We start from the raw sequence: 60,948 nt of genomic DNA on the forward strand, positions 1-60,948 counted from the left end.
TGGAATACAAAATGTTAGGTTCAAAACTAAAAATATCTACACAAATATTTTTAAGAAACAAAAAAGAACTTACAAACCAATTCCTAATAGGATGATATGATAAAAATTATTACAATATAAAAATGTCTAATCCTAAAACATGTTAGAGAAAAGTAAACTTTTATTTTTTTTGGTTGAAGAATGGTGAGACTTTTTGGTATGAATAAATGTGTTAGGCTTATATCAATAAAATTTATGTGTTAGGCTATTTCAGACTTTATTTTTGTATTGATAAATTCGTGAATGTGTACCCAATTATACCAAATAAAGATAAATATGTTCGTGTGTGTATATCTTCTTACTTCAAGTTTTTTTTTTTTTTTTGAGAGATTCTTACTTCAAGTTGTATATGTATGAGTACGTGTATATGTGACTCTAAAATCTAAATTGTTTTTTCAACAAACTTTGAAGGCGGCGATTTTGGGATTGATTGCTATTAAGCCTAACGATTTCCTCAGAGATTTTTTTATTGGATTTTGAACCAATTATTATTATGATTATCTTTTTTCTTTTTGGTTGAAGAAGTCTTTTGTAAGAAAAAGGAATTCAAAGAGTGCAACCCAAGTTAGTTAAAGAAGTAAAGGATAAATGGAAGTAGAACCACTGCACTACCACACACACACTGTCTCCATCTGTTCCTTTTTAACAGATTTTTTTTTAAAGGAGAAGGGTGAGTATTTTTTAAGGGATTGATTCAAAGAGTGTAACACAAGGTAGTTTTTTTTTTTTTTTATATGATATATAGAGACCCATCATCATTTCTATTTTGCCCTAAAGCCAAACACACTTCAGTTGTGCAGTCACATTTGTGAACCTTTCTCTTTTATTTTTTTTAAAATCTTCTTTTCCAATTTTCTTAAACTGTAAATGTTGCTTTGACCGTTTCACACTTATGAAAATTGTATAAACGAAGGAAATATTAGTAATTTCACAAAATTGATAGGTTAAAATCAATCATTAGCGGTCTACAAAATCTTAATTCAATTGTTTGGTTAAAATAACAAAATTGTTAAATTGAATGTTCTAACCAGAATTCGAATCCCAAGTCTTTTACTTATGTAATGAGTTTTTTTTTTTTTTTGTCAAAATAGTCTAGTAGTTAAAAATACACATTTAAGATGAATAAACGGAAAATCTAAAGGTTGAACCTCAGTCTCTGCACATATAATGTGAATATGTAATGTCACTACCAACAAAACCTTAAAGGTATTGTGCCTGACATTCCTAAACATTCAATCTGAAGTCGTCCTTAATATATAATCTGAAGTTCTTCTAATTTTTTGGGTAAAAAAACTCCTAGATTCATTGATTCCAAACATTCCTAAAAAATAATTTTAAATTTTAATTTATTCATTTTAAGTCTTTTGAGTAGTCTAAGGTCAATAACTAAATTTTTTGATACTCACCACTAGTTTTTATCATTTATATTAGCAAAGGACTTGAATCCCCTACAACAACTTCCCAATGTAACAGTCTGGAGATCTTTAGATAAAAGTCTCCACAGTTGATCCATCATGCAACTGTTGTACTGGATTATTTCTCAAGAAATTGTCACCCTCTCTCACCCTATTCCATATCTCTTATTTCTCTCAAACTTTTACACTTCAGATGTAGAAAAAATACATATTTTAACGCTGTATAATTCTCTGTTAATTTTTTTTTATAAGCCGGCTTATAGGCAACGAGTTTATAGGGGATAATCAAATAACTTATAAACTAACTTATGGGAGATAAGTGAGCTGGTGAATAACTTATAAGCAAATAACTTATAATAAGTTAATTTAGAGCAGATAAGCGAACTGGTTGAATTTATAGTGTTTGATAAAATTAATAGTTTAATTAGTTTATAAATATAAAGTGACATAAAGAAAAACATGTTAAATTAATATTTAATATTTTAAATAAGATGATAGGGGTAACATTGAGAGAAAATATGATAAGCTACAAGCTAATTGAATTAGCTTATCAAAATAAGCTATAATCTAGTAAATATAAGTTATACGCTCGTGAAAATGCTATCGAACGAATTTTTTTTGTCATATAAACTTATAAGTTAAAAGCTCAAAATCTGACTTTGCCAAATAGAGTCTTAAGCAATTAAGGATAAAATGATATGAACTTATACAATTACATTATTGGTTTATGTATGTTTCCATATTTTAAAGGACCGAAGATTAGGGACTAATGGTATGTTTGATTTGTTAAAAGACGTGAGAATAAACAGAACAACTTATTGTGCACCCTATTTGATTTAAAAACTAGTCATGCAACTTAAAAAAAAGGAAGCAAAAGATTGGACAAAAATATGATTTATGGTCCTTCACTAAACCATAAGATAACATTTTATACATATAGTACAAACTATTAAAAAAACTAAAATACCCTTTTTATTTTCTAACATAAAAATATTATGTCTCTGTCTTTCTCGAGTATAGTATTGTACTGTCATGTACTGTTCTATCAAGTACTTTTTTTTCTTTTTTTTTTTGGTCTTAGATGAAGTGGTAAACCGCTGAAATTAAACTCACACACAACTGTGAGGTCCTGGGTTCGAACCCGGGTCATGACGTCCGACCTTACAATTTTGGCATTTTCCAGTTGAGCTAGGACTTCTAGACTATCAAGTACTTACTATTATGAATAAAATGTACCATGAGGGAGTAATATTAAAGAAATCTTTTAAGCATTTTTCACTAAATATATGATCTTGCTATGCTCAATTTCCCCATTTTCCCTCATTTTAAAAAACTTTAATTGTTAATATGAAAGGTATTTTTTGTGTGTGTATATATATAATATCTATGGAGTCGTTAGGTAAATTGTGAAAGAATTTTGCTTATAGTTATCATTGTTGGTGATTTAACCCTTTGGTTTGTTTAGGCATTGTCATATAACTGTTACTGTTTCAGGCTTTTGCCTTCCGTTGTGTTTTGATGTAAACTCTTGTACTTTCTATTCTAGCATTCCTTGTGCTAGTTTAGGAAGTTTGTTTTGGTAATATAAGTTTCATTTTGGCTTGTTCAAAAAATATAAAGCGTGAAAGAAACTATTTAGCTATATAGATTCTTTAAAAAAAAAAAACTATATAGATTTTTTTTTGACAAAAAATATATATATGGATATATATTTGAAAACTTGCTTACGACCTATAGATCGAATAGTTTGGGAGAGCAATACTGATTTTGGCCTGACTTTTTTCTTACCTATCTTACCCTCCGTTAAAACTATTCTATTTATGATTTTATCATTTGACAATATTATTTTAAATGTTGATTGAAAAAAATAATCCCCATTAAATAAGGACTATCTCACTACAATAGGAACACTATTATCTATAATAAATATAAAGGAGATAGGAATTTTGGGCTAACTTTTTTATTATTCCAATTGTACTCTTAAACAAATTTTTCTATATTAATATTATATTTTTGGTGTTATTAAAAAAATAAAAAACATTATATATTAAAAAATATAAACATGGTTTGTTACAATTTATTTTTTGACAAAAGGTTTGTTACAATTTGAAAGTCACAAATATTTGTACTTATAATTAAAATCAAAATAAAAATTCATATAAAATACCGTTTATAATTTACACGCATTAGCGTAATAAAAAGAGCAGAAAGACGAGCACTTGAGTGTCCGAGTGTCCGCCTTTATGCTAGTAATAATATAATGAAGAATAATTTACTTTAAAAAATAGTGTGAATCGCTCAAAAAATGTATGAATATGTTTTAAAATTAGAAAATCAGGCTTATTGAAATGCATAAAAAATTGAAAAATGAAAAACGGTTCCAATTGGAGTATTAAACAAAATAAAAATAGAAGAATTTCCAACACATATTCTTTGTTGGTTTTGAGATGACAACACGTAACTTTTGGTTTTTATTCAAAGATAGTTTTTCTTAAACTCGTATTGTTGCATTATTAGAGTTAAATTTGAGTAGGGACTAATAGACATGATTGTTTGTTTCTTATACATGGCAACAAAATGAGATGAAGAGGAATTTTTCAATAATAACAATAGCCGTAGTAAAAGAGCCGAATTTGTCAAACATAAAATGGCAGGCAGTTAGGTAAATCCCCCAAACTTAGTATTAGTACTGGTAATTGTACTAGTATACGTAGTAATCATATTCTTAATCTAGGATATATAATTACAATTCAAATGTCAGCTCTTATATGAGATGTGAGAGAGGTTAAGAGTCTCATATTTCTGAAGTGAGATATGGGAATATATGTTTGGTATTAAGGTGATTATGACAAAATTAGAGTGATCTATCATGATTTCTCAAAAGATACGCTCTATAGTTTATGTAAAATCGCGGTGATTCACTGTTATTTAAAACTTAAAAGATACGCTCTATAGTTTATGTAAAATCGCGGTGATTCACTGTTATGACTGAAGTTTCTTGTTAATTGAATTACTATAAATAACTCAAAATTGTATAGTGTTAGGGCTGGCAATGAACCGAACCAACTCGAAAATAGTTCGATACTCGATTCGATAATTGGTTCATTGAACTTGGTTCACGAACCAAATGAGTCGAACTTGAGTTGAAAATTAAGCTCGTTAAATAAATGAGTTGAACTTGAACTTAATATGATTCGACTCGTTTGGTTCATGAACCAGCTCGACATATATACACACACTTTTCATATAATATAGAATTTATTACAAACTTCTTCTAATAATTATGCACTTTTTTCATATAAATTATTACTAATTGCTAATTTAATATAAATCAACGATAATTGTAATAGTAGAAAGAGGGAAAAAAGTTAATGCTTTCACAAGGCTTTTAAACAAAATTGTGCATAAAACTTGTCCCACATCGGGGAGTTTTGCAAAAGATTAGAGAGGAGGAGTATATTTATATATGAGCGGTGCATTGCAAATACAACATAAAACCAATAGTGGTAGTATATGCTACAGTAACGGTAGTAGATATAAAGTGCTACTACCTTTCTAAAGGTTTTGCATTATATTTTTGTTGTTTTAAAGGTTTTGTTTTTTAAGGTCAAAGACATATATTGTTGAAAAAAAAAACTTTTTTTTCGAAAAAAATAGTTTTGAAATATGCAATTTGAGCAAACGAGGTGAACCTAACGAGCCGAACCGAATTGTTCGTGAATTTTAAACGAGCCGAACTCGAGCTAAAAAAAAGGTTCGTTTTGAACTCGAGTCGAGTTTCGAGCTGAACCAATTCTTATCGAGTCGAGTCGAGCTCAGACAGGTTCGACTCGGCTCGACTCATTTCCAGCCCTATATAGTGTATACAAAAGAAGGAAAAAGAGTATTTTAAAAATAAAGAAAAAGAAAGAAAGTTGCTTGTTGTGAATTGTGATAAATGAACTGTATTTTCATTGTGAAGTCAAAAAATATAGTTGTATTGGTGCGTATAAGCGTGTTGAAAAATTGGGGAGTAAATATAGAATTGGGGAGGATCATCACCTATTAAAAAGGAGAATATAGAATTAAAAAGAGATGGAGGTAGGATTAACTATTGATCGTTAGTCATTATCGTAAATGTGTAGTGAATTATGAAATAGTCCATCCAGAATTAATTAATTATAAACAAAAAGAGTAGTTGAAAAGTTGTTATATGTAGATTAAATTTTGAACCATATACATTAACCTTTCAATTATGATTTTGCTTATATTTCATTATGGAGGGAGCACTCCATTTGTTCTTAAATACATGTCACAGTCAACCACTTCACACATGTCAATACGTAATTTTGATTATTAATATCTTTAATTATCTATAAAAAATTTATAAAAATTTGACATTTATAATTTATAAAAATTTATAATAATTTTAAAAATATTCATTGAGATAAATCGAACAATATCCTACATGCTAACATTCATATTTATATTTCGTCAATAAAAACAATCATATTTATATATTTTTTGACTAAAAATAAATGATATTCATTCATTCAAATTGATAGAGTACATCGATACAATGCAAATTCGCTAAAAACAAAAAGGATGAATTTACGAACAAACTCGCAACATCTATGTTAATAGCATAAAACAACAAAGTACATAAGCCTACACATATGACTATATTCAAATCTCCTGAATACTCATGTCTTCGGATCTGCAACGTTGACGACTCCAAAACCATTGATTGGATTTGCACCTGATTAGAGCTGATCTGATAATCTGAATCGGAAAAAATACCTGAACGAAACGAAAAACACAAACAACGCCGCACAAAAACGACGAACAAAACAATGTCGCACTAAATCGATGAAATTACAAAAAAAAATAAAATAGATGTGAAAATCACTTATTTCAACAAAAGGGAAAGCGAAAAACGAGCTAGAGGGGGTGATTTTGGGTTAACAATTGACCCTAAATCACCCTTCCATAATGGATGAAGGATAAGAAACTAGGGTTTTGGTGACGACTCAAAAAGAAAAAAGGGAAGAGAAATACATTCATATTTATATATTAGTTAAAAAATATGATCAAAGTAAGATATATGAGTAATGTATATTGTAAAGTTACGATATGTATTTAAGAACCAGTAAAATACAATAATTTGAAATTATTGTAGACAATATTAATATAAGGGCATATTTGAAAAATAATCAACGTCACATTGAAAAACAAAGTTTACTTAATTTAAAATATTTATAATTTAAGATTGTAATTAAAATATTTATAATTTAAGATTGTAGGTAGTAGTTATTTTAGAATATGGAGAATTTGTCCTCGTGAGCTAAGCTCAGTTGGTATGGACAATGCATAATATATGCAAGGTCCGGGGTTCGAACCCCGGCCACCACAAAAAAAAAAAAGAATATGGAGAATTTGTTCCGGTGAGCTTAACTCAGTTGGTAAGGACAATACATAATACATAGGTGTGTTTGTTTCAAGTTTATCAAATTTATTCATAGAAATAACATTCCTTGGAACATAAAGATGGGAATTTTATTCCAAGGTATATAGAAAAAAGTTCCGGTGAGCTTAACTACTGGTAAGGACAATACATATGTGTGTTTATTTATATTCATAGAAATAACATTCCTTGGAACATAAAGATGGGAATTTTATTCCAAGGTATATAGAAAAAAGTTCCGGTGAGCTTAATTCAGTTGGTAAGGACAATACATAGGTGTGTTTGTTTCAAGTTTACCAAATTTATTCATAGAAATAACATTCCTTGGAACATAAAGATGAGAATTTTATTCCAAGGTATATAGAAAAAAGATGTTTGTTTAACATTATAATATTCCCGGAAACCATAAAAATAGGGATTATAATTGGTAATTACTTATGAATTTATTCTCATGTTCATGGGAACTTTATTCCCACCATTTTCTTTGAATTTTTTTTTTCTATTCCCAGGATTTCTTTGGGAAAAATTTTCTATTCCCAGGAACGTTTTATATCCGGGAATAAAATTTAGTAAACCCGTAACAAACATAGGCATCCATATTTCCATCTTTTTATTCCCGGGAATATACAAATATAACTTGAAACAAACGCACTCATGTATGCAAGGTCGGAGTTCAAACCCCGACCACGTTAAAAAAACAATATTTTCATTCCTTAATTTCTTCTTAAAAAAATATTTCATTCCTTAATTTATAAACTTTTCCTTGAATTAAATAATAACGCTAAAAAAATATTTTCATTCCTTAATTTATAAACTTTTCCTTGAATTAACGCAACCCAAAATTACCATGGGATAGCGTAGAACAGAGAACAATTATTGGTTTCTGAACCAAAAACAAAACTTAAATGATTTTCCGTGTACATCACGCGCTTCGAGGAAACTCTGACTTTTTGAACAATTTTCATGGTACAGTACCACATTTCTTCAACCCATGCAGTAAATATTTGTTTGTTTTATGTAACAAAAACATACAACAAGACAAACCGTGTCTGAAACAACGGCGGTTAAAGGCTATTCCAACTTGCACCTTTTCTTCTATTTATACAACCTTCTTTTCCTTCGTTTCTCACTTTTTCCCCTCTTTTTCCTCTTTAAAGAATCATTATACTTGCACTTCCCACAATCTTAAACCCCAAAGAACAAAGGTAATAACCCAAATCATGTGACCATTTTTTTTCCTCTCAATTTCAAAACTCAATTGTGTTTTATAATATTACAATTGATTGTTAAAAATCTTTTTCTCTTTTGTGCTTTACTCATAAAAATTTATGTACACATAGTATCTAAACACATATGATTACATTAAATGAAATATTATCGATGTCGACGTGTCTGTATCGTCTGAAATATGAATTGTTGAATGAAAATGAAGGTAATAATCCGTGAATGGAGGAAAGGGAGGATGGGGACAGGGAGGGGTGGGAAGTGTGGGACCTGTGGGTAATGTTCAAAAGAAAGAGGAGAGAGAGAGAGAGGAGAGAGAGGGGTAAGGTAACTAGAAAGAAAGAAAGAAGACTTCAACATCACGACAGTGGTGGATAGTAAAAGACAGCTAGCAATGAAGAAGGAGCCTCACCTACCAGTGCCCATCCATCACATTCTCTCTCTCTCTCTCTCTCTTTGTGCCTTCCTTCATAACCCCCCTTTACCATTTAAACCTTCTTCACTCTCCTCTTTCCTCTTTCAAATAACTCACTCCAACACACTATTCCCCCCCCTCTCTCTCTCTCACACCTTTTCTACCATTCTCTTCTCACTACTCTTTCCTTAATTTCAATTTCACCTCAAATAAACTAAGCTTAGTTTCAGGTTTGGTTCTTTTCATTTTCTCATTTGGTTCACAAATTCTCTAGTTTGTTTTCTTAGGTTGAGAAGCATTCATTAGTGAGTGTAGTGTCGGTTGAATTCAATTTTGAGTTTTCTTCCAATTTTGCCCTTGCTTTCTTTCATTTTACTCATTATAAACAATTTTGATTTTGGAGAAGAATGAATTGTCACCATTTTGCTTAATTTTTTTATTTTTATTATGCAGGAGTTGAATTGTGAAATTATACATTCTGCGTCATAATTTACTCAAATTCAACAAGGTTAGCTGCCCTTCTTCAATTTTATCTCAATTTTCAAGTGTTGGCATTATATTCCATTCAATTTTCCTTTCTGAAGAAATACGGTCGCAATAATAGTGTTGTGTTGTGTGTGTATCTTCAATTTGATTCTAAAATAAATGGAGAAACTGGAAATTAAAATACTACTGTACTTCTTCCGTCCTAGCTACATCAACTTATGATATTTATGATGACTTATTTTTGCTTACATTTTATTTTAGACGGAGGAAGCATTAATAATATAAATAATAATATGAAATAAATAAATTGGGATATTGTTGTTTCAAAAGAAAAATATTGGGACCAGCGGTGGCTAAAATACAATGGGCTTTTGCTGACTTAATTGAATTCATACTCTTTTATTATATACACGATGCAATGAAATTCTTACACATTTATCCAATCAAGTCATTTTAATATCTATTTGGCGTGACCTCATTGGATGAATTACGTTGCTGCTACATAAAAATGAACTTTTTTTTTTTTGTTTAAACATTGAATTTCATACTTATCTTAAAAAATCTTTAATTTCTATTTTTTTTTATCTAAAGAAGGAAAACAGAATTAAATAATTACACAAAAAACTCACATTACCCTATTTAATTTCGTTTTTTCTTTAATTTAAAACATTTCCGTAAAAAATTACGTGCGGCAATTAATACATACGCGCAATCACCTCTATAAAAACAAAGCAATTCTTTGTTTTTCACTTATTACAAACTCAACTTTATTTTACGTTTTGACTTGCAGAGAAGAAAATGGCTGGAACAATGAACGAGATTGATTGCTTCAACTTATTTGACAACATTGATGACATCTACCCCGTCGACGACGTTGACACCGCTGCCGCTTCATTGCCCTCCTCCGCGGCAAACTACAACTCGTTGGCGAGTATCTGGCCGAATGAGTCTGACTCGGTGTTTTCTGGCAATAGTACTTCAGACCTCTCGGCGGAGCTCCCCGTTGATCCGGTGAGTAGAGAGTTACTTAAAGTATAATTTATTTTATTTTGTTGTTATTATTTCATAATAACAGCTTTGTCAGAAAAAAATTATTTCGTACTAATAGGTTTGTTTGTAACCGTCTGATTGCTTGATTATGACATCATAATAGTTCCGTGTACGGACCTGATTGTCTGTTTGTAGCTTTACTATTTCCAGCTTGTCACACGGATTATGTGGTTTTTCTTTTTTGATAAAGGATTACGTGTTTTTTTCTAAATTCTTTTTTATTGACTCATTTTGATTTATATTCCTTTTATTGACTTATCGTGATTTTTTTCCCTAGCAACATCATGAATGGTTTACAGTTCAAAATTTAAAAAAAGAAAAGAAAAACAGTCCAAAAGATTTTACTAACTTATAATAAAGTTTTTTTTTATCGAGGAAATTCATTTTCATGTTTTTTTCTTTGCCATATTATTTTTTTTTTGTAGAGAATTTCAAAATTTTAAATCCAATTCATGTCGAAAAATGATTTTTTTAAGGTTTAATTTATATACATTTGACAATTTAAATTATTTGCACGTTTAAATCCAATCAATTGCATATTGCCACTTTTTTAGGTTAATTTTTAAAATATCTTCTTAAATATCTATTTAATATAATTTACTTATATACACTTATAAAAAATCAAACCACTCTACTTGACCAAAAATAAATAAAGTAAAGTTAATATTTTATTTTTATTTTCTAAAATTGGTCCAAAAAGTAGAAAATTCCTTTACTTGAATTGGAAGTCATTATTATTAACTAATTAAGAACTTTTATAATACTATAAATATAAAGTATTTATAGAAAGGGTAGTTTGGTCATTTTTTCAGGAAACTTGATTGTGTCGGTGACATGTGGCACATCACTTCCACCCTACTCTCCAATTTGAGGGGTGCGCTGTCTCAATTATTTGGATCATCATTATTGGTTGTCATGTGCTTTTGCATGTGATTATCACGTGATGTGAGCACCCACCTAAATAAATAATGAACCTTCAAATTGGTGGTCAATCTAGCCAGTAACAACCCATGTTTGTTTTATTTTATTTTATTTTATTTAATTCATACCAAAGCACAAGTTCTTATTCTTCATTGAATTTGAAGAGTAATATACTTTTTTTTGGTTGTATATGCTCTACTAAACTGCATTCTTTGCTTGAACTGTCCACATGTGAATGACATTTTAATAAGTGATTGTGTTTTTACTTCAATATTAGTTATATGTAAAAACATGCTTGCACCATACACACATGTTTTGTTTTTCACCATTGAATCAATAAGTATCATGATATCTCATTTGATCCAATGATGCAATTTATTGATCAAATTGTGGAAAATAACTTGTGCGTGATGCAAAACTTATCTCATTTACGCACCATAAAACTAGCCTCTAAGAATAATAGATGAAGATGTGAATCTAAGTTTTATTTTTATTACAATCTAAGTTTAAGTTATGTTTCTTCTAATAAAATTGTGATTTTGATCAATCCTGTTATATTATTACAGTTCGAAGATCTTCTTTCATTGGAGTGGGTGTCCAATATTGTGGACGATTCATTTTGTGAGGAGAGTCTCACAATGAAAGTGGAGCAGCAGCCATCATCATCAGCTGTCAGCAAGGAGGACTCTGGGCATTATCAATTTCAGACACCAAGTCCTATTTCTGTCCTTGAAAGCAGTAGTTCCTGCTCTGGTGGAAAGACCACAGGGATTTACGTCCCCATTCCGGTGCCTTGCGGACGTGCACGCACCAAGCGTCCACGCCCCACAGCCTTCAACCCTCGTTCTGCTATGCAACTCATTTCCCCTACTTCCTCTTCTGTTGAGGAGAACATGCAGCCTAATGTTATCTCCACCAAGGCGCTTTCTTCAGATTTTGAAAATTTTGCTGAGTCCCGGATTATTGTCAAGAAACCAAAGCTCTCTTCTGGAGAGACCAAGAAGAAAAAGAAAATCAAGGCACCACTTCCTACTGCTCCAGCTGACAGTGGCGAACAGAATGGTTCACTACCTGTTAGGAAATGCATGCATTGTGAGATAACCAAGACTCCACAATGGAGGGCAGGTCCAATGGGGCCAAAAACACTCTGCAATGCTTGCGGTGTACGCTACAAGTCGGGCCGACTATTCCCCGAATACCGGCCTGCTGCTAGTCCAACGTTTTGTCCAGCTGTGCACTCCAATTCGCACAAAAAGGTCCTTGAAATGAGATGCAAGGATAGTTTTGAATCAGATTCAGCTGAACTCATTCCAAACACCAATGTTCTCGCCTTGGAATACAACATTTGAAGGGAACTGAGCCTAGTTGGAGATTTCTCTCTCCTCGCCTTATCTAGAGTCGCGTCGTATGTTTTTTTTTTGTTGAGTTTTATTTCTTTTGGTCATTGGTTTTTGTACAGGGCTGGAATGGGGAGAATAGGATTAATAGAACAGAAGGAAAGGGAAGAAAAGGGTAGGATCTTAGGTCTAGTTATTTTAGATCACTTAGGTCGGTAGGAGTCAGCGTCTTTTTTCTTGGCATTCTTTTTATAATATCCATATCCATGGGAATTCTTTTTGCAGTTTATTTGTAGCAAATTTTCTGAGTTGAGTAAGAGACAAGATTTGCATTTGCACTTGCTTTGTTTCATTTCAATCACTCTGGTTGTGCATATATCCTATACTAACATCTATGAGTATGTCGCAATTCGCAAATATATTTTTTGAGTGAACTTTAACTGGATTGAATGTTGGAGTGCATTTTGATGAATGCCTGGAAGTATTAGATTCTTGTCATATTGCTGATATTCTCTGTGGAGCAAGAAATGTACCATAAAATCAAGCATCAATACCAAAATCTTTCTGCTGTGCTAGTTGGTTCTGAGTGCTAATTGCCCATAAAGGATATGCTATTATGCTGTGGAAAATTGTGATATGGAAGAAGTTTTTATTATTTCTTTTAACAATTTCTTTTGAAGTGATTATGACATGGATTTAAGATTTGACTCCTTAACTAGGAAGTGGGGAGAACATGGAAGAAAAGACATATTAGTAATCATCATTTATAATGCAAATTACTTATATTGGGAGACACCTACCATACCAAAACCCAAAAGAAAAAAGTTGAGGGAAAGAAATGATGATTCTTATTGGTTAGACTCATTCATGCCTTGTAAGGTAAGAACCATGCTTAATATATAAATCTAATTATGAGTTTAGGTTCTTTTTAAAGGATTTGGCAACATGTCATGATCTTCCATAACTTAACAACTAACAATAAATTAAATGGTACTTTGCTGGTAAGCTCAATTAATTGCTCAAATGAATTTCAGTTGCTTCAACTTCTCCAGGTGATATGATATTCTTTCCGACATATACATCTACCATATTTTAAGACATATTACTACTTTGATAAAATCATAAAAGGACAAGCTACCTCTTCATCATCATGTTTGCTTTTTATGTATATTTAATTCAAGTAACCAAGATTACATTGTTAATAATGTGCAAAATTGGGTCAATTTAATCACCAACCTCTTAGGTCTAATAACCAATCTATTCAAAAGCAAGTTTGTTTCAAGTTCTCTATCATACTGGGGTAGGTCTGAGTAGAGAAACTTCTTCTAACTCTTTTGAATAGAAGATGACAGCATAATCATTGATCAGTTCATTTATTAAAAAATTGCTGCAGATTAGCATCTATCACCAATTCCTTAGATTATAAGTTTCCAAGTCAGTGAAAAACCTAAATCTCTTATAAAGGTTGATTGATGACATTAGAATAAATTATTCACAAATCTGTTTCTAACATAAGTTAGTCCTGCTAGACACAAGCAAAACCAATGGTTTTAAGTTGAAGTTGTGGTTACGCTGCAAATTTTTATATTGAATAAAATGTTGCCTTGTGGTCAAAATTTTGGTTGAAATTCCATTGCGAAGACCTTAAAATCTGTTATATTACGACTGTGAAACAAAATTTAAAACAATCCGAAATAGATTATAAAATCGAGTTTTATTGTTTCAAAGTGGAATTTGCATCCATGTATCATTCCAAATGTGATATTCCAAATTCATTTTGTATGCGCATGGCGTGAGGCCATACCTCTTACTACCTTGGATCTTATCTTAAAAGTTTTTTTTTTTTTTTTACCAAAGCAAACTTAATGCATTTCATTCATCACAATGTTATCAATACAAGGAGGATTGTAATAAAAAAAACTGTGGACTAACAAAAAATCGTGATCCCCTCGCAAGAGATTGAGCAACACAATTGGCGTCTCTCCTAATATAACTTTTTCCCAAAGTTGTTATAGAAAGATAAATGATGTTTCAAACTAGTAATAATGCTGCCAAACTCATTCAAAGGTTGTTTGAACCTTTTGAATGCGTCTGCTATTGTTTTGAGTCAGTCTCAAGAATGATGTTGTGAGCATTCCAACCACGTAACCAATTTATCCCCTCCAAAACTCCAAACATGTTATCCACACTGTTTTGGATTGTATTACCTCACCTTTATCAGTTCTCAAGCACATCCCGCAACCAAACATGTTATCCATTATAAATAAGGCCGCATCAATGTTACATTTCAGATATCCACTTGGTCACTTATTCCGTATTTACACGCTGCTGTCATGGTTCGAGCTAGCAGATTTTGATCGAGATTTTGCTTGGTTCTACTCCGTAGAAATTGTGCTAGTCTGTATAGTCACATCCAATGCACTTCTGTTGGTATCTTCCCATATCACTCCATTTCTTCTCCACCATAAAGTTAAAGCTACCATGCTAGTAATCTGCCGCGGATAATGTTAAAGCTGCCATACTAAATATGGATTCACCAAATCCTTCATCTTGCTCCACATAAGATTCAATGATATTCCATAAGCCCACTTCTTTGCAAACTTCAACTGCTAAGCTGCAACTAAAAAACATGTGTCGTTAGTTTTCCCAACTATTTTGACAGTACACACATGTATTCAGGCAGTGCACTCCTTTTTGGCCAAGTCTGTCGCGAGATGGAAGAACTCCCCGTAATGCTCTCCACAAGAACATGTTGGAACAAAATGTGTTTAACAATGAACCTTAAAGAGTTTTGATGATAACAAGGTATTAAAAATTGTAAATTGGACTAGCTAATATTTGTTCAAGTGTACAAGACCATAATTAAAAAGTTACATCGTTTATTGATTCTGAACGAGCAAATAAAGAGCAAAAGGAATCAACAAATTTGAAGCTTAGACGCTCCTGAAGGAAACTCGCTCCTGAAGAGAAAAAGCGCTCCTGAAGTAAAGCCGCTCCTGAAGTTAGAATAGTGCCTCTGAAGAATAGTGCTCCTGAAGAATAGTGCTCCTGAAGACAAGAGGTCCAGAAGCCATATCATCAGAAGCGACATCATCAGAAGCTGCGTTATCAGAAGCTGCATCATCAGAAGCTGCATCATCAGAAGCTGCCTCATCAGAAGTCATTTCACCAGAAGCTGAAGATCAACTGGATTTGCAAAAGATTCAAGGATTGAAGAATCATCACTGCAAAAGCTGTCTATTGGATTCGAAAACACAACAAAAGATTAGTGGAATTTTGCAACGGTCATTTCAAAGGTGTTTGAAGGCATGTGCTTGCAATTTTGGACGAAAGCGTTGACAATGTACTTTGTACGAACTGTACAACCACCTTCTACACTACTCTGTTTTGTGTCCACGCTACAAGACAATAAAACAGCTCCAGAATAACAGCTTGCCTGCATAGATGTTCCTTTGGATAAGGAATGGATTTCAAATTGGTTCTTCATAGGACAACAACCAAATCAGGCAAAAGATCATTGGTGAAAGATCAAGCTTCAACAACGACTCTTTGATGTGCTGGCAATTTCACAACGTCTCTTTCACACCTCTATATAAAGGAGTGAAGACTTAGAGTTTTGGTAATGCTGAACGAAAGACTCACAACATTTTTACAAGTGCCAAACCTCTGCTGAAATTGTTCTGCATTCACTTAGAATTTCTGTGTCTCATATTCATATCTTAGAAATTCTTAAGTCATTGAGTCTGTATCTGATTTGTATTGTGAGCACCTCTGATTGTATATCAAGTGTTCAACCTTAAACAATTTTCTGTGTAAATTGTTTAGTTAGAAGTCTCTTGCAGTTGTGCTTGAGCAGAGAAGTCTCTTGATTGCGTTCTTGAGCAAAGGAAGTCTCTTGCTTGTGTGCTTGAGCAAAGGAAGTCTCTTGCTTGTGTGCTTGAGCAATTGTAATCAGATATTACTCTTAGTGAAATCTCCTTGGAAGTGCAAGGGGGACTGGACTACTTCCGGATTGTGGAAGGAACCAGTATAATTGCTTTGTGTCGTTCTTCTTCTCTCTCTCTCTCTGTTTTATTCCGCTGCATTTAGATTCTAATTACCACTTCAGAAGCTGTCTCACTTAGCTTCTGACCAGTGTGTTCAGTTTTTAGAAGAAACGAAGAATTTTCCAAAACACAATTCAACCCCCCCTTCTTGTGTTTTTCTCACCTTTAGAACACTTTAAATTTGTTCGGCACATTCAACCTCCATACGTTGTTCCAATCCCCCGATATCCTTAGATGCGAGTTATCCACAATGTGTTCCATGAGATGATGGTAAGCTTACCAACCGAACTATGCTCACGGAGGTAATTAAGTTTATTTCTATCTAACCATTTTTGGTTATATAGTTATAGTCGTTTTGATCAGTCAGCCCCTATCCTAAATATATCATAATCTTCAACTGTTATATTTATCATCTTATAAATAGTTATATGATCATTGCTTAGCAAAACAACTCTTACTAAAAAAAGTGACTTAATATTAAAGAATAAAAAAAAAATGGAGAAGCCACTTAATTGAATCCCGCATGCCACATCTTTTCATTTTTTATTTGTTAACGTTGTACTTTCGTAAAGTTTGTTACAATTCATTTTTATCTTTACACGAATCAATAATAATTTTTTTTTGGTAATGTTGGGGATATCATATATTATGTTTTATCAAATTGAAGACTTGTGGTGCTTGATGACATCTTAAAAGATAAATATTGTAATTTTAAAGTATATTTCTAGCAAGATGTTTGTTGTAATTTTAAAGTATATTTCTAGCAAGATGTTTGTTTATAAATCGCACAAAAATTTATATAATATAAATAAAAAAGTTTTTTTGTCAAGTAATCTAGTGGTTATAAATTCACTCTTTAAGGTGAATAAGTGGAGAATTTGGATTGTGTACCCCGCTCCTCTACATATTATGCAATGTTTCTACTAACTGACAGAACAAAATACAAAAAAAAAAAATATGCTTGGATATAAATATCTAAAAATACATAAATAAATCACATATAAATGTTTATATCACACAAATCAATTTCTAAAGATAATTTTTTTAATAAATCATTAAAATACATTTGTAAAAAAAATTGCAAAATTTACCAAACAAATTTTAGTTTAAAATACACTTTCAAATATGAAATTGAAATAACCAAATGAATTTTATTTTATTTTTAAAAAATCTTATTATTACCTCATCAAGTCCTATGTCAACTGACAAAAATACTAAAAACGTCAGATCGGACACCGTGACCACGGTTCAAATTCTCAATTTATGTGTGTAAGTTTCCAATGACTATTCTTATTTCGTCTATCTACCAAACAAAATACTCATATTATTTGCCTTAATTTTAAGCAACTTCTAACTTTGAAAAAAGAAGAGCCAAACACAGCTTTTATGTGAATTTCTTTTTGGGCTCCCTAACTGCTCCTGCACTATACCATTTGGATCCTAAAATCCTACAAAATGGAGGATTATGGACTTAAGAAGTGGCCATAAAATTTTAAGAATTTCTTTTCTGACCCTTTACCCTCTCACGCACCCTCCGTTTTTCCAATTTTACCACCATTCAGATTTATATAATCCGATGAATAGCATCAAGAATTTTTCAAGGCACAGCTGACAAGTTTTAATTACATGATTTATTTGTCCACTTCCTATTTTTCAGTCACACCTCCTTGAATTGTGGCAAATAGTGCATTGTGATTGGCTGCTCTTTATTCTTGAAGAATTCTTGATGTTATTTTTCTAGAAATATATCATTGCTCTTATATAATATGATTGTATAATACTCCATCCGTCTCTATATGTAAGCACCCTTTTATTAGAGGCAAAATGTGCTTACATATAAGGACGGAGAGAGTTATGAATCATATAAAAACTGAGAAGACCACTTGTTTTGCCATTAAATTATCCTGGTTCCTCCAATTCTTATTTCAAAACGGTTGAGAAAACACAATCGGAAATGAAATTAACGTTTCAGATTATATAATTTTAAAGCAAGCCATGACCAGAAGAAAAAGTATTCATTAAGAAAGAAAATAAAGTCATTTGCAAGGGGTTTTATCGTTTTCTTCAAATGAGAAACAAGCTATATATATGTACTACAGAATCGTTACACACACTCAAACATGAAATCATTGCAATTGTAATTTGACTAATGAAAGTATAGCTGAATCTGAAAATCTTGACATAAATCTTGAATTTTGGTTTAGCCGACACTAAAGATAGAAATTATGTATTTACAATTGACATTGGACATATCACAATTTCTCTGTCAACTGAACTATGTTAATGTCCTTGTCAAACATAATTGTTTTTCTATACAATTGATGATTATTTGCTTTGATGATTTATTTGTTATCTATCATATATATACTCATAATCACAAAGCATAATATGTACCAATAAACTATAGCATGAATTTAAAATTTATTTGTTCCTTGTGTAACTTGACTCCGTGTATTCTTTTTAGTTGATGATATCAATTTGTATATCAATTCATTTTTGGTTTGTTTATGATATTCATTCATTGTGGGTTATAAAACTTCTCATGTGTCCTTGAGAGTATATTATTGGTTGTTATCCATTTGTGTATTGCCGATTTAAATTTGGTTTGGCTGGTAAGTGGTAAACATAATTCAATGGAATTTTCCCTCAAAAATAATTCAATGGAATTTGAGATTTTTTTTAGTCTCAATAGAGAGGGTGGGAAGTTGTAATAAAAAAAAAAGAGAGGGGGAAGTTATAAGAGTGGGAAAGAAGTTTTTCTAGAGTGACACATACGTATATTCTCAGCTAATGAATCGCTTAGTTTTAAGAGTAAGAAGGTTTCCTAGATGTGCCAAATCATCACAAAGCTTGTATGAGAACAACTCAAGCTTACTTTACAAATATAGTAAGTATAGATATAGATACTACTTAATAGTAACCCATAGAAAACGGACATAACTTGTAGTCAGATCCGATCGAACACTTATTGAGGTCTAAAGCAAACTCTAAATGCAATTATTGGCAAAAAGGCTTTCTAGGTATTGACCATATACCTGGTTTTACTTAGAGGAGAATGCAACACAAAATCTGATTTGACTTACAGTGTAGGCATTGTAAGCAAGATTTATGGAGAAGCCAAAGTCACCTCATTTATCAACACTAAAGAGGATTCCAAGATAGAGTCACAATGGATTAAGGTGGTGTGTTGAGATTGATGTAATTCATGTTTAGTGAAATAGAGAATTTGCGGCACTTACAAACCATCACAGATTGTGTAAACCGTTGCAAAGAAAAAAAAATCATGTTATGAGTTAGTTAGTAGTTAGCTGGGGAAGTTAGTTAGTGCTTAACTACTTTCAGTTATGATATAATGCGTGCATGGGTAAAAGGTGCACTAGTATATATAGTGTGTAGCAATAATACATACACTTTCCTTTGTGAAAATCATTTCTCTCTTATCTTCTTCTTGAAGTAATTGTGTGTATGTGCGAACAAAAGTTAATTTCTTCCAACATATAGTTACTCTGTTTACCAAAAAGTATTTACTCTGTCTAATTCTTAGTTCCAACGTTATCAGAACTTGCATAAAGAAATTAAAACACTTATGCAGTGTTTGTTACGAGAGACGTTTTTGTAGTTCCCCATTCTTATTTACATCAATGTTTTTTCATGTATTGAGATGCTTATTCTAAATAAAATGTTGTAATTGCGATTTTATCAAATAAATTAAACTCTAGGGCTCTGTCTGCGAGTTGGGAGGAGGAGAGGAGTTTGGATAGCACGAATGAATAAAGGAAAATGGAAGAAATGATAGTCCTCCAACTTAAATAAGGGGGTTTGTTTTGCTTCATAAGAAAATCCTTCCAAAATATGGGAACTCAAAAATTGAATTGAAAGAAGATTTTTGAAGGTTTAGATAAATTCTTCAAACCCACTCTATGTTGTTATAGTACTCTCAAAGTTAAAAATATATTAGTGATACACATTCATTTATCATCCTCTACAAAACACTCTTTTAAGTAATATGAAAGATTTCTTTATTTTTCCATCGACTCCCTTTCCCCTCCCCTTCAAATTCGCAAACAGGGCCTAGAAGTTTAACTCTTATTAGATTTGGTTGTTCATTTAACCAATACAAATTTAATTATTCTTTATAAAATTGTAATTTATTTACTATACACATGGAGTCGATTTTCTTTTCTATGCAATCTTGGTATCTCCGTACACAAATGCATAGATCAATTTCTCAAAAAGAATTACAGTTGGCGACAAAACTCTTCCTAAAGAGTTTTACTGTTTTATTTCCATTGTTGAGTTCAAACCTTAGATCTCTTGTTAAAGCGAAGGAAATTTAAATCATCTCATTTAATCGCTCTTTTGTCAAACAACCAATTTAGATAAAGTAAAGACATTTACTGTAGTGATGCCAATTACTCTTTTTTTTTTTGTTGACAATATGTGCCAATTACTTTTTCGAAAATACAGTTTTTGAAAATCAGTTTCTACAAACCTTTTTAAGAGAAAATAATCATGTTGATCCTCTAAATTATAGGAAATCACATAATTTGGTCTCTCAAATTTATTATTTCTCAAATTAGTTCTTGAAACTAAAGAGTTGTCGAATCAATTTATACGGCCCCTCTACCATCTAATATCGTCATAAATACTAAGCAGACACGTTAGTTAGTATTGCTTGGCTAGAACATGTTTTCATAATATTGTTTGTTGTCTCTATTTTGCAATACATATTCATCAGAATTGATTCATGAAGAAGCTAGATTGAAGTAAAAAAAAATAAAAAAATTCATAATTTTGTTTAGCTAGAACATGTTTTCATAATTTTGTTGGTTGTCTCTATTTTGCAATACATATTCATCAGAATTGATTCATGAAGAAGCAAGATTGAACTATTGAAGTAAAAAACATATTTCATAACATTGCTTAGCTAGAACATGTTTTCATAATATTGTTGGTTGTCTCTATTTTGCATCACATATTCATCAGAAATGATTCATGAAGAAGCTAGACTGAAGTAAAAAAAAAAATTATTTCATGGAAGAGTAATGTTAGTAACACTCACTTTTAGACACTCTTTAACACTCGCTCTTTTATTGGATGGAATCTATGTATATCCCACCACTTTTTGTGGGTTCTATTTCCTAAATGTAGACTTACAATGATTTAAACCAACCATATAGTAACTATTAGATAGAGTGTTCAAAAGAGAGTGTTGCTAGCATTACTCTTTCAGGGAATAATGGTCCATTTCATGAATTTGAAGAAACAAATTATCTTAGTCCAGCAATTTAGAGAAACAAAACGATACTTCTCACAATTTTTTAGGCAATAAGTGATGTAGGAGGGTTTCCTTAGTATTTAATTAGTATTTTATTATTTCAGACTAATTTTATTATTTGTTTGTTTTGTTTTCAGTTTGTTATTATTGGCCCATTATGAGTTTGTTATTTCTCTATTTAAGTTTAACGGTTGTAGCCTAAGATGCAACTTTTATTCATTCAATAATATTTTAGAGTTTTTCTCAATTTCTGGTGGATTCCGGAACCCTATTTTCACAAGCTTGTCGCTTGCAAACTTATTCTTTTCAATCTAAGGTTTAACGCTTGTTAGCCTATGCTTCTGACTGCGTCAATAAGTACCTTTTGAATTAAAATGCTTCTACTCGCCAACGAAGGTTAATCCAATTCTTAAAAAAAAAAATATGAACCTATGTTTGTTTTAGTTGTGTTATTTAAACATCAAACATACAAATATTATTTGAATATCAACATACAAATATTATACTATAGACTCTCTCTGTCTCAAAATACACGTCTTCTTTTACTATTTTTTCACGTCTCAAATGATTTAGGGTCTTGTTAACCAGTGCCCCCGAGGCACTAGTTAAGCAACTAAAAGTGGAAAGAAAAAACAAAGTCAACATTAAAAGCAGCACTTTTTCAAGTTTCAAAAAATAAATTACACAATTTCCGAGAAAACATTTCCATTTATAATTCCTTAACCAGTGCCCCGGGGGCACCGGTTAACATTTCCCTTATCTTTTTTGCAATATCAATACAACATTTATTATTATTTTCCACCAACATACCCTTATTGAGTACATTTCAATCATCTAGCTACTCCAATAACTATAATTAATAAGAGTGTTTAAGTAAATGAACCATATTTTTCATCAAAATCAACATTACTAATTATTTCTTTAATAACCGTGTAAAACTCAAAAGGAACACCTATTTTAAGACGGAAGGAGTAATATCATGGTGTATGCGTTTAGCTCTATCTCTATCATCTTGATCTTCGACAACTCACATGCATTTCAACAACACACAAAAAACAAGGGACATCATTTCCAAATCAAAATTTTAATGTCGAACAAATCATTTATCTTTTACTCCCTCCGGTCTCAAATATAAGAAAAGATTCATTTTTTAGGTTCATTGAATAATTAATGTATTTGTTTTACAATGTAGACCAGATACATTAACTACTCAATGAACCTAAAAAAGAAATCTTTTCTTTGAGACCGGAGGGAGTACTTTATATAAATGGTTTTTTTTAGGAACTTTATATAAATGGTTTGTTTAACATGTACACCATCCGGTCACAAATATAAGCAAAAATTCATGTTTTAGATTCATTCATTAAATGATGTATGATGTCTACAATAAAGACCATATACATCATTTATTAAATGAATCTAAAACCTGAATTTTTGCTTATATTTGTGACCAGAGGGTGTACAATATTGCACATGTTTAAGTAACTAAAAATAGTATCATTTTTATTAAAAACACCACATGTATACTCTTACATGCCCATGGCAGTATACCTTGACATGCGGGGAAGGGGATTAATTAAAGTTTAATTAGTATACTTTGTCGGCTGTGTGCAGTTACTTTATGTATGATATGTTAACACATCAATTAATAAATATGATAACTCATGTATTTTCATATTCATTAATTGACATGATAATATACACGATTGTATGCATGTGTAAAGTAACTGTACACTAACGGATTATACTGATTAAATTCGGCTAATTAAGCTCTTGTGAAGCAAAGGAATTTAATCCCTGAAAAGTTAGAATATAATAAGGGTTCACTTTTCCCGATATGATGAACAAAGAAGCGAGAGCTACGGCCATGACCAGCGGATCAGCACCAGAGGAGCCTCCGGCGGCGTATTTTCACGTGCATTGCATTATTAATGAACCATATTCATTCATCTTATGCATCAAGATTTCATTTAGTATATCACATTATAGACTACTTACTCCCTCCCACACATTCTTATTGATTTATTATTAAACATACATAATATATATATATATATATATATATATATATATATATATATATATAATCTATGCATGCTTGGCATGGCTGTGTGTTTGTTACTCAAATCATACATAATTTTAATTAAAATCACAACTATGGTTGAGCTGTAAATCAAAATGATATGAGTTGAAATATCAAATGGCCAGGGTCAACTAACGTTACTGTGAATCAATAGATAATGGGCAAACTTAATGTAATTCCCAACTAATCCTATAATTTTTTTAACACATTGAACCCTATCCCAAATTTCTTACCTATTTGTAATTTTTAAAACCAAAAAAGCAACTTATTATATGGAGAATTTTTTATTTTTTATAAAATAAACAGAAGAAAATGTCAGTATATGATATTAAAGGAAGGGATTTGGATTCTTCATCTACAAATAAAGCATTTTTAGGCTCAAATCCACCGTTGATTTTAAATAGACTACTCACTATTGTCAACAAAAAAAAAACTATTCACTTTATAAGATACTTTTATCTCTGATTGGCTATTTTTCATAAAAAGAATAACTAAATGTTCTCAATATCCATTGAGAGGTTTGAGAATATATTGGTTTGTTGATGATATATGAGCTTTGTTGGAAACCTTGGCAAAGTAAGTTTGACCATGGTTTTTTGCTTTTAGTATGTTAGTATTATTATTTGTTGCATATTTTTATTTTAATTAGAAGATCCAACATCTGAGATTGACATCACACCTAATCTTAATTTTGCATTATGAAAGTAAAGTATTTATTTGATTTCACATTTGTAACATTTAATTTCACACTTAATGTAGGACTTTTTTTTGGGCACATGTACACTTAATGTAGGACATTCAAACCAACATAATAAACCAATTAACATGACATAATACCTCAGTCCTCAAATAATCAATAAGAAAATTGAAGCTCCTTATAATTTTTTTTTAAAAGATCAACAAACTATATTAATAAAAAAACTATTCAAGACACAAGATGTACCAATTAAAACTACGTTTAAGTATTAACCAAACCGCGGTGTCCCCCTACTTGTGGTTAAAAGCAACAATCTGTTGCTTCAAAATGAAGGCTGAGACCACAATTGATTTAGCATGTGTTTAGAAAATGCCAATTGCGCAGTGTGACTGCACATATGCCATGAAACTCCAAATAGTAGCTTCTAAATATCACGGTGGATTTTGCATTGGACGTCGAGAAAAACAACACAAATGCTAAATCAAACATAGAATTAGTCTTTTTTTTTTTTTTTATTAACATAGCATTAGCCTTGATATGTTGCGGGACAAATTATAATGCTTTTAAATTCTTGCCAACAAAACTTATTAGCTGTAAATGTTAGCTTGAACTGCAAATAATGAACCTATGGGAATAGTGACTGCTTGATAGAATCACTCGTGCATGGTATTGGAGCGTCCAATTAATATTAGGTGATAGTGTGATATACTACAAGCAAGTAAAAGGAATGGATATAGTACTAGTAAAAACTTTAGACGGTTATTAAGAAGATGATTAGTAGTGTTGATACGATTTCAATAGAAGAATATGATATTAAAACATTATTATTAATTATAGTTAGTGGAATAGTTAGATGATTGAAATGCAATAAATATTAGTATGTTGGTGGAAAAGAATAATAAATGTTGTGTTCATATTATAAAAGGGACAAATAATAAAAAATAAAAAAATAAAAACTAGTAAAGACACCTATTTTAAGACGGGATGGTTGTGAAAAAGGAACTCGGCTAGATATCATATTGGTTGTATTAATGTGGATATCCAAATTTCACATTGAGTAGTGGAAGAAAAAAAAAAGTAAAAAGTTATTATAAACGTGAAGAGTAAGATTTTTTTTTTTTTTTTTTTTTTTTTGTAAAATTTGAGGGTTTAAGAAGTTGCGTGTCATGGGAGGTTGAAATTTTTCTACTTGTAAAAAATTTCATTTATAGTCGAGGTCTGCAATTTGGCATGTGCAGAAAATATATATGAGAGGGACGTATACAACTTTATCGTTGTAAGAATTACAGATTAAGCAGTAGTTTACATTTATGTGTTATCTTTTGTCTCTTTTTGCTTCACGTGTAGATGTGTTTCTCCTTGTTGGTTTTCCAAAAGTCATGGATCAAATGAAAGTTTATATGCCACTAGACTTTGTGACTGCAACCTTTTTAACGGTATATAAGTTATAACAAACAACCAGCTAAAAAGTGAAGGTTATAAATACCCAATTAAACTAAAAAAAATCCTGCTTGAAGGAGATAAATACCCAATAAATAGATAAACTCACACTTGAGTGAGATATTATCGTGTCAAGTGTGAGTAAGAGTCTCACATTAAATAAAAAACACATGTGAGTAAGAGTCTCACATTAAATAAAAAAACACATTTTGAGAATCATATAAGTGAGATGATCCGTATATCAATGCCTCAAGGTTTTGAATAAATATGTGGTGTCCAAGTCATCTTTGTCGTTACTCAATGCCCAAAACAATGACCTTATGGTACTTTAAGGCCCCCCCCTCAAGAACAGATAGTGGTGTTAGAGTCAACGGTTCAACTCTTGCATCGATAATTTACTAAGGTCTCATATCCCGTTGATGTTAAGCGCCAATGGAGGAGTAAGTATATGTGGATTAACATGCTTTTGCTTAAGGGAGAAATCCCAAATGAATAGATAAACTCACATTTGATAAGAGATTATTAGTATATTTAATGTGAGTAAAAGTCTCACATTAGAGTAGATAAATGATTGTAGAAATATTATTTCTTTGTTGAAAATACAACCAAAATCTAGTCGAGTTTATCTATACATGTTAGCGCAAGTTTAGCCGAATAAAGGCAGCCCAAACACGATCTTTGATGGCCATAGTCATGGCTAACATGAATTGGATTATGAAATATTTCATTTTATACACGATAAACAATCAATCAACTTATTTTAATCGCATTTTACCTTTTTTTTTTTTTTTTGCTTTTAACTTGTAATGATACTTTTCATAATATTTAATTTAAAAAAAAAAAAATCATCTCCTATACTTAACATTCTTTAGAGAAATTAAGTAACCCGGAAAAGAGTTCCTTTGTTCGCGTAATCATTTGAATAAATCAAGCGAGCAAATATGTAACTCCGACAAATTTTTATAAAGACTAAAAACCAAATTTTGTCAAAAAAAATAAAATAAAAACATATTTATCTACGACAATGTAAACGTATTGATCTGAAACAGTGGTGAAAGTGTATCCACGATAGCATTCGTGTGCAATGGTATGTTCCATAAGTTACTTGGTACGATTATGGGACATACATACTTTGGTAGATGGACATAGCATGCCCCATAGTAAAATGTTTCTTTCTTTTTGTTACGTTATAAGCATAACAATATGGTTGATATCCAAACAAGTTGCACCAATTCTAAAATGTTCATGTGTTTGGTAACAAAACAGCATCGTTGTCTTTAAGTAAAACAGACCCACCAGAGTAATTCACCGTATATTTTGGCTTTTTTATGGTACCGTAGTCGGTGTCTTAACAAGCCTTGTCTTTCCGCTTTCAATATATCACTGTCCTGTTATATTAATTATATTATATAGATAATAAACAAATGCAAAATCAAAATAATTTATATGATGATTATGATCAATGCCTGCAATCATAGATGACAGTGACCTGAATCTTTAGTTTTTTTTTTTTTTTGTTGGTAAGTTTACTCTCTTGTTTAACCAATTTTGATTTTATTTATAAATATATATCACATATCACTACGTTATCTTCATATATATAATATATTAAAAATATAGTGATGGGTTATCCAGCTGGTAAAACCAGTTCATCTTCAACGGACGGACACAATATATCTATCTTTAAATTAGTTTTATTTTTCAAAGTAACGAAAAAATATTACATACGTAGATTAAAAAAAAATACTAAGTGATATATCCATATGAGTTTTTATCATATCCATTATTTAAAATTATAATTATTAGCTTATGTTTTGCATTGCCAACCACCAGCTTATAACAAAAAACTTATAATATATAGGATTGTATGACCCGTGTAGAACTGTTTAGAACAGTCATGTTCTCACAAGTTTATACTAGCATATTTTTCAGTCTAATTCAGAATAATTATAAGATCATTATTTTACGCGTAAAACAATTGACTTTACAAACTTTCCAAGAAGTGAATCCAAATAGATTAGTTTAACTCTATTACAATCTTCCTATACACACATTATTGATTATTGCGGTCTAGCTGATCTTGTCCAATACTAAAAAAATGTGGACATGTTAACCACAAGAAGAGCAAACAGCAACAACCACCTAGCAAGAGTCCTCATCTTACGGGTTTGGGGAACCAAACCATGTTTTGGGTAGGGCCAAATAGTGAGAGCCTCGGGCACCATTAAGTTGACTATGGTTAATGCATCACTTTTGGCTTACCTTATTTTCAGCACTGAATCATATACTAGTAGTAAAGGTGGGCCGTGTAATGTAGTCCTAAAAATAAACAATCTTACGCATCGAGCTTATTCTACTTTTTTCGACTTTGATGTAATAAGGACAATGCATAATATATGCAGAGACTGTGATTCGAACTTCAGACACCTCATTTCTCCATATTTAAAATGTGTGAACTTCAGCCACTATACTACTTTAAAAAAAAAAGTACAATACATTTTTCATCTGTAATGATTTTTCTAATGTGACTTCCACTAGTTTGAATAGTTAATGCAATTCAATTAACAAAAATATGTTAGTGAAGCAATCCACTGAATGCCTTGATACAAAACCCAAGCTTCATCCGCTACTATTGTCATCACGATCTCACTATATATCATACTATATGAGAGTGCCTTCCTCGTCATAAAAACACACTCACATGATTACCTTTTTTCTGTTGCAAAAAAAGCCGCATCGATGTTATACTTGACAAAATTTGTCGGAGGAGGTTGCCAATACACGAGCCTCACCTGCTGCTGAGTTTGGGCAATTGGAGTAATGTGTTGCGCATACTGCTATGCGTGGAGACCTCCTTAGGCGCGGCCTATAACATGATCAATGGACTCTATTATTAGAGTGTAGTGAATAAACCATAGTTAGTTGATAACTAAACTATGGTTAGTTAGTTAGTTAGAGTGTTTGAGAAGCTTGGAGAGCAAGTTATCTAGATAGCTTGGAGAGCAAGCAAGTTAGTTAGGAGTTAGTTCTATAAATAAGTCTCAACTATTGTACTCTTATTATCTTTTGATAAAATAATTCTCTGTAATCTTTTTCAATTCATAATGAAATTCAGTTACAACTTTTCTTCTTTGTGAAGCTTTTCTTCTCTTAACCATGGCGTTTTCCACTTCTATGATGGTATCAGAGTGATACCGTTCGCCTCGGTTGCGATCTTCAAGATATCATTTTTCCTCCGCTGCCGCATCGGAAATTTTTACCGTTCTTTTCGATCCTCCGTCGTTTCTAATGACATACTCCATTGTTTGTCATCTATGGAAGATATCAAAGGCTGAAAAGAAGTTTTCGCCATTACCGCCACTTCGAAAACCACCGCAAGAGTCTGCAGTTTTATCATCCGAAGCTGTTTCTTTCAATTTTGGCAGTTTCAACTCAGAAATTGTTCCTATCAAGCCGATCGAATCTGTTGCACCACTGATTGAAGGTAGCAGCATCAAGATTGGTGAAATCTCTTGTGTTTTGAAAGATCTTGTTTCTGCGTCAGCAGTATTGTATGGGAAGGATTATGTTTCTGCATCATCAGTAGTGTATGCAAACCAGGGCTGGAAATGAGTCGAGTCGAACCGAACTCATCTGAGCTCGACTCGACTCAATAAGAATTGACTCAGCTCGAAACTCGACTCGAGTTTGTTACGAACCTTTTTTTTAACTCGAGTTCGGCTCGTTTCAAGTTCACGAACCACTCGATTCGGCTCGTTAGATTCAACTAATTTTTTTTGTCAAAAAGCTTAACCTTTTAATTTGTTAAAAAAGGTAAAAAAAAAAAATTGAACTAAATAAAATAAAACTCTTAATACTACTAAAGTAAAAAGTGGTATTACTTTATTATAAATAATAAAACTAAAACAATTGTAGTAAAACAATTGTACTGTAGCGCAGTAGCTTATTACATGTAAAGCAGCGCACTTCTCATTTTATATCTACTCCTCCTGTGTGTTGTTTTCAAACTCCCCGATGTGGGACTAATTTTAGTACACATATTTGTTTAGTTATAAGTATGCACAAGCATATTATTAGCTTCTTTTTTCTCTTTTATTATAATTATTGTTAATTAAATTAGTAATAATTCCTCTAAAAATAAATACATTAATATTAGAGGAATCTTGTAATAAATTACATATTTCGTCTTTTAACATTTAAGCATGTACTTCACTAAATTTTACTAAACTAACACACACTAATAAATAAATATATATATTATCGAGCCAACTCATGAACCAATTGAGTCGAACTATATACAACTCAAGTTCAGCTCGTTTATTTAACGAACTTAATTTTCAGCTCAAGTTCAGCTCATTTGGTTCATGAACCAAGTTCAATGAGACAATTGTCGAATCGAGTTTCGAACTATTGTCGAGTTGGTTCGGTTCATTGCCAGCCCTAATGCAAACGATTCTTCTGATTCTTTCGATTTCGTATTTGAATTTGTAGCGAATGCAACAAAGATTGTTATGGAAGATTAAGAACCACAGAGTTTTCGAGATTCTTCCGCTGTTTTCAGTTTCGTCATCGCAAATCAATTCCGCGGTGATAATTTCAGAATTGTAATTTCAGCACCGCCTTGGTTCGCCGGAGGTGATGGTTATTTTCCATTGATTTTTGATCCTGGCAGTGTAACCGTACCTCTCTTCATCGTGACAGTTGCTGGTTCAATAACTTTGATTGAGAATACTGTTCTTGCTATTTTCGTGTTTGGAGTCGATTCTTCAGAATTGCATTTACAGAAGAATCTTTTTAGAATCAAGTTTGAATGGTTGAAATCGCGTTTGCTGAATTTTCTTTCAGAATCGCGTTTGCAGAAAGCGCCTTTGAGAAGCAACTTTGGTTCATTCTTTGATGTTTTTGGTTGTGTGCAAAATCGTGTTTGGAGAATTATTCTCTGTTCCTTCATCAGAGTTTCAATGTTTTGGAGAATCACAGAAGCATGTTTTAGAAAGTTTTATTGGAAAAGCTGTTTGAGAAGTTGCACAATCGTTTTCTGGAAAAGTGCATTCTGGAAAAATTCATTTTGGTTCAGTTTTTTTAGAAGTGTTAAGTTTCTGTTAAACTGAATCAAATCTCTACATAAGTTTAGCATGGAAAAGTGTGTTTGCTGCAAGCTGTTTTGGTTGAAGAAGCGCTTTTGGTACAAGCTGTTTTGACAAAGCATGATCTGTTAGCAGTGTGGCGTTTCTCTTTCATTCTGATGTTTTGGAACTTTCACAATGGGAGTGGCAATGTGTACCTACTGGAAATTCCTTGCAAATGGGCTATGGACAGATTTGCATTTTGCTTCCATAAATTGGCATTTTGATTCCATAAACATTAGGCTTCATTAAGCTGGCCATGTGTTGCAGAATTGTTCTACTTAGTTTCCCCATTGTCCTTAGTTACACCACCATAGTTAGTTAGATTGGTTAGTTACCAATTTCTACATTGTTTTTGTTAATTCATTTGCATTGTAATTTCATTGTATTTCAAACTCAAAATTGGTGAATTTTCCCATTTTGAGTTTGAGGGGGACTATTAGAGTGTAGTGAATAAACCATAGTTAGTTGATAACTAAACTATGGTTAGTTAGTTAGTTAGAGTGTTTGAGAAGCTTGGAGAGCAAGTTATCTAGATAGCTTGGAGAGCAAGCAAGTTAGTTAGGAGTGGCAAAAGTTGTGGTGCATAAGGAAATCCTTATGCACCGTGCATAAATCATTCACAACCATCAGATCTAGTGTACATGTGTAATAATCCTAGGCTTCTCCTCTCAAACTACACCAAATCAAGGAATAAAGAAAGAGGTATAAGTGAAACATAAGTTAAAATGCTTCTCTCTCTAAATTATTTTAGAGAGAGAAGCTCTGCAACAAAGGTTATCTTCTCCGATCAACATTAAAACGTCGGTGCGGTGGTGGCCGACCCAACAGAGCGGCGCCACCGCGCCGGAAAATTCAACTTCCTTGTTTTTGAAAACTGAAGACACTTTCCGACATCCTTTTTTGCGCTGGTTATGAATATGACCTTAGATTTTTCGAAAACTCAACGGTTTGTTCTAGATCTAAAAAAATAGATCACTGTTTTACCTTTCCTTTCTTCTTCTTCTTCTTCTTCTTCTAGATCTAGAACCGGCTTTGTTTTGTACAGATCCGGTTTGGATTGTGTTGTGATTGCTCGAGTTCGGATTTGTTGTGTCATTCTAGATGATGATGATTTGAAAAGGGTGTTGTTATTTGTGAGATAAGGAAAAAATATTGATGGAGATAGTGTTGTTCTTGAAATCAAAAGAAAAAGATTGTTGCTGGAAATTTTTATCTGATGATTGTTTGCTGGAAAAGTGTTTGATGGATTTGTAGTGAAAGCTTAAGAAATGAATTGCTGGAAAATATTGTTCATGTTGTTCTTGCTGGAAACCATTACCACAACAAAATGATTTTGGAGTACAACTCACAGAAACCATTTCCACAGCAAAATGGTTTTGGAGTACAACTCACAGAAACCATTTCTTTCCCCCTCCTCCAATTGTGTTAGTCCAAAACTGAATGATGGCAATGACTCTAGGTCCTTAGTTTTTTTCACCTGCTGGAAACCATTAAGTGCATCTAATGGTTTTGGAGTACAATTCACAGAAACCATTTCCACAGCAAAATGGTTTTGGCATAATTTCATGTTTTCATTTTTTATTACATGTTTTGATTTTATCTAAGACATGTTGAGTTTTTTACATGTTAGTGTAAAAAAATTCTGAACTGGAGCATTTTTCTTTGTTTTATTAAAATGATTTTAAGCATTTACGTGAACAATTAAACTGAAATTTCGATTGTAAAAAAAATAAAAATTAATTAAACTGTGATTCACGTAAATGCTTCAGGCTACTAATCAGACCAATGATCACTACTAATGTGAGAAAATAGACAAATATTAATTAGGACATTATGAAAACAAATTAAATTCTGTAAAAACAAAATAAATGGTAAGGAGATATTAATTGTTATTAGAATTAAGCTTTCACTTGGGGTGTAGAAAGCAATTATGTTGGGCTACCGGTTAATGGGCTGAGATTTATACACGGTGCATAAAGATTTCCTTATGCACCATAACCACACCCGTTAGGAGTTAGTTCTATAAATAAGTCTCAACTATTGTACTCTTATTATCTTTTGATAAAATAATTCTCTGTAATCTTTTTCAATTCATAATGAAATTCAGTTACAACTTTTCTTCTTTGTGAAGCTTTTCTTCTCTTAACCATGGCGTTTTCCAATTCTATGATCTATCTTATCCTCCCATAGCTTAAAGTTTCGTTTCTGCCAAAGACTTCTCATTTCCTAAGATAAATACTAATATTGACAAGAAAAAAAACTCATTGATAAAATTCATATTTAAAAACAGTGAGGTATATGTTACTTTTGAAAAATTGTGGCTATTTTATCCAACAGTCAATAAAAATTAATTGGATGAGTAAATTTGGAAGTGGTACTCATAATTCTTCAACTCTAATATAGAAAGAAAAAAGAAAAAAAAAACCTTAAAAAATGCTACTCGTACTGTACTTAAGGATAATTTTTTTCTTCTACTAGGAGATTATAAAAAGTACACATATTCCTGGATGCTTCTGTTCTCTGATTGTTGGAATATTGAATTTCGTTTTTTTATCGTACCGTGAGATGAGGTGATTCCCTAGCTTTTGACCTCCATAAATACTCATTATTACAAATTAAAAGTTTTCTTTTCCCTATTGTTTGATCTGTATACATTGGAAGTTTCATCGATTTGATTAGGGTTCGCATTGAATTGATAGTGCCAGAATCAATATTTGCAACTTCAAGTTATAGTGTGTTATTTAGTAAATTTGCATGTGATTTCTTTTCGTGATAGGAGCGTGTGATTTATTTTTATTGAGGCATAGTTGTACTTTTTTTTTATAAAACAATTGTTGGGATACATCACAATAGTAGTTTTATTTTGGTAGTACTCCCTCCATTCCATTTTAAATGATCTAATTTAAAAATTTGCACTATTCATGTAACATATTACCTTTGATTCGTTGAGCGAGAGCCCTTTCACACTGGACTCCCAGATCACTGTGGTCAACTTTCGTCTCTGTTCAACCCGTCGGTCTCAGAGTCAGGCAGGCTTATACAATTACGCTCACGAGCAAAATCTTAGCTTGATCCTACCTTCGCACACCTCTGTTACTCTTTTGGAGACATCCGCCCTCAAATAAATTATCCATCTTTGACCATATTTTTCTATTAATATACAAAGACAAATTATAATATATTGTGGGATTTGTCTCTATGAATTTCAAAATATTTTTTTTTTGAAAGATAAAATTTTCAAAATGAATTTCAAAATATTAAATTTTCATACTTTGTGCGCATAGATTATTAAAGGTAAAATTATGCATTGACGATGTAGTCAACCGTGTCACATAATATAATATGGAAAGGAGGGAGTTTGTTTTTTCTAAGGGAGATTTTTTTCACACAAATTTTCAAAACTACCAGTAGTGTGTGTGAGTTATAAATTGTGACATCGATTTTCATGTTAGTTCATGTCTGTCGAATTCACATCTTGGTCGGCAACTGTTGCGTAAGAAAGAGAGAGAAAGAGAGTTGTTCCTGTCTTCATCTCTACTTAAAACTTTGCAACTCTTTCTCACTCACCACTCTTCTTTTCTTTTCTCTTCTCTCTCTCCTTTTTCCTCATCCAACCACACCTTCACTTTCTCTTCACAACAATCTCACCCTACTTCGTTCTAAAAAGATGTTTGTAGTTATGGATTCCATGGAAAAAACCTCTGAAAAGTGCTTAGATTCACAACTATGGCACGCATGTGCTGGTGCCATGGTTCAAATGCCACCACTCAACACAAAAGTCTTCTACTTTCCACAAGGTCATGCAGAACATGCTCATAACAAAGTAGATTTTTCCAAAACCCGTGTTCCACCTCTCATCCCTTGTAGAATCTCTGCTATGAAATACATGGCAGACCCTGAAACTGATGAAGTCTACGTCAAAATGAAACTAACCCCTTTAAGAGAAAACGAGTTAGATTTTGAAGAAGATTGTTTCTTTGGAAACAATAATGGCTTAGAGGGTCAAGAAAAGCCAGCTTCTTTTGCAAAGACATTAACACAATCTGATGCAAACAATGGTGGTGGTTTTTCTGTTCCTAGATACTGTGCTGAGACTATTTTTCCTAGGTTGGATTATTCAGCAGAACCACCTGTTCAGACAATTATTGCTAAGGATATGCATGGACAGTGTTGGAAGTTTAGACATATCTATAGAGGAACACCAAGGAGACATCTTTTGACAACTGGTTGGAGTAATTTTGTGAATCACAAGAAGCTTGTTGCTGGTGATTCAATTGTGTTTTTGAGAGCAGAAAATGGAGATCTTTGTGTTGGTATAAGGAGAGCAAAGAAAGGTGGAATTGGTGGTGGAACTGATCAGTTTTCTAATTCTTCTAGTACTTGGAACCGTGTATCACCTTTGTTTGGTGGTGGTGGTTCTGGTTTCTTGTGTGGAAATGACAACAGAAAAAATGGTGGTAATGATTTGATGGGAAAAGTGGGAGCTGAATCTGTTGTTGAAGCTGTAAACTGTGCTGTTAATGGAAGATCTTTTGAGGTTGTGTATTATCCAAGAGCTAGTACTCCTGAATTTTGTGTTAAGGTTTCTTCTGTTAAATCTGCAATGCAAATTCAATGGTGTTCTGGTATGAGATTCAAAATGCCTTTTGAAACTGAGGATTCTTCTAGGATTAGTTGGTTTATGGGAACAATTTCTTCTGTTCATGTTCAAGATCCAATTCGTTGGCCTGATTCTCCTTGGCGCCTTCTTCAGGTAACAATATTATTATAACATCATTATAGATTTTTCATATTATGCATCTTTGATTGATTCTGAGTCAATTCTGACTAATAGTTAAATTGCATCTTCAACTTTTGACTATTTCTTAGACTATTTTTTTTCTATGTAAAAAGTTAGACAATCATGTACTGTTACAGTACTGTTGAATTCAGTGCATCAATAAGATGGAACAGTTTACAGTTTGTCAGATTGAGATGATTTTTCTGATACAGATTATTATTTGTTTATGACTTTATTATCTGTTGCATTTCTTATTAAATAATTACTGTAGAAAATTTTACTACTACTTACTGTGTCAGATGTGTATGACCTGTTAAACAAGAATTAAATTAAACTAAAAGATATTTGACATTTGTTGCTATAAATAGAATTGTTAATGATTTGACATTATAGTAAAGTTGCAAATAATTTCAACTATGAGTAAGTCTCATCAGTACTGACAATTGTTCCTACTAGTACTATCTACCATAGTTGCTACTTGCTAGAATTTGGTACTTCCTTGAGAGAAAGTTATTAAGTTTATACCTACTTAATTGGCTTGAAGTAATAATTTGATTAAAATAATCTAAAGATTGTTCTAAATTTCTTGTTTATGATGTCATGTTTTCCAGGTAGTGTGGGATGAACCAGATTTACTTCAAAATGTGAAATGTGTAAACCCTTGGTTAGTTGAATTAGTCTCAAACATGCCAAACTTCAATCTCTCACCATTCACACCTCCAAGAAAGAAACCAAGGTTTGTTCAAGATCCATATTTTCACCTCATAAATCAACTTCCAATGCCATCATCATCATCACCATCAATCTCCAACATTAATCTTCTCAATTATACAAAATCTTCTCTCTGTAGCATTCAAGACACTACCAATAATAGTTCTTTTGCATCAAGCATACAGGGAGCCAGGCATGCTCAATTTGGACCAAATAATAATCCATCTGATTTAATTCCCTTCAACAAGCTACTACAACAAGACATGTTTCTTGGTAACTTGTCATTGTCAAGGTTTAATCATCAACAACCTATAACTAGGCCTCCTTATGGACCCTACAAGAGTATCAATAACAATAACAACACTAAGAACAATGTTGACTTGTCTTGTTTGTTGAGTGTGGGAAATTCTGGTCAAAGTTTTAAGGAATCCAATATTGAAGCAAAAGCACCCCATAACCATAACCATATTTTGTTATTTGGAAAAATCATTCACACTGAACAAAACAGTTCAAATATTTCAAAGAGTGGTTCTGTTTCTGAAGGAACTTCTTTGAAAACATCAAATGCTTCTTCTTCTGATCCAGTTGAGAATTCTTCTGATGGAGGCTCTCCTTGGTATAAGGATCAACAACACAAGCCTGATCTTGTTGGAACAGAAAATGTTACTGCATTGTGTATGGCTTCATAACAAATTCAAATGATTTTCAAGACATCAAGGAACCTAGCTAGCTAATTATTCTTAAACAATTTCCTATGCTGTATGATTTGTTTTTTTTTTTTTCCATATTGCATAATTCTTCTATTAGGTGCAAGTTAACAAAAATATTCCTCATTTTGTTCCAAAAAAAATTAATATTATGTTTTTCTTGCAACTGAATAAACCCTTTGATGAACTAAAGGGGTAATATTTTTATTAACTTGTTTAAGGCAATGAGGGAAAATTCCTCTTCCACTTGTGGGATTATGTAACTACGAATGAATTTCTATATCAAGGATATTTTTTTTATCATTGTCTTTGGTTTTCTTGATTAAAATATTCATGTTTCTTTAGCTTTTTTTAACATTGTGGAATGTGAAGGGTGATGATCTCATCAAGAAAGAAACTGAGCAGAAAATGAAGTGTATCTTAGTTTCAATTATGTAACCATGAAATTGATTTTGAAACGCTATTTTTGAATAAAATTGGCTTTGGCTCAAGAATTAATTTTATGTTGAATTAGAATTAGGAGTTTTGACTTTAGAATTAACTTTTAAAATCAAGTTAATTGCTTCTCACTTTTACATGAACATATTGAAAGATAAATCACTTTTATTAAAAGTTAATTTCGCAAATTAATTTATTCAAATTCAATTTAAAGCACTATGGGTCAAACACACATATGGGATGCGTTTTATGGCAAAACAGTAAATACTTGACATAACTATGGCAAAACAGTAAATACTTGACATAACAATACAAGAGAGAACAATTTAGACAATTTTTTATGGACAATATGGTATTTTTGGCCTATATAATTTTTTGTATAAAAAAAATGTTACTTTGGTATTTTAGGCAACTTGTACGTGAAACAAAATGTTGTATTATGATTTGATGAGAGATAAAATTTTCAGTTTTTGTTACCTCCAATTTATCATATCCCAGAATCAGTTTTACAAATCTAACACAACCCATGACATAACTATGCACATTTGTTTTGCCTAAAAAAAAAGTTTATAACTCTGAAGCTAGAATTTCAAATTTTTCACTTTCAAACGGATTTTTAGTTGCAAATTTGTTGGTCAATATAATTTTACAAGAATATATCTAATTTAACTCAGTCAACTTTAACTAATTCTTTTTACAAAATACATTTTTACCATGGGAACCAAACACAGAAATCACTCTCTCTTTTCTTCTCCTAATTAAAGAAACAAATAAAAAAACATAAAAGGTATTTTGCTAACATTCTTGCATGAAATTAGTTAACTAGTACTCCCTCCGTCCCGGAATAACTGACCCATTTTCTAAAAAAAAGTGTCCCAAAATAACTGATCCATTTCAATTTTCAATACAACTTTCATCATTCCCAATACAATATAACACTAAATAATACTCTTTTATCATTCCCAATACAATATATTCAACTTTCCCCTTTATTTATACATTTTTCTTAATATATGTGAAAAACAAAATTGTGTCAATTAAATTGGGACGGAGGTAGTACTCCTTGTAAGCTTCCTTGAAAAAAGTGGTTTTTTGTTTTGTTTTTACTATTACTAATACTGTGCAAGAAGGAGAAATGGTCAATTAATTACTTCCTTGTTTTGTAGTTCCATTGGGAGACAGTCTACTACTAATCAGCAACTGCAGTCCCAAATAAAAACAAATAGTGGTAGTACCAACACATTTCTTTTATGTTTCTTTGACTTTTCACTCACCCATGCATGGCCCACATATTAGTGATCTCAGTTACGGTCGAGGGATAGGACATTGGAGCATCAAGACAATGATATATCAATTCTTCAAATAAAAAAATTGAGATAAATTGAGTTAAAGTTGAAAATCACAATGTAGGCAAAACCAGCAAATTTAGCTCTTATTAAGGATTGTAGCAACAAGCAGGAAGTGAAGCTATTATAACAATTTGTTGTAGACTCCGTTGGACACTTTCAATTTTAACCCCACAATTGGACAACAAACCGTGTGCATTAGTTAGACGAGTATCTAGTTTAAGAATCTCCATAGAACAAAATATAATTAAATAATAATGATATTTTTATTATTATATAACAACAACAACCAAAATTTTCCAACATCAAGTTAGACGAGTATCTAGTTTAAGAATCTCCATAGAACAAAATATAATTAAATAACTAGTTCTCCTACCCGTGCTAACGCACGGGCATTTATAGCCTTTAATTTAAAAAATATAGTCCCAAGCCCAGCATCATATAGTAAGAAATCAAAATACAGTACATCATGACAAATCCAAAAAATTTAAAATGACGGTTCAAGGTTGGTGGAGTTATCAATGCAATCTCCACCTCCTTGTATACGACATTGGTTGTGTTATCAATACAATCTCCACCTCCTTGTATACTACCTTCATTTCCCACATGCCTTAGATTGTATTTTCCAGGAGCAATCGGTTTGAGGCCTGCTTTATCTGATGGCAAAGTTCTATTTTCTCTATGCGTTGATGGAGTGTCAACTACATTAAAGAGCATTGATCAAGGACTGCGACACAATTTGTCACTTTTATAGCAACGAAAATCACTATGCTACCTTCATGTTATTTAAAATTATGAATCAAAATTACATACCGTTGGTTTTGCGCCTTTTAGTAGATTCCATTTCTGATCAACAATGATCAAAAACACAGCCCGAGCTTATTATGACATGAGCAACAGTGTTTCACCCTCTTATTTTTTATTAATAATGCAAGAAATTAAGTGATTAGGATAACAAATATATCAGTGAATTGCAAAAGCACAGCACAATAGAATGTATGCATCGATTGTTCCACCAATTGGGATAGTGGATCGCACCAACTAATTATGAATAATTGTAGTTTTTAATGCTCCAACTCAACAGGATCATTTGAAGTCAGTTGAAAGGTGAACAATCCCACCATGTATACCAATTAAATGCCATGATTTTGATAAAATAGAAAATATAGATAAGAGGTGGGTTTATCTTCTTATTAATGTTCTAACCTCCAATTTCTGATCAAGTTTCCCGGCCAAAGCCAATAGAAGTGTCATTTTTCCAGAACTCGGAGGTCCCAAAAGCAACGTTATTCTGAAGGAGAAAAAAAGCAAATTGAAATAAGTTATATTTGTTCCAAACGTACATAGAGAAATCAATGAATGGAACAGTAATTGTATTGATACTTTGAAGGCTTTATTATTCCACTAATATCCTTGAGAATATTTAGATGTTGATTTCTACTTGGAAGCACATGAATGGATTTCAATAGACTCTTCAAAGTTAATTAAAATGTAAAAAAAAAAAAACCAGAATGTTTAGTTAGAATCCCCTTCAATATAAAAAATCACATAGTACGTTAGTAATATTTTTTAAAGTTAGTTCTTCACCTCTACTATATTAACCATGAAGTTAGTGATCAATTCCAACTCTGATATCATCCAATCAACAAAAAAAGGAGTAGAAACAAAGAAATCAGTATATTTCAAAAGCATCTCATTTAATGAATAAGAACGAAATATAACTTATGAACATCTCTTGAAAAGGCTCAATAAGATCATTAAAAAACCAGATCATTATTTGGATCACCGCAATAATAAAAAAAATAGAAACCATGAATAAAAAAGTTTCAGACTTTGGAGAACCACCTATCAACATTTGATATGAAAGCATAGCTTGGATGTTATTTTGGTGTGCCACGAACCCGCAACAGCAAGGGATGAAGGAGCATCAGGAACTCTCTGGCCAACGGGTTGGATTATAACTTGCATATGAAAAAATAAAAATTATGATAAGTATAATCACAATTATTTATTGGATTATAATTTTTTTTAATGTAGTGATATGATTATTTTAATACTAATTTATACTAAAATAGAAGTACTTTTTAAAACATATGAGAATTTATATTGATTTATATCGTAGATTTGTGTAAATATTTTAAATACAAATAATATAGTTTTCGGTGGATCCTATAATATTTAATAAGTTGAAAGATATACATCATAGTTTATCTTAATAATGCAATCATATAAGAAAATTCTTTTATTGTATCGTAGTGGTGTAATAATATGTTGTTTGGTTTTTTTATCTTGGAAGCTCATATTCTTTTCTATTATAGTTAGAGTCATTTATGCTTGATGTTAATGTTACTCATAAGAAATGATGCAATAAGTTCGAGTTAAGATATGATAAATTTTTGGTGGTTTTGTCTTTTTCATATTTAACCATGTTTTTCTAAATTAAGCAATGTGACCTAACTACTAACTTTTACGTTCCTATTTTTTATTTAAGGTCTCCTAATTTATTAAAAAGATAATCCTTAATTATGGTGTTAAATTAGCTTATTTTAAGGCCTCCATTTATGAAATTTTATTGACTTTTTTTGGTCAAAATTATTTTAGCCAACGGTTTGATTCACCTTTTTGTCACTTTGCTTAATTCATATTTTTGTTTGTCTATTTTTTTTTCAATTGATGTTTACGTTACCATGTTTATTTAATCATATATAGACATTATGTAGTAATAAAGGGTCCTATTCTTTGTAACTTATGCTTAATTACATTAATATTAGTGATTATTAGATAGAATAAGGATGAGAATTTTTTCTTTGAGTTGGTCAATCACAATTCTAACCTAAAATTACATAGCATATTAAAGAGAGTGAGACTTTTTTTTTGTGTCATATCAACACGGTTCTAGCTTAAAAAACATCTAAGCTTTCAAAATTTCAAAGGTACATTTCAATATTAATATGCTTTAAAGATCATAGATACATGTTCAACCTAAGACACTAACTTAAATGAATACTTTTTAGTAACCTTTAGAGGTAACACATCATCAATATTATAGCTTAAGATAACTCAAATACAAACACAAATAATTGCTCAAGATTTCACCACTCTCGTAGAATATAATACATGTACATGGCTTAGCGAGACATATGATTGCCTTTAAAAAATGGTTTTATCAGGGTTTGAGATGAAATTCCATGCAATATACAACCTTCTCCAATATCACGTAGTCAAATATTTGTCTTTATAAATATTGATCATAATTCCTAAAAAATGTCATCATGAGCTAGATAACAAACCAAACTAAAATACGCTCTATGAAAATGTGAGATGACCAAATATCCAAATCAATGTATAAAAGTATTTCAAAGGAAACTAAATACAAAACTAAATTTGAGAAAACAACTTTCATGTAAAGACCATGAACAAACTAATTTAAAAAATATATCACACTTCAAAAAAAAAATCAACTATTTTTAAATGGGTTTACAATAATAAATCATGAGGGAAAAAAACTTTGATTCAACTATCAAAAAGGCCATCAACAAATAGTTTTGAAAAGGAAGAAAACTATTAAAATAAACTAATAGATATAAAAGTACATCTTAAAAATTCATAAGACATATAAGCAAGAGAAACCTCACTCACATAAAAAAAATTGACACCATTAGCAATCACACCTCTCTCTATTATTATGGATAAAACCTGAAAATAAAACTGCATTAGACTAAAAAAAATAACGTGTTTTTTTATATATAACTTTCTATGCTATATATGTGGCATATATGAACTTCTTTTTGAGAAAACATATCATCCAATTTATGGACCAAAAATGTAAATCCAAACACAAAATAAAGGAAAGGAAAGTAAAAGGAGAATCACATCACCTTAACAAAGCAGAAAAGCATAAATGATCATGGTAGTAGAGCTGGGCAATCATGCATATATATAAGATAAGATGGGGAAAGATTTTATTGGAAAAATTAAAACATTTATTTTTAGAGTTTCCAATCTAATCAATAGAATTTATTTGGATAGCATAATCATTTTAATGTTCATATAATGTTAGGAATGACTTTTCATTATTTTGGATTTCATGAACCAAAATAAAATGGCCATAACGTTCATTTTAGAAGGCTAGAAGTTATAGCATGCTGACAACCCTCTTGCTTACCAATTAAACTATTAAAAATTAAAACGTTTTGAAGCTGAATCATTCACATTCCTCCAATATATGCGTTTTTAATGTTAGTAATGAAGGGAGTTTTGAATATGAATCAATTGTTGTGAATTGTGCATGCAATTAATATGGAACAAAGAATCCTTGGCGCCAAGAGAGGTAGGATTAGGGTTGTCAATTTTTCTTAACATTGTTATTAGTATTAGAAATAAGTTTGATAATGATATTTTTATTATTATATAACAACAACAACCAAAATTTTCCAACATCAATTGTGTTAGGTACGACTAAAAGCAAAGACAGATGTCCTATGATGATTTTTTTGTTTGTTTTAACTATGATGTAAAGTTTATTAAGTGAAATAGAAGAGGCTATTTGTATATTTATAATCACTAAGAACAAAAATCGTGAGAGTTGGATTTTGATGACAAATATGATTTTTTTTTTGGTTGAGAAGAAAATATGAACTTATTTTATTAGTAAAAAATATGAAATTGTTTTACTAGAAGAATTGCAATAGTGAATTCCTTCTAAGATGTTACCATTGTGCAGCAACTTTCATCTAATTAATTACTCCCTCCGTTTCAAAATACATGTCCATTTTGAAGAAATTTTTTGTTTCAAAATACATGTCCATTTGATAGTTTAAGGATACATTTTGTCGATTTTGAAGGTGAGAAAAAACACAAGAAGGGGGGTTGAATTGTGTTTTGAAAAATTCTTCGTTTCTCCTAAAACTGAACACACTGATCAGAAGCTAAGTGAAAACAACTTCTGAAGTGATAATCATAATCTACACGCAGCGGAATAAAACAGAGAGAGAGAAGAAGAACGACACAAAGCAATTATACTGGTTCCTTCCACAATCCGGAAGTAGTCCAGTCCCCCTTGCACTTCCAAGGAGATTTCACTAAGAGTAATATCTGATTACAATTGCTCAAGCACACCTGCAAGAGACTTCCTTTGCTCAAGCACACTTTGCAAGAGTCTTCCTATGCTCAAGAACACAATCAAGAGACTTCCCTGCTCAAGCACAACTGCAAGATACTTCTAACTAAACAAAATTACACAGAAAATTGTTTAAGCTTGAACACTTGATATACAATCAGAGGTGCTCACAATACAAATCAGATACAGACTCAATAACTTAAGAATTTCAAAAATGAAACTTTGAGACACAGAAATTCTAAGTGAATGCAGAACAATTTCAGCAGAGGTTTGGCACTTGTAATAATGTTGTGAGTCTTTCGTTCAGCATTACCAATTCTCTAAGTCTTCACTCCTTTATATAGAGGTGTGAAAGAGACGTTGTGAAATTGCCAGCACATCAAAAAGTCTTTGTTGAAGCTTGATCTTTCACCGATGATCTTTTGCCTGATTTGGTTGTTGTCCTATGAAGAACTAATTTGAGATCCATTCCTTATCCAAAGGAACATCTATGCAGGCGAAGCTGTATTCTGGAGCTGTTTTCTTGTCTTGTAGCGTGGACATAAAACAGAGTAGTGGAGAAGGTGGTTGTACAGTTCGTACAATAGTACAATGTCAACGCTTTCGTCCAAATTGCAAACACATGCCTTCAAACACCTTTGAAATGACCGTTGCAAAATTCCACTGATCTTTTGTTGTCCTTTGATGAATTTCGATCCATGACACAGCTCTTGAATCCTTGAATTTCTCAAATTCATTTGATCTTCAGCTTCTGGTGAAATGACTTCTGATGAGGCAGCTTCTGATAACGCAGCTTCTGATGATGTGGCTTCTGGACCTCTTGTCTTCAGGAGCACTATACTTCAGAAGCACTTTACTAACTTCAGGAGCGGCTTTACTTCAGGAACGCTTTTTCTCTTCAGGAGCGAGTTGCCTTCAGGAGCATTAAGCTTCAATTTTGTTGATTCCTTTTGCTCTTTATTTGCTCATTCAGAACCAATAAATGATGTAACTTTTTAATTATGGTCCTGTACACTTGAACAAATATTAGCTGGTCCAATTTACAATTTTTAATACCTTGTTATCATCAAAACTCTTTAAGGTTCATTGTTAAACACATTTTGTTCCAACAGATTTTACCCTTGTCTATCAATTAATTGGATTTTAGATTTTTTCCACAATAATTATTTTCCACTAATAAATGTTGACCAATTTTAAGTGGATTTACTCATGTACTCTCCCAAGAAATGGCTACTGACTCTCTATTCCATCATACTCCCAAGAAATGAACCAACCAACCAATTAAAACTAAAAAAAAAAATGGAAAACAAAGGAAAGTCTGTGAACCGAAGCATGCCATTTACTCCATTGAATTCCAATACTGAAACTTTTTAGTATTGACAGTATGTATTTTGATAACCGAAGCAAAAAAAATAAATAATGCCATTTACTCCATTGAATTCCAATACTGAAACTTGTTAGTATTTTTTTTTTTGGTTACAAAACTTGTTAGTATTGGTAGTATGTATTTTGATAACGGAAGAAAAAAAATGCCATTTACTCCATTGAATTCCAATACTAAAACTTTTTTTTAATGAATTTAGTATTGGAGGGGTAAAGATCCTCTCCATTATTGGAGTACTAGTATTGGTATTGCCATTTGATTGACTTTAATTAATTTTGGTATTGTTATTGGGAGTAATTATGAGATGGGGGTAAATAAATGTAAAATGGAGGAAATCAAAGACAATGGTATAATAGGAATTTTTGTGTCAAACAAGCTTGTCCTTGGTTACAGCAATTTCTCCAAAATGGACATGTATTTTGAAACGGAAGGAGTACCTTCTAAGATGTTTAGCTAGGCTGTTTGGGATGGCCAAGGGTATTAAATAAATCAATGATTGTAGTGAATTTTTACCTTGTCCGTTTATTAGTCACCTAAAAATAAATGTAGCAACATAAATCAGATGACATTTGGACAAAACATAAGGACGTGACTTTTCCTTTTGACAAAAAAAAAAAAAAAAGAATACAAATCATAGTTGGAATGAAAATTGTTTCTTTAATTGTAAAGGTAGACATGTCTTTATGATTGAATAATGTCCACCGATCGATCAATTATATAATTTTAAATGGGTGATTTTAAATGGGTGATATTAATGTATTAACTACTTCTTTTTATGAATAAAAGAGGGATCTTTCAAAAAAAATGAATAAAAGAGGGCTAAGCTCCTTTGTTTGAATTTTAGGCCGTTTTTTTTTTAATGTATTGACTGCTAGTGCAGTGTGTTTCCCTAAGGCCTCTTTATTACAAAAAAGACACATACGTTGAGTGCAAACTTATGCTATAAAAAGGCCTGATAATTTTAGTCTAGCCTGCTTGTTGTACTAGCTAATAAAAAGACAAGATACAACAAAATCGTTTTTATCTATATTATATATAAAGAAACTACATGATTTTAGGCTCAATTTTTCACTTTCAATTATACATTTAAACAAATTTAACACAAAATATTATTTTATTGGTGTTATTTATAAAGATAAGAATTTCTATATTATTTGTTATATTGTTGATATCATAAAAAAAGATAAGTATCATTTTTTACAATATATGAAAATGCAAAATATCTATTATCTATACCTATATTTTTAATCAAAATTTCATAAAAAATATTGTTTGTGATTTATAGTAATTTATACGCATTAATGCAATAAAAAGAATAGACAGAATACTAGTTTAGATTAATGTAAATGATAATCTGAGATTATAGTATATGTAAGCAAGGCCCTTTCATAATTGTTTTTAACGTTAAATATGTTTTTTTGTCTTTATAAATATATCAATTTTTCGTTTTAGTCCCTCTAAAAAATTTCTTCGACTTTTAGTTCGTATAAAATTTTCAATCACCACTTTTGGTCCCTATTTTTAAGTAACTCATGTGGAGCCTTTGTATTTTTTAATAAAATTGTGCAGAAACGTGTAGAATATTTTTAAAAATCCCTAAAAAAATTAGAATTTTTTGACAAAACATGAATTAAATATGAATTTTTAATTGCCAAATATATAAAAATTCATGCTTTGTTAAAAAAATTAACTTTTTCTGCAAAATTTTATTCAAAAATATGAATTCTACATGTGTGTTTACTTGAAAGGAGAGACCAAAAGTGAAGATAGAAAACTTTTGAGGGACTAAAAGTTGAAGAAAATTTTTAGATGGACTAAAACGAAAAGTTAGTATATTTATAGAGATTAAAAACATATTTAATACTAATTTGAAATACATTAAAATTACATATACATGTCTAATTTTTTGTAAAAAAAAAAAGATACATGTCTAATTCCTTTGTAATTCCTTTCAAAATTTTCAAATATTATTAATGGGGCTCAGAGCCTTTAAATACTATCCCATATACTCCCCCTTTTGTCATTAGCAAAAAGAAATTAACAAAAAGAAGAGATAGGAAAAACATAAGATAAAAAGTTCAGAGCATAATAAATATCTATATAACTTAAAGCATATTGACCATCTTCAAAAATAGCATAAACAGAGCATAGAAAACAATATTATCAGAGCAAATACTTATAAACAATCATAATATTCAAAAGTGAGAAAAGTTCAGAAGCATAGAATATCAGAAGCAAAGACTACATCAGAAGCAGAAATAAGTCAGAATATATCAGAAGCCTAGTAAGTTAAAACAAAAGCTACATGTGTGCAACTAAGGGTTTGGCTTAGATTGGCTTTCTAAGATCTGCTTCAGAGTCTCTTGAATATCAGCATATCTTTGGTTCATCTCTGATATGTTCTTTTCTTCCCTGATTCTGGCTTGTTCCATTTCAGCTTCAATTCCCAGCAGCTTCTGATCTTGCTCTTGTAGCTTCTGCTCTAATTCTATGTTCCTTTCCTTTAGTACCGTGTTCTCCTGAACTAGAGCCAGGTTAGGTGCAGTATTCTTCAGGTTGATCTTGGAGAGGAAAGTTAAATCCAAATCCTTGGGATGAATCTTCAGGGTCCCATCCTCTTATGCTCAGAGGATTCTTCACCCAAGTACCAAGGATTTCTATGTCATCCACATCCTCATCAATCCCATTGATCCAATCTTCCAACTTCTGTTTGGCCTCCTCCTGAGCTTGTAGACAAGAATCATGCAGAGTTGAGATCAAATTGATGACTCTCTCCTTAATCCTCCTCCATTGCTTCTGATAGTTGATCTTGTGACCCAAGTCACTTCTTCCTTTAATCAGCCTGTGTACTTCAGAAGTAATATCTTCCCACACATCTTGCAGTACATGAGAATCTAGAAAAATGGTGGGTGGTGAAGGTTGTTTTGAGGGTCTTGGAGGAGCTATGGGTATAATGGCTTGACTTGATGTTGATTGGTCGTTTGTGGTTAATGGTTGGCTAGTTGAAGGTTGGTTAGCACAGTTGTCAATAATAATATCAGAGGAATGATCATCTTGATCATCCTCAGAATCAGTGTCCATATCACACACACCAGTGTAGTGGGTGATTTTGACAGCCTGTGCAGGTAAAGAATTTGTGGAAGAAGAGGTTGGCTCAGGAACATGATATTCAGGAGCAGCAGGTTCAGGTTCAGGTTCAGGTTCAAGAATTGATTCAGTAACTGGTTATTCAGGAACAATGTGTTCAGGAACGGTTGATTGTTGTTGTGGGGGTGATGAAGTTTTAGGTTCAGGTTGAGGGGGTGAAAGGGCTTTTTCTGGTTGTGGTTGTTGTTGTGGGGGTTCTTCTGAAACAATTTTATCAGAAGCAGCTGCTTCAGAAGTTGTTTCAGAGGCTTTTTGTGAGCTTGCGTTAAAGATAGATTGGGGTAGTTCACCTAGATAATGACTTTCTAGGTGATCTAAGAAGGAGGTGTCTTCAGAGGGAGTAGAAGATGTAGTACAAGATGTGTGATAAACTTGAGGTACCTTAGATAACATTGTTGTGTTATCTATTACTTCTGAAGTAGGCTTTGGAGCATCAGCTTCTGAAGTATCAGCTTTCTACATGACCATCCGTTCAGCAATTTTCTTCTCCTTTCTTTCTGCTATCTTATTAGCAGCATATTCCTTAGCCATTTTGGCCTTGGCAGGATTCATTTCAACCATAGAGATTTTCATTTCTACAGGTGCCTTCTTCTTCTTCAGCTTGGGCTCAGCTTCTTCTTTTTCTAGCTCATCCAGAGCTTCATCCAATTTTTCTTTGTGATAAACAGTTTCAGCTTTCCCTCTCTTTCTCTTAGAAACCTTCTGTTGCTTGCCCTTATCAGTAGCTGTTTCTGATGCAGTAGCTCCCTTGACCTTCTTCCCTTTGGTCTTAACAGGAGCAGCTTCCTCCTGTGGGCTTGCATATGTTTCCATGACATACTCAGCTACCGTTTTAGTTAAGATTTCAGGATTGCTTTCCTTAATGATGAAAGGAAAGTCCCTGATAATCTCAGATTCAGCTGTAGTCATTTCCAACCAATTTTCATCTTGAGGGGCATTCTTGAAATAATGCATGGAATGCAAGGTCTTGCTGCTGATAGTCTTCTCAGCAGTAGAGACTTCAAAGCATTTATCAGATGCATCCCTTGTCTTTTTCAAAGTGTCTATCACTCTTCCTTGATGAAAGATCTCAGACAACAATCTTGCATAGGGCACTTGCTTCCTTCCTTTAACAATGCCCTCATTAATTGCCCAGCAGAGATGATCCATGACGTATCTTGGGAAGTTGATCTTGTCATGGATTGCCATAAAATAGATAGCTAGCTTCTGTTGAAAATTTGGTTGATCAGATCCTCCTCCTCTCTGAAATAAACAATCAGTGCAGAACTTCACCAACATTCTGTGGTGAATTTCCATTTCTGAGGTCTTGGCTTTTGGTTTCCCACCCAAAAGCAAGTTGCAGTAGCTTTTCAGAAGGACATCTTCCTTCTTTACTATTTCTTAGAACCTGCCTTCAACATCCACTCTACATGCTTTTGCTATAGCTTCCTCAGTGATGGTTACAGGAATACCCATCACTTCAGACCTTATCTCAAGGCTACTGAAAGAAGTGGGATTCATTTCCACCGTCATCTTTCCTTTCTTCGACCCAGCTTGTTTACTTGCAACCTTTTCAGGCTTTCCATTGAAGATTCCAACCCTTACCCAGAAATCTTTAACCAAATTTACATACGTCGGCCCATTTAGCATCTCGAAGTATTCAGTTAGCTTCTGAGCATCAACCAATGGCTTCATGTTCACCTTGTACTTCTTAAGTGAAGTAAAATCCACTGAAGATTCTATTTGAACAATCAGAGAGTTGATTGGAATAGACATAGTCTTTTCTTTGTAAACAGACCCAAATACTGATGCGCCTTGCATGTTTGAAGTAGATTCTGAAACTTTTGAGCTTGAAGGTGCTATTTGACGAAGATTGAAGAAGATTTTAGGGTTCTAGGGTTTTTGCGCTTACTTCGCAAGGGGTTTGAGAGCAAATGTGTTTGTTGTGAGTGAGTAGTGTGTGAATTGACAAAGTGTTAAAAGTAAAACGATTGCAATTCAAAAGAGACAAACAAACATAACATTAATGACAAAATTGGGGGCGCGTGAAAGTACTTTTCAAAGCTATTAAATCATCATTGCCCTTTTTAGTTATACACCAATGCAGATAAGCCACGTCAGAAGTTCTCAGAGTAACTACCAAGTTAGTGGGCCAGAAGTTACCACAAAAAGTAACTCCCAACGTTTCCACTAACTCTACTATTCAGAAGCATAAAATCCAGCTTCTGGACTTCAGATGCTGACGTCATCATCAGAAGCGAGTTTTCCTCAGAACCTCAATAAAGAGCTTTTGATGGACTACTGCTTCTGAACTAACTTCGGAATCTAAAATCCTATTCAGGAGCAAGCAAACAATTAATCAGAAACAAAGTGCATTTTCAAATTTTTCTTTATAAAATCAAACCTTTCAACAGTTAAAGGCTTAGTAAATATATCAGCCCATTGATTTTCAGTATCAATGAATTGTATATCTAAAATTCCTTTTTGAACATAGTCTCTGATAAAATGGTATTTGATTCCAATGTGCTTAGCTCTTGAATGCAAAATTGGATTTTTAGACAAACAAATAGCAGCAGTATTATCACAATAAATGGGAATACTGTTATCAATTATCTGATAGTCTTCCAACTGATGTTTCATCCAAAGTAGTTGTGTACAACAACTTGCAGCTGAAATGTATTCTGCTTCTGCTGTAGACATATCAATAGTTGTTTGTCTTTTGCTAGCCCAGGATATAAGATTATCACCCAGAAATTGACAATTGTCACTGGTTGACTTTCTTTCAATCCTATCACCAGCATAATCAGCATCACAGAATCCAATTAGCTTATAATCTAAGGATTTCCTATAAAGGAGTCCAAGATTTGTTGTTCCTTTCAAATATCTGAAGATTCTCTTGACAGCAGTCATATGAGATTCTCTAGGATCTGATTGGAATCTTGCACACAAGCATACACTGAATAAAATATCTGGCCTAGATGCAGTGAGGTATAACAAAGAACCAATCATACCTCTGTACAGCTTCTGATCTACTTTAGCTCCTTCATCTTCTTTGCTCAAGGTGCACGTAGGGTGCATTGGAGTGTTCATCACTTTACACTCTTCAAGCTTAACTTCTTCAGAAGCTCCTTTGTATACTTTGATTGATGAACATAGACTCCATCTTTGCATTGATTAATTTGAATGCCCAGGAAGAACTTCAGCTTTCCCATCATGCTCATTTCAAATTCATCCTGCATTAACTTAGAAAATTCCATGCGAAGAGATGCATTAGTAGAACCAAATATTATATCATCAACATATATTTGCACAACAAGAATTTCTTTCCCAAGGGTCCTTCTGAAGAGTGTTGTATCAACCTGTCCTCTTTTAAAATCATTTTTGATTAAGAAATTACTTAGCCTATCATACCAAGCTCTGGGAGCTTGTTTCAAGCCATATACTGATTTCTTCAGTTTAAAAACATGGTCAGGATATTTAATATCCTCAAATCCAGGAGGTTGCTTGACATACACTTCTTCTTCAATGTACCATTAAGAAATGCACTCTTGACATCCATTTGATATAATATAATGCCATGATTAACTGCATAGGAAAGAAGTAACTTGATTGCTTCCAATCTTGCAACTAGAGCAAATGTTTCAGTGTAATCAATGCCTTTTTGTTGACTATATCCTTGTGCAACAAGTCTGGCTTTGTTTCTTGTTACTTCTCCTTTCTCATTCAACTTGTTTCTGAATACCCATTTTGTTCCAATAATGTTCTTGTGCTGAGGTTTGGGTACCAGATCCCACACATCATTTCTTTGAAACTGATTCAGCTCTTCTTGCATAGCTAAGATCCATCCATCATCTGAAAGTGCTTCATCAACTGTTGTAGGTTCAATCATTGAGATCAGTCCAATCATTGATTCTTCTTGTCTGAAGTATGATCTTGTTCTTCTTAGACTATCTTTGTTTCCAATGATTAATTCTTCAGGATGTGAAGACTTGTGCTTGAATGTGTTTCTGGGAGGATCTGCTTGATGTGAGCCATCTTGTGCTTCATCAGAAGCAATTTCATCTTGCGCTTCTGATGTGGGTTCAGCTTCTGGACTTTCTTCAGATTCAGCTATCTGATCAGGTTCTGGAGTATCTTCAGGAACCTGTATCTCTGCAAAACTTTCACCTTGCTTTTAAGTTTTATCTTCAAGCTCTTTGTCATCAAATTTAACATGCATAAATTCTTCAACACAAAGTGTTTCTGAATTATACACTCTGTATGCCTTTGACCTTTCAGAGTAACCTAAGAAGATTCCTCTTTGGGCTTTGGCATCAAATTTCTTTAGGTAGAGCTTGTTATTCAGAATGTAACATGTACATCCAAATTGATGAAAGTAAGAGATATTGGGTTTCCTTCCTTTAAAGAGTTCATATGCTGTTTTCTCCAAAATAGGTCTAATATAGATCCTGTTCTGGACATAACATGCTGTATTCACTGCTTCTGCCCAAAAATGTTTTGGTAAATTGTTTTCATGGATCATGGTTTGGGCCATTTCTTGTAAAGTTCTATTCTTTCTCTCTACAACCCCATTTTGTTGTGGAGTTCTAGGAGAAGAGAATTCATGGACAATTCCATGTTTTTCACAAAAAGCTTCAAATGGCTCATTTTCAAATTCTCCACCATGATCACTTTTGACTTTCAAAATCTTTGATTCTTTTTCAGATTGAATTTGAGTGCAGAAACTACTGAATACATCACAAGCAACATCTTTACTCTTTATGAATTTCACCCAAGTCCATCTGCTATAATCATCAACAATGACTAATCCATATTTACTTCCATATAAGGATGCAATACTAACTGGTCCAAATAAATCAATATGAAGTAGTTCCAAGGGTCTGGAGGTTGAAACAATGTCTTTGGTTTTAAAAGATGATTTCACAATTTTCCCTCTCTGACATGCACCACAGAGTGCATCTGAATGATAATCAATGTCTGGTAGCCCTTTGACAAGTTGTAACTTACTAAGTTTAGAGATTAATCTCCAGTTAGCATGTCCCAACCTTCTGTGCCACATCCATTTCTTATCATTCACTGATAGAAGGCAAATTACCTTCTGATCAGCCAGTTCAGAAAAATTGATTTTGTAGACATTATCAACTCTCTTTCCCTTGAACACAATGGATTTGTCTTCCTTGTTGATTACAGTACAGTTGGTTTTCTCAAAAAGCACATCATAACCATTATCACAAAATTGACTAATGCTCAAAAGGTTATGTTCAAGACCATCTACCAACCATACATTATTAATTGAGGTAGAGGAATTACCAATAGTTCCTGTACCTATGATCTTGCCAGTTTGGTTGCCTCCAAATTTCACACTTCCTCCTTCCTTCATTGTTAGGCTGAGGAAGCTGGACTTTTCTCCTGTCATGTGTCTTGAGCAACCGCTGTCTAGGTACCATGATTTTTGCTTTGGTGCTGCTCTTAGACATACCTGCATCATTGACATTTTCAGATTTAGGTACCCATTGTCCTATGGGTCCTGAAAGGTTAGTACTTGAGGTTTTACTCTTCACTTCCTGTACCTTGTGCTGTGAGTTGGATTGCTCCTGATTAACCATCACCTTAGGTTTTGGTACTTCAGAAGCAGTAACTGTCTTCTTCTGAAACTTAGACTTCAGAACCTCAGATTTTGGTTTCACCAGACTCTGAGGAACAGGTTCTGATCTTTTCAGGATCCTGATCTTTGAAGTCTTGGGTTCAGATTTGATCATAGCCTTTGCCTTAGAGTTCTTTGGCTTTGAAGTAATCTTAGCCTTAGAGCCAGAAGCTTCAGGTTCTGATTGAACAACAGTTTCCAACTCAGCACCTTCAGGTACAAAGAAGGTTTTCAGACCTTCCTTGATGCATTCACAACAAGATTTGAGATTGGTTTTCTCAAGTTTAACTTATGGAAAACCAATTCCTCTGCCATTGTTCTTGTAAATGCTATAAATCATAGAAGTCACTCTGCTTCTGTCAATGCCAGATATGATAAAATCTTCAAGAGCAATTTCATGGTTGCTTAAATGTTTTTCATTACACTTTTCTTGTAGCTTCTGACATAAGAACCTGAGCTGATCTTCATAAGTTTTACACATGAAGTCAAAGCCCCTAAGTTCTTGTTCAGAAGCTTTCAGATCCAATAGAGTTGATTTTTGCTGTTTTACTAAATCAGCATATTTTTCTTTTAAATCCTTCAACTCATTGGTTCTTACTTCAAAATGTGTAAGAAGTTCTTTAAGTGACTCAACAAGTTCATCTCTGGGAATCTTAGAATATACCTCATTTTCATCTTCAGAATCTGATTCTGATCCAGCTTCTGAAGTTGTTGTGGCAACTAACCCAACTGCTGTCTTTGCATCTTCATCAGCTTCCTCTTTATCAGATCCAGATTCACTTCCCAAATCATCCCAGGTTGCCATTAAACTCTGCTTGATCTGCTTCTTGAATTTGCTTGGTTTGAACGTAGACTTCTTTGACTTATCCTTTGACTTCTCCTTCTGAAGATCAGGACATTCAGCAATAAAGTGTCCAGGCTTCTTACAGTTGAAGCATCCTTTCTGATCTTCTTTCCTTGAGCTTCTGGAGTTACTCCTTCTTGCTAGAAACTTTCTATTCTTCTTGGCCAGATACTGAAGTCTGTTGGAGAGCATGACCATTTCAGCAGCATCTGGTTCAGAATCTGAACTTGATTGTTCTTCCTCTTCAGATTCAACCACTTTTGATGACTTGCCTTTGGATGGAAGAGCTATTGATTTACTCTTCTTAGTAGACTCATGTTCATTAAGACTTAACTCATGAACTTTGAGAGAACTAACAAGATCTTCGACACTTAAAGTGTTTAAATCTTTAGCTTCCTCAATGGCAGTCACCTTTGGTCTCCATCTTGCAGGCAAGCTTCTGAGTATCTTGCTCACATGGTCAGAAGCAACATAGCTCTTCTTTAGAATTTGTAGCCCAGAGACTAAGGTTTGAAACCTTGAGTACATCTCCTCAATAGTTTCATCATCCTTCATCTTGAATAACTCGTACTGATGTACAAGCATGAGAGCTTTAGCTTCTTTGACCTTCTTGTTGCCTTCGTAGTTAGAACAGAGAGAAGCAAACATAGCTTTAGCAGTGGATTTTTCACTCATCTTCATGTACTCTGCTTTAGGAATAGCAGTGACAAGAGCTCCTCTGATAATATGATGCTTCTTGTAGAGTTTCTTTAGCTCAGGAGTATGTTTCTTTCTATCCACAACAGCTCCTTCTTCATCAAGGTCTAAGCAACTAACACCATCTTCTAGAATATCCCATAGTTCTTCATCTAAGCTCATGATATAACTATAGAAGTTGGTTTTCCACCAAGAAAATTCTTCAGGATCTCCGTTGAACTTTGGAATCTTTCCATCACTGGATTTCTTGTCAACATTGTAATCATATGCAACACTTTTGTTGTTGTTGCCAGATCCATTTCCAGAAACAGATTCGTCAGACATGTTTTTCTCTGATCTTGGACTGTTACACTGTTAGGTGTTATCAACAGAACCAAGGCTCTAGATACCAATTGAAGGTGAGAAAAAACACAAGAAGGGGGGTTGAATTGTGTTTTGAAAAATTCTTCGTTTCTTCTAAAACTGAACACACTGATCAGAAGCTAAGTGAAAACAGCTTCTGAAGTGATAATCAGAATCTACACGCAGCGGAATAAAATAGAGAGAGAGAAGAAGAACGACACAAAGCAATTATACTGGTTCCTTCCACAATCCGGAAGTAGTCCAGTCCCCCTTGCACTTCCAAGGAGATTTCACTAAGAGTAATATCTGATTACAATTGCTCAAGCACACCTGCAAGAGACTTCCTTTGCTCAAGCACACTTTGCAAGAGTCTTCCTATGCTCAAGAACACAATCAAGAGACTTCCCTGCTCAAGCACAACTGCAAGAGACTTCTAACTAAACAAAATTACACAGAAAATTGTTTAAGGTTGAACACTTGATATACAATCAGAGGTGCTCACAATACAAATCAGATACAGACTCAATAACTTAAGAATTTCTAAAATGAAACTTTGAGACACAAAAATTCTAAGTGAATGCAGAACAATTTCAGCAGAGGTTTGACACTTGTAATAATGTTGTGAGTCTTTCGTTCAGCATTACCAATTCTCTAAGTCTTCACTCCTTTATATAGAGGTGTGAAAGAGACGTTGTGAAATTGCCAGCACATCAAAGAGTCGTTGTTGAAGCTTGATCTTTCACCATTGATCTTTTGCCTGATTTGATTGTTGTCCTATGAAGAACTAATTTGAAATCCATTCCTTATCCAAAGGAACATCTATGCAGGCGAAGCCGTATTCTGGAGTTGTCTTCTTGTCTTGTAGCGTGGACATAAAACAGAGTAGTGGAGAAGGTGGTTGTACAGTTCGTACAATAGTACAATGTCAACGCTTTCATCCAAATTGCAAGCACATGCCTTCAAACACCTTTGAAATGACCGTTGCAAAATTCCACTGATCTTTTGTTGTCCTTTGATGAATTTCGATCCATGACACAGCTCTTGAATCCTTGAATTTCTCAAATTCATTTGATCTTCAGCTTCTGGTGAAATGACTTCTGATGAGGCAACTTCTGATAACGTAGCTTCTGATGATGTGGCTTCTGGACCTCTTGTCTTCAGGAGCAATATTCTTCAGAAGCACTTTACTAACTTCAGGAGCGGCTTTACTTCAGGAACGCTTTTTCTCTTCAGGAGCGAGTTGCCTTCAGGAGCATTAAGCTTCAATTTTGTTGATTCCTTTTGCTCTTTATTTGCTCATTCAGAACCAATAAATGATGTAACTTTTTAATTATGGTCATGTACACTTGAACAAATATTAGCTGGTGCAATTTACAATTTTTAATACCTTGTTATCATCAAAACTCTTTAAGGTTCATTGTTAAACACATTTTGTTCCAACAGATTTTATCCTTGTCTATCAATTAATTGGATTTTAGATTTTTTCCACAATAATTATTTTCCACTAATAAATGTTGACCAGTTTTAAGTGGATTTACTCATGTACTCTCCCAAGAAATGGCTACTGACTCTCTATTCCATCATACTCCCAAGAAATGAACCAACCAACCAATTAAAACTAAAAAAAAAAATGGAAAACAAAGGAAAGTTTGTGAACCGAAGCATGCCATTTACTCCATTGAATTCCAATACTGAAACTTTTTAGTATTGACAGTATGTATTTTGATAACCGAAGCAAAAAAAAAATAAAGGGAAATGTTAACCGGTGCCCCCGAGGCACTGGATAAGGAATCAAATATAGTAAATATTGCATTGAAACTTGTGCTGTCAACTTCTCAAAAGTATAAAAAGTGTTATTTTCACTTTAAAACTTTCCTTTTTAGTTTTCTTAACCAGTGCCCGGGGCACCGGTTAACAAGACCCAAAAATAAATAATGCCATTTACTCCATTGAATTCCAATACTGAAACTTGTTAGTATTTTTTTTTGTTACAAAACTTGTTAGTATTGGTAGTATGTATTTTGATAACGGAAGAAAAAAAAATGCCATTTACTCCATTGAATTCCAATACTAAAACTTTTTTTAAATGAATTTAGTATTGGAGGGTAAAGATCCTCTCCATTATTGGAGTACTAGTATTGGTATTGCCATTTGATTGACTTTAATTAATTTTGGTATTGTTATTGGGAGTAATTATGAGATGGGGGTAAATAAATGTAAAATGGAGGAAATCAAAGACAATGGTATAATAGGAATTTTTGTGTCAAACAAGCTTGTCCTTGGTTACAGCAATTTCTCCAAAATAGACATGTATTTTGAAACGGAGGGAGTACCTTCTAAGATGTTTAGCTAGGCTGTTTGGGATGGCCAAGGATATTAAATAAATCAATGATTGTAGTGAATTCTTACCTTGTCCGTTTATTAGTCACCTAAAAATAAATGTAGCAACATAAATCAGATGGCATTTGGACAAAACATAAGGACGTGACTTTTCCTTTTGACAAAAAAAAAAAAAAAAGAATACAAATCATAGTTGGAATGAAAATTGTTTCTTTAATTGTAAAGGTAGACATGTCTTTATGATTGAATAATGTCCACCGATCGATCAATTATATAATTTTAAATGGGTGATATTAATGTATTAACTACTTCTTTTTATGAATAAAAGAGGGATCTTTCAAAAAAAATGAATAAAAGAGGGCTAAGCTCCTTTGTTTGAATTTTAGGCCGTTTTTTTTTAATGTATTGACTGCTAGTGCAGTGTGTTTCCCTAAGGCCTCTTTATTACAAAAAAGACACATACGTTGAGTGCAAACTTATGCTATAAAAAGGCCTGATAATTTTAGTCTAGCCTGCTTGTTGTACTAGCTAATAAAAAGACAAGATAACAACAAAATCGTTTTTATCTATATTATATATAAAGAAACTACATGATTTTAGGCTCAATTTTTCACTTTCAATTATACATTTAAACAAATTTAACACAAAATATTATTTTATTGGTGTTATTTATAAAGATAAGAATCTCTATATTATTTGTTATATTGTTGATATCATAAAAAAAGATAAGTATCATTTTTTACAATATATGAAAATGCAAAATATCTATTATCTATACCTATATTTTTAATCAAAATTTCATAAAAAATATTGTTTGTGATTTATAGTAATTTATACGCATTAATGCAATAAAAAGAATAGACAGAATACTAGTTTAGATTAATGGAAATGATAATCTGAGATTATAGTATATGTAAGCAAGGCCCTTTCATAATTGTTTTTAACGTTAAATATGTTTTTTGTCTTTATAAATATATCAATTTTTCGTTTTAGTCCCTCTAAAAAATTTCTTCGACTTTTAGTTCGTATAAAATTTTCAATCACCACTTTTGGTCCCAATTTTTAAGTAACTCATGTGGAGCCTTTGTATTTTTTAATAAAATTGTGCAGAAACGTGTAGAATATTTTTAAAAATCCCTAAAAAAATTAGAATTTTTTGACAAAACATGAATTAAATATGAATTTTTAATTGCCAAATATATAAAAATTCATGCTTTGTTAAAAAAAATTAACTTTTTCTGCAAAATTTTATTCAAAAATATGAATTCTACATGTGTGTTTACTTGAAAGGAGAGACCAAAAGTGAAGATAGAAAACTTTTGAGGGACTAAAAGTTGAAGAAAATTTTTAGATGGACTAAAACGAAAAGTTAGTATATTTATAGAGATTAAAAACATATTTAATACTAATTTGAAATACATTAAAATTACATATACATGTCTAATTTTTTGTAAAAAAAAAAAGATACATGTCTAATTCCTTTGTAATTTTATATGAACTAAATTGACTAATAAAAAATAAATTTGAAGACCAAAATAATTAACAAGAAGATCAAAATGAGTAACTAAAAGGTATTTCATGACGTGTTTGCAATTTCGATAAATTTAAGAACTATAATGATAACACATTACACATTCAAAGATCAAAATAATCGTCTATCCTTGTAATAATCACTAGTTATTGTAATTTTATTTTGGCATAAATAGTTTTTTGGCATAAGTTGAATGTTAAATATTAAATACTCTTTGTCCTTAATAATAAGTACATATTGCTTTTTTACATGTATTAAAAAAATGAGTAGTTAATTTTTATGTGTACATTTGGTGTGTAAATACTCTTTGTATTGTATATTAACGTGTCTAACTTTAAATTTTATTTTTAAAAAAGGAAATTATTTGCCTTTTTTCATAAAGAATGTTTTTTTTTATTGTAGAGGTTGGATATGGCTTAATTATTGTAATTTTTTACGGTAAAATTAAGGCGTGAATGACTTGATTGAACAAAATAATAATAATATTATAGTTTGTCACATTCTCAGAAAGGAAAATCAATGTGCGGATTTTTTTTTAAGGTTGGAATCTTCTCAAATAATAATATGTTTGACCATGCCTCCCCTCTGGTAATCTCTTATATCTTCTGAAGATGGACGCAACTGAAACTTTTTTCCCCTCTAGATAATCTCTTATAGTTTGTGTTTGTTTTCTCATCTGTTTTTTTTTTCTTTTCCTTTTGTTGTTTTGATTAGCATTGTAACAAAACAAAATACTAAAATTAAGAGAGGTTATGAGTTCGAATCTATCCAAAAAATTGAAGGACTATTAATTTTTTTTTAGAAGAGCTTTGTCATGTCATCCATTACAGTACTATCCGGCTTGAGGAATTAATTGTAGTTACGTGCAGAGTATACCCAGTTCACATCAAAGAAACACACAATAAAACTAAGATAATGCAATCACAATGATCATGAG

The 60,948-nt window shown here is 32.3% G+C and overlaps 2 protein-coding genes and 1 long non-coding RNA gene across 4 annotated transcripts; 2 read left to right on the forward strand and 1 right to left on the reverse strand.

The window, feature by feature from the left end:
- The first annotated feature begins 8,008 nt into the window (after positions 1–8,008).
- On the forward strand, positions 8,009–12,668 carry LOC146958022 (GATA transcription factor 8-like). 2 transcript variants are annotated; one of them, XM_085739690.1, is made up of 4 exons: positions 8,009–8,102; positions 8,990–9,044; positions 9,813–10,033; positions 11,560–12,668. In XM_085739690.1, the coding sequence occupies exons 3-4, from the start codon at positions 9,821–9,823 to the stop codon at positions 12,340–12,342; spliced, it is 996 nt and encodes a 331-aa protein (XP_085595816.1). In that variant the 5' UTR covers positions 8,009–8,102; positions 8,990–9,044; positions 9,813–9,820; the 3' UTR covers positions 12,343–12,668. The 2 variants fall into 2 exon arrangements, with proteins under 2 accessions (XP_085595816.1, XP_085595815.1); XM_085739689.1 differs by lacking the exon at positions 8,009–8,102 and adding an exon at positions 8,623–8,766.
- A 21,900-nt stretch (positions 12,669–34,568) lies between these two features.
- Positions 34,569–37,504, forward strand: LOC146958023 (auxin response factor 18-like). Its single transcript, XM_085739691.1, has 2 exons — positions 34,569–35,756; positions 36,395–37,504. Exons 1-2 carry the CDS (start codon positions 34,671–34,673, stop codon positions 37,181–37,183), a joined length of 1,875 nt encoding a protein of 624 aa, XP_085595817.1. The 5' UTR covers positions 34,569–34,670; the 3' UTR covers positions 37,184–37,504.
- Positions 37,505–39,406: 1,902 nt separating this feature from the next.
- On the reverse strand, positions 39,407–40,940 carry LOC146958024 (uncharacterized). Its single transcript, XR_015020225.1, has 3 exons — positions 40,192–40,940; positions 39,799–39,896; positions 39,407–39,686 (listed from the first exon to the last, which is right to left on the reverse strand). It is a non-coding gene; the product is annotated as an uncharacterized LOC146958024 (long non-coding RNA).
- Positions 40,941–60,948: the final 20,008 nt, after the last annotated feature.

The sequence above is a fragment of the Medicago sativa genome, chromosome 1 (assembly GCF_051527215.1).
Source record: "Medicago sativa cultivar Bolivia chromosome 1, Bolivia_mono, whole genome shotgun sequence".
Taxonomy (NCBI): Eukaryota; Viridiplantae; Streptophyta; class Magnoliopsida; order Fabales; family Fabaceae; genus Medicago; species Medicago sativa.

Bases quoted from the DNA above. Each gene is read 5' to 3' on its own strand.
- LOC146958022 (XM_085739690.1), top strand. From the start codon at position 9,821: ATGGCTGGAACAATGAACGAGATTGATTGCTTCAACTTATTTGACAAC. The intron at 10,034-11,559 runs GTGAGTAGAGAG...ATATTATTACAG, and splicing joins CGGAGCTCCCCGTTGATCCG to TTCGAAGATCTTCTTTCATT.
- LOC146958023 (XM_085739691.1), top strand. From the start codon at position 34,671: ATGTTTGTAGTTATGGATTCCATGGAAAAAACCTCTGAAAAGTGCTTA. The intron at 35,757-36,394 runs GTAACAATATTA...CATGTTTTCCAG, and splicing joins CTCCTTGGCGCCTTCTTCAG to GTAGTGTGGGATGAACCAGA.